This window comes from Triticum aestivum, chromosome 6B (genome assembly GCF_018294505.1).
Source record: "Triticum aestivum cultivar Chinese Spring chromosome 6B, IWGSC CS RefSeq v2.1, whole genome shotgun sequence".
Classification (NCBI taxonomy): Eukaryota; Viridiplantae; Streptophyta; class Magnoliopsida; order Poales; family Poaceae; genus Triticum; species Triticum aestivum.
In genome coordinates this window covers 65,771,515-65,843,603 of record NC_057810.1, presented here as the reverse complement: position 1 = coordinate 65,843,603, position 72,089 = coordinate 65,771,515, and the positions used below count along the sequence as shown (strand labels likewise).

The 72,089-nt window shown below is 48.6% G+C and overlaps 2 protein-coding genes across 3 annotated transcripts; both read left to right on the top strand.

Annotated features, from left to right (window-relative positions):
- Positions 1–27,950: 27,950 nt before the first annotated feature.
- On the top strand, positions 27,951–32,321 carry LOC123133500 (potassium transporter 19). 2 transcript variants are annotated; one of them, XM_044552978.1, is made up of 7 exons: positions 27,951–28,290; positions 28,563–28,709; positions 28,826–29,297; positions 29,408–29,458; positions 29,553–29,813; positions 29,908–29,960; positions 30,873–32,321. In XM_044552978.1, the coding sequence occupies exons 2-7, from the start codon at positions 28,608–28,610 to the stop codon at positions 32,142–32,144; spliced, it is 2,211 nt and encodes a 736-aa protein (XP_044408913.1). In that variant the 5' UTR covers positions 27,951–28,290; positions 28,563–28,607; the 3' UTR covers positions 32,145–32,321. The 2 variants fall into 2 exon arrangements, with proteins under 2 accessions (XP_044408913.1, XP_044408914.1); XM_044552979.1 differs by having other exon boundaries at positions 28,560–28,709.
- Positions 32,322–32,638: 317 nt separating this feature from the next.
- On the top strand, positions 32,639–33,455 carry LOC123133499 (uncharacterized). Its single transcript, XM_044552976.1, has 2 exons — positions 32,639–32,904; positions 33,010–33,455. The coding sequence occupies exons 1-2, from the start codon at positions 32,725–32,727 to the stop codon at positions 33,289–33,291; spliced, it is 462 nt and encodes a 153-aa protein (XP_044408911.1). The 5' UTR covers positions 32,639–32,724; the 3' UTR covers positions 33,292–33,455.
- The last annotated feature ends 38,634 nt before the right edge of the window (positions 33,456–72,089 follow it).

The window sequence follows — 72,089 nt, the reverse complement described above, 5'->3', positions numbered from 1 at the left end:
CCGAATCGCGCATGTTTAAGAGGAAGGCGGTTAGGGCTGAAACGCCGCTACATAGGTATGGTAAAAACCTGCTCTGTGATTATTGTGTCGAGGGAGGAAGCGGACACGGGGCCGATGTTGGATTGTCCCCCGACAGAGGATGCAGATATGCTCTCCGCCACGAATTCTGAAGTAGAGAGTGCTATGAATCACCGGCGTCGACGGGCCGTACTTCGCAACAACATCTTTTCCGAAGAGGCATTTAATGCCTTCAATTCGAGGGACGCATATATCCAAGCTGCTCAAGGCGGGCTTGCCCGTGTGATGGATCAGTATGCCAAAGAGATACGGGTGAGAAAATTTGATAGGCATGTATAGCAGTAGCCCCCGAGGCTTGAAACAGTTGGAACAACTATTTTAAGGATCAATTTATGCATAGGTCCTTGTAGATAAGAATGAACAATTGTCTCGAGAGCTAGAGGAGTGCAAGACCTAGCTGAGGGCCACGGTTGCCAAGCTAGAGGAATCCCAGAAGGCCACATTTGGTAACATTTGTCTCAAATATTTAGAAGTGTACCAGTTAGTAAGTGGCTTGTATGATAAGTCTAACAGAAAATTCTGCAGACAATCCCGGGGTGAATCCGGAGGTCGTAGGAGGTGATGAGTCACATCTCCAAAGGCAGCTAAAAGACGACGAGCATATTCTTATGCAAGTTAGGCAGGAGAAGAGCCATCTTCACGATGCCAATGTCCGGCTGGGCGTCAAATTAGGAGATGTTCACGCTCAGCTGGCGGATTCCGTGAAGGAGAACAGAAGGCTCCGTCGCGGCATTTATGGTAAGTGCCTAGACGAACTGTAGGACAGCTTGGCGAGGAAGCATATTGAAAGAGTTTATATCTGTAGGTATGCTGACGGGCCGTCCTGAAGAGGAGATGCCCGCGTCCGCAGGTGATCTACTGCAGGACCTCTCACAACTGCACGAGCGAGCTCGACAGGTGATGCAGGGTATTGCCCAGGCCCTGTGGCCATCCACTTCCCTGCCGAAGGACATGGGATAGATCGTGGATATGCTCCAAGGAGCACGGTGGCGCTTCCGATTGTGGAAGATGTCAGCTTGCCGGCAAGGTGCAAGAGAAGCCTGGGCTATGGTGAAGACGCGCTACACCAAGCTGGACCCGAACCATATGGCTGAACTTGGACCGGCGGGGCCAGATGGGCAAGAAATTCCCGTGAGTTTGGTGTATGACCAGGTAGCGTTAGCCACAAAGTATTCCCAATAGGATTGTAAGCTAGATAGCCCGTTGGATGGTATAGAGGAATAATATAGTCAGTCCAAGTGACGATGTAATTCAATGGACATATGGAGTCCCTAGCTGGATTAAAATCGTTTGTCATGGCGGACCTTTTCGCTTCAGCCCCTGGATCCGACAGTCCGGGGTGTATCCGAATACCCGCTCAGTTATGCAAAACCGGGGTATGCGTGGAAACCAGGTGTAGGGATCATAAGTGCTTGAACAGACAAGTACCCAACTAGTTATGTTATATTACATGGATAGTAAGAAACATCTTCCAGTGAGAATAGTTCCGTTAGGGGTTCCTTTCCCTGGGTGTGCATGCATCAATGTACATGTCCAGACTGCGAACAGATACGCAGGATAAAAACATCTGGGGGTTCACGTTGTAATAAATGAAAAAGAACATCTTTTGTTCACCGACCGAATATTCCCTTAAGAACGCTAGCTTTCGGCTTCACCCAGTCTGAGGTACACATCCGGCTCAACCGGCAGTAACAATCGCAGAGGTGCTCCCCTTATGCCCTAGCCGAATTAACGGGAACGTAGGGCATAAATACAAGAGCCAGGCAACCCAGCATGGCCACATCTTAAGTCATATCGATGCATATAATGGTGAAGAAAAGGCACATATGGAAAAAGAATGCATGTGTGATAGGCAAGAAGCCATGAAAGCAATTATATTTAGCTTCCGTATAGGAATCCCCCAGGTATGACTTACACACATAGTGCGGTCGGAGCGATCCGAGCATCCGCACTGTATTGAGTAATTTGTGTGAAGAATGAAAAAGAACGAGAAAGGAAAAAGGGGAGGAACATAATGAAAAAGGAGTGGTAAGGGGACGAACACTGAGTTCAATGTTAGGCGTAGAATCTCCGGAGTCTGGCCGCGTTCCATGGGTTCGGCTCGAGTCTGTTATCAGATGCATTACGTAGGCGGTACGCTCCTCCGGTGAGAACTTTGTCAATAATAAAGGGACCCTCACACTTAGGTTTGAGCTTGTCCTTCTTCTTCTCCAGTTGGCGAACGAGTTCGCCAATATTATAAGTTTTGGCCCGCACTTCTATGCTTTGGTACCATCGAGCCTGCTGCTGATAGAATGTGGAATGGGCCTTTGCGACATCGCGCTCCTCCTACAGGGCATCTAAGTTGTCCTGCCGGTCTAGCTCGGCTTCCTTCTCTTCGTACATGCGTACGCAAGGTGAATCATGTATTATATCGCAGGGTTATACTGCTTCTGCGCCGTATACCATAAAAATGGTGTGTATCTGGTGGTGCGATTCGGCGTGGTCCGCAGCCCCCAGAGTACGGAGTCGAGCTCCTCGACCCAATGCGTGTCTGATTCTGTCAGGGAACGCACTAGTCTGGGTTTGATGCCACTCATGATGAGACCGTTTGCATGTTCGACCTGGACGTTTGTTTGGGGATGGTAGACGGAGGCGTAATCGAGCTTAATGCCCATGTTGCTGCACCAGGTTTTCACTTCATCGGCTGTGAAGTTTGAGCCATTGTCAGTGATAATGCCGTGGGGGACGCCATATCGGTGTACGGCCCCGGATATGAAGTCTATCACTGGTCCGGATTCGGCCGTTTTGACTGGTTTGGCTTCTATCCATTTGGTGAACTTGTCCACCATGACCAACAAGTATTTTTTCTTATGGCTTCCCCCTTTAAGGGGTCCGACCATGTCCAGCCCCCAGACCACGAAGGGCCAAGTGATGGGGATTGTTTGGAGAGCGGTAGGGGGCATGTGGCTCTGATTGCCAACTAGCTGGCAACCAACGCAGTGTTGAACAAGGTCTTGTGCGTCTGCTCGGGCTGTAGGCCAATAAAAGCATGTGCGGAATGCCTTGCTGACAAGTGCCCGAGCCGCAGCATGGTGTCCGTCGAGTCCGGCATGGATTTCAGCCAAGAGCTGCCGCCCTTCCTCTTCGGAGATGCATCGTTGGAGCACTCCGGTCGCGCTTTTCTTATAGAGTTCCCCCTCGTGGACCTTGTAGGCTTTGGAACGCCGCACGATGCAACGTGCTTCATTTTGGTCCTCGGGGAGCTCCTGCCTGTTTAGGTAGGCCAAGAAAGGCTCGGTCCACGGGGCAATTACAACCATGATTTCATGGGCCGAAGGTGTTATTTCGGTGGCGGAGCCTTCGATTACGTCTGATGGTTTGGAGTCTGGGGGTATGTTCGGGTCCGTGCTAGTGTTGCCGGACTCCCCTTACCATACCACGGATGGCTTGAACAGCCTTTCCAGGAATGTGTTAGGTGTGACAGGGTCGCGTTTAGCGCCGATGCGGGCGAAGATATCCGTCGCTTGGTTGTTTTCTCGAGCCACATGGTGGAATTCGAGCCCCTCGAACCGAGCTGACATTTTGAGGACGACATTACGATATGCCGCCATTTTCGGATCCTTGGCATCAAAGTCTCCATTTATTTGTGATATTGCTAGGTGTGAATCCCCGCGCACCTCCAAGCGTTGAATGCCCATAGAGACTGCCATCCGAAGACCATGCAACAGAGCCTCATATTCGGCTGCGTTGTTAGAGCACTACTAGGAAAAGGGCTATAGATGAGATTGACACTAATGGCGCACCAGAAAGATGGTGCGCCATTAGTATATACTAATGGCGCACCACAATCTGATGCGCCATTAGAGTTTAAACTACTAATGGCGCACCATGCTACGGGTGCGCCATTAGTATCAATTTTTTTTAACTAGTGCGCCTGTCCAAACATACTAATGGCGCATCCGGGCAAAGTGCGCCATTAGTAGTTGTAACTACTAATGGCGCACCAGGCAGCAGGTGCGCCATTAGTATAGAATTTTTTTTTGAACTAGTGCGCCTATCCAAACATACTAATGGCGCATCCTGCCCAAGTGCGCCATTAGTAGTTGTAACTACTAATGGCGCACCAGGCAGTGGGTGCGCCATTAGTATAGAATTTTTTTTTTGAACTAGTGCGCCTATCCAAACATACTAATGGCGCATCCTGCTTAAGTGCGCCATTAGTAGTTGTAACTACTAATGGCGCACCATGCAAGAGGTGCGCCATTAGTAAGTGGGCAGCAACAAGATATTTGGGACAGCCTCTCCTACCCACACACTCACTTTCTCCCCACTTCATTCTCTCCACCTCCTCCTTGTCTCGGGTGCCTCCTCTTTTTCACCTCATTTCCACCATAGATTCATTCAAATTAAGTGGTTAAATTACCTTGTTTTAATAGGTAAGTAAGGGGGGAAGCTATATTTAGGTTGTTCTCCTTACAACAATGTGCACATGCACTTTTTACGGCCTAGCTAGATCTATGTATGTTCGTGGTGTTGCATATGTTTGTGGTGTTGCATATGTGTTTGTGTTTGGAGGTGTACCGGTATTTGATATGCGATAGTTGCCAATATTTTGCCGGAATGTTGATTCATTTCCGTTTCGGCGAGAATTTTGGCATTAAGCATTCTTTTTGGTCCTATTTTTAGGGAAAGTCATGCCAAATTTTTGTTTGGTTCTAAAATATCGTTTTGCTCTACCCCGCAGGCGACCATGGTCCGCACGATGACCGAAGGCATCGTGAATAGGTTTTTGAGGTCCGCGAAGGCCGAGATGCTTCAAAAGAACGAGACGGAGATAAGATGTCCGTGTCGAAGATGCAAGCTGAAGAGCCTTATTGCGGACCCGGATTCCGGGCAGGTGCGGGACCACCTGCTGTTGCGTGGTTTCATGGATGGCTATCGGTGGCAAGGTGATGAAGATGACTACGAAGTCGTCCATGCGGGCCGGGCAAGAAATGAGGAAGGGCAGCAAGACAACCACCGCGGCTCGGGCGGGCGAGAAGACGAAGAATCCCCAGGAGATGATCACGACTGTGATGCTGTACACAGTCATCATGTAGAAGATGCAGGACATGATGATGAGGAAGATGCCGGAGCAGGCGACGGGCATGATCATGAAGATGATGATGCCGGCGGAGCAGACGACGCTGGACCATCGATGGGCTGGGTGCAGGACCCTCATATTCAAGAGCTGCTTCTCAAGCAGACGGATAACGCAAGAGCTGCCGCCCGAGAGAAAGCCAAGATGGATCAACTTGAGTTAGACGCGGTTACTCCATTGTATGAAGGATGCAGGCCCGAGGATACCCGCCTGAAAGTAACGCTCATGGCCCTGGAGATGAAGGTAAAACACAAAATGACCGACGCATGCTTCGACGAGAACATGTCATTCTGGCACGAACGTCTTCCCAAGGGGAACAAGTGCCCGACCAGTTTGGAGGAGGCGAAGAAAATCGTGTGTCCTCTGGATTTACCGCACGTGAAATACCATGTGTGCATGAACAATTGCATCATTTATCGGGACGAGCACGCGGAGTCTACAATATGTCCGGTGTGCGGTGTCACTCGATACAAGAAGAGGAAGAAAGCTCCTCGAAAAGTGGTGTGGTACTTTCCGATCACTCCTCGTCTGCAGCGGTATTTCACGGATCCTAAGGTAGCAAAGCTCCTGCGTTGGCACGCGGATAGGGAGGAGAAGAAGCGAGAAGATGACGCAAATGATCCGGAGATAGATAAAAAAGACAAGATGCTGAGTCACCCTAAGGATGCGAGCCAGTGGCAAGCATTGAACTTCGAATACCCAGAATTTGGGAACGATCCAAGGAACATCGTGCTGGGCGCGAGCACCGATGGAGTCAATCCGTTTGGCAGCCAGAGAAGCACACATAGCACCTGGCCTGTGTTTGTGTGGATGTACAACCTTCCCCCCTGGTTGTGCATGAAGAGGAAGTACATTCACATGAGTATGCTAATTGAAGGGCCGAAACAACCAGGGAACGACATCAATCTGTATCTGGGGCTGCTGAAAGAGGAGCTTGACACGCTGTGGAAAACGCCAGCCAATACGTGGGACGCCGCAGAGAAAGAATATTTCCCTATGAGAGCCGCACTGCTCACGACGGTGCACGACTATCTCGGTTACGGATATCTTGCGGGGCAGGTAGTCCACGGATTTTCTGGATGCGTAAGGTGCATGGATGACACAACGTATCGCCAGCTAGATAGAGATCCCGGGTCTTCGAAAACCGTGTTCATGGGACATCGAAGGTGGCTTCGCGACGATGACCCGTGGAGGAAACGCAAGGATCTGTTCGATGGTGAAACCGAACCCCGAAAACGCCCGTGTACGAGGAGCGGCGAGGAAATAGACAAGCTGTTGAAAAATTGGAAAGACTGCCCACTGCCGGGAAAGAAGCAAAAGGCGCCAGAGCCGGGAAAGAAGCGAAAGGCGCCAGAGCCGCTGCTGAAGGTATGGAAAACGAGGTCTGTTTTCTGGGACTTGCCGTACTGGAAGATCCATCGTGTGCCTCACAGCCTTGATGTCATGCATATCACGAAGAACGTGTGCGAGAGTCTGCTTGGTACCCTGCTCAACATGCCAGAGAGGACCAAAGATGGGCCGAAAGCAAGGGCATACTTGAAATCAATGGGCATCAGGCAGGAGCTTCACGCTATATATGATGATGATGATGATGATGATGATGAGAAAGTCGTCGCAAAGGCAAAAAGGCCAAGAAGACCGGAAATGACTACCCTCCCGCGTGCTTCACTCTAAGTCAGGAGGAGATCGAGCAGTTTTTCACCTGCCTCCTAGGAGTAAAACTTCCTTACGGTTACGCGGGGAAGATAAGCAGATACCTAGACCCAGCGAAGCAGAAGTTCAGCGGGATGAAGTCTCACGACTGTCACGTGCTGATGACGCAGATACTTCCAGTTGCAATCCGTGGGATCATGGACGCGCACGTCCGTGAAACGCTATTTGGCCTATGCAACTTCTTCGACGTCATCTCTCGGAAGTCGATTGGCGTGAGGCAACTCAGAAGGCTACAGGAAGAGATCGTGGTGATACTATGCGAGCTTGAGATGTACTTCCCGCCCGCATTCTTCGACGTTATGGTGCATCTGCTGGTCCATATAGTGGAGGATATCATCCAACTCGGGCCGACGTTCCTGCACAGCATGATGCCGTTCGAAAGGATGAATGGTGTCATCAAAGGATACGTTCGCAACATGTCACGTCCAGAAGGAAGCATAGCCAGGGGCTTTCTGACCGAAGAGTGCATCTCCTACTGCACGAATTATCTAGGCATCGAGAACCCCGTTGGTCTGCCCGTCAACAGGCACCTCGGCAGGCTCGCTGGATGGGGTCACCGTGAGGGTCGCCGCGAAATGCATGTCGACTTCGAGGGTCGACTCGCCGACTTTGAAAGAGCAAACCTAGTCGCGCTACAACACATAGACGTGGTCGATCCTTGGGTGGTAGAGCACAAAACCTTTATTAAAAAGACGTACAATGACCGAGGCCAACAGAGGACGGACGGAGATACACTCAAAGAGCACAACTCATGTTTCACGCGTTGGTTCAAGCATAAGCTTCTGTCGTACCCTTTACATGAGGATTCTTCCGCGGAAGAACAACTCATATTCGCCTTGTCACAGGGCGCCGAGCACAACCTGATGACCTATGAGGCGTACGATATCAACGGCTACACATTCTACACCGAGGCCAAGGACATGAAGAGCGATGGTTATCAGAACTCCGGGGTAACGATGGAATCCTACACCGGTAACGACAAGGACAGATACTACGGAAGGATCGAGGAGATCTGGGAGCTGAGCTACGCTGGAGAGAAGGTCCCGATGTTCCGTGTCAGATGGGCCAAGAACGTCATAAAAGAAGACCGGTATTTCACCACCATGGTTATACCCGAAGCCAAATCCAAGACCGCGGGCGCAAACGTCACCGCGAAAAATGAGCCATGGGTACTGGCTTCCCAAGTGGACCAATGCTTCTTCATTACCGACCCGCCAAAGCCCAGTCGTGTTGTCGTGAGGAGAGGCAAAAGGAAGATCATCGGAATGGATGGAGTAGCCAATGAGCAAGACTTCGACAAGTACGGCGACCCGAGGATCGAACATGACGACGATGATGAAGTAGCAGCATACACCACAAGAAGAAGCAGGACCACCCTACCTAAAGGACGTCCGTTCCACAGAAGAACTCCATTTGCGAAAAAGAAGGGCAAGAAGATTGTGAACAGATAGCTAGCTAAGATCGATTGTATTTAAATCGTAGCCTTCATTTCTCGATTGTATTTCATGGGTACTTTTTGAACTATCATGAATATTTTTAAATTTCATGGACACTCGATCTCGATCCCCCTCCATCTCGATCGCTATCCCACCTCGCCAGATCCGGCCCCCCTCGCCGCCGAGCACCCCCCAGTCCACCGGCCGCCGCCGCCGACCCCCCGCACCCTCGATTCCCCTACCCAACCGCCGCCGCCGACCCCCCGCACCCCGCGCACCGTCTTATAAAAAAAATTAGTATCAAACAGCTTTTTAAATGCTACTGTCTTATAAAAAAATATTACTGTTATTATTTAAACAAGTTTGAACATATTTAAACACAAATAAGTATCAAACAGCTTTTTAAATGCTAAAAAAAAATTTGTGGAGCCCACCTCGATCCCCCTCCATCTCGACCGCTATCCCACCTCGCCAGATCCGGTCCCCCTCGGCGCCGAGCACCCCCCAAGTCCACCGGCCGCCGCCGCCGACCCACCGCACCCTCGATTCCCCTACTCAACCGCCGCCGCCGACCCCCCGCACCGCGCGCACCGTCTTATAAAAAAAATAAGTATGAAACAGCTTTTTAAATGCTACTGTCTTATAAAAAAATATTACTGTTATTATTTAAACAAGTTTGAACATATTTAAACATAAATAAGTATCAAACAGCTTTTTAAATGATAAAAAAAAATTTGTGGAGCCTGGGAGTCGAACCCAGGACCTCCTGGTGTGAGAACTGGCTGCTGACCAGTCGAGCTAGTAGAGTGGGCTTGACGTGGATAGGTTCTGGTAGTACATAACCTTTTGGCTCGAGTTGAAATAAAAAAAATACTAATGGCGCACCACGGTGAGGTGCGCCATTAGTATGGACATGCTAATGGCGCACCACGGTGAGGTGCGCCATTAGTATTGTGGCCCGATCCCCCTTCGCCCGATCCCCCCTTCGCCCGATCCCCCTTCCCTCTCCCCCTCGCCAGTTCTCTCCCTCTCGATCCACCGCCGCCGCCGCCGCTGCCCTCGCCCTCGCCCTCGCCCTCGCCCTCTCCCTCCCTCGCCCTCTCCTCGCCTTCCCTCTCCCTCGCCCCGCCTCCCTCGACGCCACCGTCCCCGCCACCTCGACGCTGCCCCGCCGCCTCGACGCGACCCCGCCGCCCGGACGCCGCCCGACGCCCTCGACGCGACCCCGCCGCCCCGACGCCGCCTCGACGCGACCCCGCCGCCCCGACTCCGCCTCGACGCTGCCCCGCCGCCCCGACGCCGCCTCGACCCCGCCCCGACGCCGCTGCCCCACCTCGACCCCGCCCCGTCCACACCACCGTCGCCGGGGCACCCGTCCTCCCTCCGCGGCCTCTCCGGCTGCTACGAGTGCCGCGCCATCAACGTCGAGCCCGTCTCAAGGTCTGCCGCCTGCCTGCCTAGCTAACCCCTCTCATTACTCATTAGCCATCAACCAGCTCCATGGATGTTAACCATGGTTAGTCTTCGCCATTAGTACTAATCATCGTGTTAATTGGCCATCAACCAGCTCCATGGATGTTAACCATGGTTAATCTTCGACACATGACAGTGCTTTCGCTCGTGTACGTAATTCAGTACAGTTCTTTATGAATAATAAACGAATTATTAGTTTGCTCTGCAATTCTCTGTTTCTTCCATGGGATGACACATGACAGTGCTTTAGTTCATGTACTCCCTGCATAAAGAAATATTAGAATGTTTAGATCGCGTAAAGAAATATAAGAGTATTTAGATCACTAAAGGGGAGTATATAATTAAGGGTCGGTTCTCTTTGGGCTAGATCACGTCAAGAAATATGAGAATGTTTAGATCACTAAAGGAGGGAGTATATATTAAGGGTCAGTTCTCTTTGGGCCTCTGGATGGATATAAGTTGGGTAGAGCCAGTTCTTTCAGGGTTATTGGGTGATTGTCAAAATAAACTTAACTACTTTTTCTGTTTTATTTACTCTGCATATTAGTTTGACCTAAGTCAAATTTTATGAAGCTTCGCCATTAGTCTTCGATATTTTTGTGGGATTATATAGAATTTTTGCAAAACATATATAGGAGATCAACATTATATATGCATGTGGTGAAGATTTTTCTGGTGCAAATCATGTAATAAAGAACTGAAAGGGAGTCAGTTAGTATGGCCACCTAAAGTTCGGTCCAGGATGGACGAAGCTCCAAAAGTTTGAATTTGAGATCGAGGGAGAACTTCTGGGGTTCTGTTGTGGGTTATGATTCCTCGTACAACGCTCACAACCTGAATAGATATGATTTTCTGTTGTGAGAAGTTGAAGGATTTGAGGTTGGCTCCTGTTGAAACTTGGCTAGAGATACAACTTTGTTTTGTCATTGGGAAGTGTAAAGCATTGGAGAAGATTTATTGTTGATGCTCACACCTCCAGAATATTTAGTTAAAACCTTCTGCTGAACTCATTAAGTTGTTGACTGCGCATTATGGAGAAAATTGTATTTCTGCAACCAGATTCAGCTACTGTCGTTACAACACTGTCTTTTGAGTAAATTGAGACTCCACATCATCACTGACATCGCAGGGCCATTTCTGTCAGATCCGTTGTCGAACTCCTCTAACTTGGAAACTTGGGTTATGTGTTACTCTTTCTTCTGAAGTTGTGCTTCTGTGTTATAAATCTCTGAAGTTGTGGTTCTGCAAAAATCGTGCCGCTGAAGTTGTTTGTTAGTGCTTCAAGTTATTTATCTTCTTTTAGGTTATTTATCACTTGTGTTATTATTATACATCTTGTGCTTCTGGGACAGTTAGAGTATCCATCGATCATATTTGAACCTAATACCAATTCATTCATCTCCATACCACTGCAGACACAACAGAACAGAGGCACTTCATCACCCACGGCTGAGAAAGCAAGGTAGAATCACCACTGCATACATACTATTTCTCTTTTTTTTCTGTTCTTTTCAGATCAATATTGTTGTGATCTTTCATGTCTTTTATAACAGGGAAAATGGTTGTATATGATAGACATCGAACCGTTTCTGTAAACTGAGTACTAACTGAGTTCCCTAAAAAAAGAACCTTAGTACTAACTGAAATATGATGGAACAGAAAATACAATGAAATCAATACGGAACATGCTAGATAAATATTGCCATGAAACCAGATGACACTGATAATTTTAGTGGAAAACAAAGGACTCTTCTGTTATTTTTAGTGAAAAGTTGGTCCACCGACCACTCACATATCCAATTTCCATGATCCTCAACGGAAGTCAGAAACACAACATATCCATGGACTTCTCATTGTTCAAAATCTTCTCTTAGGATTAACCACAACAGCATATCGGGGGTTCAGGAATCAAAATATCAGTTACATCAAGAGTTAGCAATGACCAAACTGGCATGTAACAGAGACACTATAAAAGATAGCCAACATCCAGTTAGGCCAACATAACAGTGAACAAAACTACTGTCAATCAGCTCAGTTCTAGTGCTGTTGGATTTTTCTCGATTGTATTCTTGCAGTTTTGAAAATTCAGTTTATTCGGTTACTGAAAATTCAGTTAATTCAGTTAGGCACACAAATTTCAGAACTTTTGTGTGCCCTAGTACTTGGTGTTTGTAGAAAACCAGGAGTGTCAATGGGACTAGAATTCACTTGTTCTTATATGGGTTTGTAAAACTTGTTCATGTACTGAACTACTAATGCCTTGTGATGCTCTGAATTACTTGTGATGCCTCTGAATTACTTGTGATCACATTGAGAAAGACTTGTAAAGATGATGATCATCTTTAACAGAAAACAATTTGTGATGATTTTGCTAGTTTGCTGGGTTTTGTCTCCGACCATCGTGTCGTGATGATTTTGCAGGTACCCCGAGAGGCCCTTGAGTTTGCCGGAATGTCGATTAACTTCCGTTCCGGCAAATTCGGGTACTCCATATGTCCTATTTTCAGCAAAGGTCATGCTGAAATTTTCCGTGAATTTTAGCATGACTTTGCTAAAAATAGGACATATGGGGTACTTGTGACTAATGCATGGGCCGGGGTATCTTAGTAGTTAATTAAGTAGGATCAAGTGCCCCGGCGTACTTGTGACTAATGCATGGCTTTTAGGGTGCCTCGGTGTCGATAAAAACCGAAATGATGAAAAGTTAGGCTTTTAGGGTGCCTTGGCGTCGAAAAACCCTCAATGATAAAAGCTTAGATTTTAGGATGCCTCGGTGTCGACAAACCCTAAATGATGAGACCATGATCTTGTTCCTTGACAATAACCAACTTTTTGACCAAACTTTGTTTCTATTTAGAGAGAAACATGGCCCACAACGATGAGGCCGGGGGTTCGGGCGGCAAGGCATTCTGGGAGCTGTCCCAGGAGATGGAGGAACAACCTCACTTGTATGAGGCCGCCGCCTTCCCCACCGATCCTGAGACCACGGATGGTGCCGCCGAGGATGACCACACTGATGCCACCACTGATGGTGCCGCCGAGGATGCCACCACTGATGATGGCGGCGCACGCACAGATAGCAGCCAGCCGAAGAGGCAACGGAAGGACCGGCGCCCGATCGTGCTCCGCACCCTCAAGGAGGAAGTTACTGAAGTGGACTCCAACGGGAATCCAACGGCGCCCGAACGAATAGTCAAGGGGTACTCGCTTCAGCTCGGGTGCATTGTCCGGAGCACCGTCTCGATCAACACCGAGAACCTGAGGCATCCTGACCGGGGGAATTTGCGCCACCTCCTCTTCACGAAGCTGCACGAACGATACAAGTTCCCCGCTGAATTCGAAAACACAAGCCTCAAAGGGAATAAAGTGAACAATGCTGCCCTCACGAAGATGAGCAAGGCCCTGTCTACTTGGAAAAGCAATGTGAAGAGAATGATCGAGAAAGGTGAGAGTTATGAGAAGATCAAGGAGAAAAATCCTTCGATCACCGAAGATGACTACAACGACTTCAAGATCAATTGCTCGAGCACCGCAAGCTCCCAATCAAGTGAGTGGGGGAAACAAATGCGGGAGCTGAACATAGGGGAACACACACTCGGTCCCGGCGGTTACAGAGTGGCGGAGCCTATATGGGACAAGGAGGAGGCGGACCGTGCCGAGCAAGGCCTACCGCCCCTCTTCGATAAATACGGTGACAAGCAGACCAGGAACTTTGTCAGGGCCCGGTACAAGAAGGACCCGAAAACAAAGGAGCTTACCACGGATCCGAAGACCAGGCGGCTTGAGCTTGTTCTGGTAAGGAATACACCCCCGCGTAATTAGCTCCATATGGTTGCATTCTAATTAATGAAGCCGAATTTCTAAATGGTTCACATTCCTTCCGCAGGCGACTGAAAGCAGTAGCGCGGGGTCGACTCAGAGCAACCCTTGGGACACCACTCTAAATAGGGGGTTGAATATAATGAAGAACAAGGATAAGCTCAGTAAGCCGACGTCAGCTGGTCGTGTGGCCGGCAAAGGCTTGTCGACAAAATGGGGGTCATACTATACCGCTGGTGTGCGGAAGGAGAAAAAGACCAGCTCGGAAAGCCAGGCGCGAGAGGTTCAAGAACTCAAGGCACAGGTGGCGCGGATTCCGGAGATTGTCCAAGAGCAAGTGGAACAACGACTCGGAGCGACGATCACCGCCCTTGTGCCTACCTTGATCTCGGGGTTGAGTGCGTGGATTGCGGGCGGCCAACAGGGGCCGCCCCCGATTCCTAGCTTCACGGCCAGCAACTCGCATAATGCGATGGCGGGGCCATTGGTGCCTCCGGCGGAGGCGGCATTGGTGTCTCCGACGCCGGCACGGGAGCTTAATGCACCCGGGTGTACGCCGGCCGGCACCTCTTCAGCAAGCGGCCGCTCCGTCAACTGCACGCCCGCCGTTGGCGGTGCCTCGACATTAGCCGAGCTCGACGCCATCATCACGGTAACTAATTAAGCCTCTCTCGGCCGAGGACTTCATCTCCTTGCCTTTGACTGGGCATCCCTGACGCCCTACATGTTTTCGCAGGGCGCCGCCGACGTTCCGTGCACTCTCCTCCACTTCGTGAACAACGAGTTGGTCGATGTCGCCAAGGGCAAAATCGTTCAACCGGGCAACCCCTTGTTCCACGGTACCCAGATGCCACCCAACTTGTTTAGGGTTCAACTGGTTCGGGTGCTGCCAGGCTGCGACGACTTGTTACCTCCGATTCGACCCGTCGGGGCCGACGATGATGACGTGATGACCCTCAGCGCCTGCCTGAGCTGGCCCCTGCTTTGGCCGAAGAGCCAGATTCGTTTGGGGGCGGGGGACACCACCCCAAAGACAACACCGCCAGTCGTGCCGGCGCCAAGTCGGCCCCATGGCAAGACCGCCGTAACGGTGCCGGACATCCCTATGCCACTGGATCCAAACATGCATATGGCACAGGATCAGAACGACGACGACGACGACGATGATACATTTGGCAACGTCGATCAGTACTTTGCCGAGCATGGGTACGATGGCGACTTCATGGGGCCTCCTTCTCAAGAACCAAACCCAACAAAAGACGTGTGCGATCTAGCTCGTACCGCGGAGAAGCCAAGTTGCAACAGGCGCCGTCTGGCGTTCAGCTCTCAGGAGACGCCTCCAGCTGCCGACTTCACCGAGCCTCAGATAGGCGAGGTGCGAAATATTATCAGCCCCAACACACTCAAGAAGGCGGTCTGTGAGCAGAACTCGGTCCCATTACAGGAGAAGAAGAAGGCACGCAAAAGAAAGACTAAGAAGGGTGCGAGCCAGCCGGCACCGAGTACGATCCGTGCTCAGGACGGGCCACCTTCACCGCAGGATATCTCGAGGAGGGTGCATGTGGCGGGTAGGGCGATGCTACCACCAAATATGCTCAATGCTGCAACCGGTGCTATGCGGAGTCTGCACGACAGTGTTCTTTCTTTGGAGAAGCGGCGTCTCAGAGAGAAGGATGTGGCATACCCGGTTTTCGTGGCCAAGGTGCCAGAGGGCAAGGGCTTTGTGGATGGCGACATCGGGGGTACGATCGTCCTGCGGTTTGATGACATCTTTGCTATGTTTAACCTTCATCCGCTGCACTACACCTTCGTTCGGCTATTTTCGCTGAGTATGGAGATGCGGATCATTCGCGACAAGACCCCGGACATCGTGATAGTCGACCCCTTCTACATGCGTGCCAAGATCTTGGGCAGCGCTGGGGACCGGCAAGTCGCGAGTTCTTACCTCGAAGGCGTCATTCTGGCAAACCAAGATAAGGATAACTTCCTCGTGCCTTACTTTCCCGAGTAAGTCCTCCCCTCAACCGGCCCGTAACATATGAATTCTTACTTTTCGATCGTTTTTCTTTTAACATTCCGTGTTTTCTGCAGTGACACACGTTGCACGCTCATCCTCCTAAGCCCCAAATATTCCATGGCCACGTATTTCGACCCGGACCGTCAGTCGAACGTAGACTACACAAATGTCAAGAAGGTTCTTGATGATGTTCTCCCCGGCTACGCCCAATCTGGAGGCACCTTCACCAGGCCTATTCGTAAGTACGGCAAGCACGTGTTCTCCCACAATACGACGTTCTGCTGCGTCAAGCAGCCGCCTGGCGGTCAGAAGGGTGCCTACTACGCCATCCATCACATGCGGGCGATCGTACGGGACCATCATCAACTTCTGCTACCGAGTAAACTCCAAGATTGGGCCGCGAGCGTGTCGGCAATCCAGGACGCGGACCTCCGACAAGAATTCTTTCGCATCCAGTCGGAGTTTGCGGAAATCATCCATCAAGATGTCCTTCGTACCTCGGGGCAGTTCTACCTCAGAAATCAACCGTCCAACAGTGACATCGACACAATGCTACAAATGCAGGATGACAACGCCCGTTCTTTCATGACTCCCACGATAGACGGCGGCTTCATCCACGCTCCGGTCCCTTGAGTCGAGTTGTCTAGTTCTGAAACATCGATTGGCTCATGTTGTAATTAAACTTTAATGAACTTGTAGTATGTCTCTTTGGTTTCGAGAGTCGTTCAACTTAGATGTAATCGATGCTATTAATGTCTTGCTTTTCTCTTCCGATCGTTCTGTTGCATAATTATATATTGCTTATGTATTGTCTGTGAATTGGTACTAACGTTTCGTTTGGCTAGTGCATAGCGATGCCGACGTATGTCGTGTACAAGGGTAAGGTTCCCGGAGTCTACGATGACTGGGAGGAGTGTCGGAGACAGGTTCACCGATTCAGCGGTAACAGTTACAAAGGGTACACCACTAGGGCCGAGGCCGAATCTAGATACGCCCGCTATCTAGCGGGAGAGGGGAGGGAGCGTTGGAGGAACCGGATGAAGACGAGTTTCATCGTGATGATGCTCATCGTGATGACCGCAGCTCTCTTCTATGTGATGGTAGTTTAGATGATCGATATCGACTTGTAATGCGAAGACAAACTCGCTACTCGCGGTCTCGAGACTTGTAATATAATGTTCTATCTTTGTTCGGTCTTTTTAATTCGGAGACTAATATGATGAATTGTATTCGGAGACTAATATGATGAATTGTATTCAAAGACTAATCTTCTATTGTATTTGATGAATCTATTGTTGATGTGTGCTGTCTATATTTTGTCAAATTATACATTTTGTAACCTGTGCAAAAAACAGAAAATAAAAAAATAAAAAAAACCTAATATTCATACTAATGGCGCATCACACGACAGTGCGCCATTAGTATGACAGTGCATACTAATGGTGCATCACCGGGTAGTGCGCCATTAGTATGCCGCGGTTACTAATGGCGCATCCAAAGGTGGTGCGCCATTAGTATGCCAAAGCACCTGGGTATACATGCCCCCTGGGAGGCATACTAATGGCGCACCCTCGCATATAGTAATGGCGCACCAGGTGGTGCGCCATTAGTATACCAGATACTAATGGCGCACCAGGTGGTGCGCCATTAGTAAAAATTACTAATGGTGTGCTATCAATGGCGCACCAGTGATGCGCCATTAATGGCCATATTAGGTGCGCCATTAGTAGTGGTATTTCTAGTAGTGGAGTCTGTATATAATATTTGGAGTACGTATTGGACCGTGTCTCCGCTGGGAGATGTCAGGACTACACCTGCTCCCAATTCGGCCAGCATTTTAGAACCGTCGAAGTGCATGATCCAATTAGAGTACGCGCCGTACTCTTTAGGGAGTTCGGCTTCTGTCCATTCGGCGACAAAGTCAGCCAGTACTTGCGACTTAATGCCCCCCCGTGGTTTGTATGTTATGTCGAACGGAAGGAGCTCGATGGTCCATTTAGCAATCCGGCCTGTAGCGTCGCGGTTATTTATTATGTCGTTGAGTGGTACTTCGGAGGCCATCGTGATCGAACACTCTTGGAAGTAGTGTTGTAGCTTCTGAGATGCCATGAAGACCGCGTATGCTATCTTTTGATAGTGTGGGTATCGGGATTTGCATGGGGTGAGGACCGTGGATACGTAATATACTGGCTTTTGGAGCGGGAATTTGTATCCGTCAGCCTCTCGTTCGACGACGAGCACTGCGTTTACAACCTGATGTGTTGCAGCTATGTACAATAGCATAGGTTCGCCAATATTTGGCGCTGTTAGGACTGGATTACTGGCCAATAAGGTCTTTATTTTGTCCAGTCTGGCCTTGGCTGCATCCGTCCACACGAAGTGTTCGGTGTGCCGAAGAAGGCGATAAAGAGGTAATGCCTTTTCTCCTAATCGGGAGATAAATCGGCTTAGCGCAGCCACGCACCCAGCTAGTTTCTGGATATGCTTGAGGTCTGTTGGGATAGCCAACTGTGACAGAGCTCGGAATTTTGCCGGATTCGCTTCAATTCCTCTATTGGAAACGATGAAGCCGAGCAACTTTCTGGAGGGTACGCCGAAAACACATTTTTCTGGGTTTAGCTTGATATCGTATGTCCGAAGGTTATCGAACGTAAGCCTCAAGCCATCTATTAGGGTTTCGACATGTCTTGTTTTTATGACCACGTCATCCACATATGCCTCCACTGTTTTGCCAATTTGCTTCTCCAGGCATGTTTGAATCATGCGTTGATAGGTTGCGCCAGCATTTTTTAGCCCAAAAGGCATAGTGTTAAAGCAGAAAGGACCATATGGCGTTATGAAGGCCATTTCAGCTTGGTCGGACTCTTCCATTTTTATTTGATGGTATCCAGAGTATGCGTCGAGGAAACACAATGAGTCGTGTCCTGCGGTGGCGTCAATGATTTGGTCGATGCGAGGGAGGGGAAGGGATCCTTGGGGCAAGCCTTGTTGAGGTCTTTGAAGTCGACGCATAGGCGCCAGGATTTGTCCTTCTTCGGTACCATTACCAGGTTTGCCAGCCAGTCCGGATGCTTGATATCTTTGATGAATCCGGCCTCAAGTAGCTTGGCTAGCTCTTCTCCCATGGCTTGCCGTTTAGGCTCTGAGAAGCGCCTAAGGGTCTGTTTGACTGGCTTGTATCCTTTCAGTATGTTGAGGATGTGTTCGGCCAGCTCGCGTGGGATGCCCGGCATGTCAGAAGGATGCCAGGCGAAAATGTCCCAATTCTCGCGTAGGAATTCGCGTAGTGCGGCTTCCATTGTGGGGCTCAACTGTGTCCCGACGGAAGCTGTCTTCGTGGGGTCCGTTGGATGGACCTTGAATTTGACTATCTCGTCTGCGGGTTTAAATGATGTGGACTTGGGTCGTTTGTCGAGTATCACATCGTCCCTGTCCACTGTGGTGCGCAACGTTGTTAGTTCTTCGGCCGCTAGGGCTTCAGATAATGCCTCGAGGGCAAGTGCTGCAGTTTTGTTTTCGGCGCGGAGTGCGACATCCGGGTCACTGGCTAGAGTGATGATTCCATTGGGTCTGGGCATTTTAAGCTTCATGTATCCATAATGGGGTATAGCTTGAAAGCTTGCAAATGCGTCCCGCCCTAAAAGGGTGGTATCCGCTGCTGAAAGGAGCCACTTGGAATGTAATTTCTTCGGACCTATAATTCTCCGGGGTGCCGAATACTACATCGAGTGTGATTTTTCCCGCACACTGTGCCTCCCGACTAGGGATGATTCTCCTGAAGGTTGTGCCGCTCTGCTCAATGCGACTTTTGTCCATTTTCATCTTGCTGAGTGTTTCTTCATAGATCAAGTTTAGTCCACTTTTGAGTACTTTAGTGAGCCGAAAGCCGTCCACGATTGGGCTAAGGACCAATGCGGCAGGTGCACGGACTGTCTGGAATTGGGGTTTGTCGCTGGCACTGAAAGTTATGGCAGTGTCGTTCCACAGGTTTATTTTTGCCACGTGGTAAATTTCGGCGAGATTTCGATGGGCTCGCTTGCGCCTATTATTTGAGGCGAAAGTCTCGAAGACTGTTAGTACCGTATTGTTTTCTTTGGCAGGATGTTGTTTTGCTTTATGGCTTACGAGAAGATCCTCGCCACTTTTTACTACATGCCAGAGTATCCAACATGCTCTAAGGCTATGTGTTGGTGTAGTGTCCGGCGAGCTGTGGAGTCTGCATGACCCATTAAGCCATTCTTCCAATACGGTTCCACGCCCTGGGGTGGGCTTTGGTTTCTTGGTGATTGAATCGGCCGACTTACGAGAGTTCGCCCGTTTAGTTCAGACAAAGGTTTTGGTGAGAGCCGGACTATCCCAAAATTCTGTTTGGGATTTCCAGGTACTTTCCATCGCACCATACTTTTGTACTATGGCTGCTAAGTCAGCAAAGTGTACTATGCCACGGCAACTTATAGCATTAAGGATTCCTTTGTTCGTGCATTTTTTGCAAAAAATTGAAATTGCGTCCTCCTCGCGACAGTCCTTGACCTTGTTTATCACAAGGAGGAATATTGCCCAGTAGCGATGTACTGTCTCTTGTGGCTCTTGTCAAATATGGGAGAGAAGGTTTAAGTCCGGGTGGGTGGGTGTAGTTGAATCTGGATTCTTATCCGATCTAACGCCCTGGGGCAGGGGAACTCCCGGGCTCGACGGCTTGGGTTACAGAATGTTGCCCAATTTCTCCGACCCGTTGCCCGATTCTAAGCTCAGAATTTGGGCCGTTTCCTCCCGCGGATGGGTATCCGGCTCAGAGAGCTCGGTGATCCGGACATAGTTCGTCCTCAGAATAGAGGGATGGTCCATATGTGGCTCCTCCACTACCGCTATCTCGTGGGTGACTGACGGGGATTTAATATCCCTCTGGTCGGGTTTAAGCCCAATCCAGTCATAGTCTGTAGCGACTCCCAAAGCGGCGATGTGATCCAAGAGCTCGTTAAGGGAGGAGAGCTCTATTGGATCCATCTGTTCGGCGAGTTCTGAATTGACGTGGAGGCTATTCATGATGACCCGAGAGGTCATCGTTGGCGCGACAGCCAATTGGGCGGCCATGATGAAGCCACCTAGTCGGAGAGTTTGACCTACAGCCAGAGCTCCCCCATAGGTGATGTTGTCCTTGACAACGAGACGGGCCATCGAGCCTTGCAGCGACGGCACAGAGGAACTCTCAATGAAAGCACCAATGTCGGTGTCAAAACCGGTGGATCTCGGGTAGGGGGTCCCGATCTGTGCGTCTAAGGCTAATGGTAACAGGAGGCAAGGGACACAATGTTTACCTAGGTTCGGGCCCTCTCGATGGAGGTAAAACCCTACTTCCTGCTTGATTGATATTGATGATATGAGTGTTACAAGAGTTGATCTACCACGAGATCGTAGAGGCTAAACCCTAGAAGCTAGCCTATGATGATTATGAATGTTGTGATCGCCCTCATACGGACTAACCTCTCTGGTCTATATAGACACTGGAGAGGGCTAGGGTTTACATGGAGTCGGTTACAAGGAAAGGAATCTAATATCTGGGTCGCCAAGCTTGTCTTCCACGCAAAGGAGAGTCCCATCCGGACACGGGACGAAGTCTTGAGTCTTGTATCTTCATAGTCCAACAGTCCGGCCAAAGTATATAGTCCGACCGTCCGGATACCCCCTAATCCAGGACTCCCTCAGAAAGCCCACAAGGTTTTTGGAAAGCGCAAAAGGAAGTTTTGCGGAGTCCAGGGGCCAGACGCCAGGGTCCCTGGCGTCTGGGTCCAGACGCCGGGAACCCTGGCGTCTGGCTCTGGAGTCCGAGAAGGACTCTTGCTTTTCGGGTGAAACTGACTTTGTGGAGGCTTTTACTCCAAGTTTCGACCCCAAGGCTCAACATATAAATAGAGGGGCAGGGCTAGCACCAAAGACACATCAAGAAACACCAAGCCGTGTGCCGGCAACCCCGTCCCCTCTAGTTTTTCCTACGTCATAGTTTCCGTAGTGCTTAGGCGAAGCCCTGCGGAGATTGTTCTTCACCAACACCGTCACCACGCCGTCGTGCTGCCAGAACTCATCTACTACATCGCCCGTCTTGCTGGATCAAGAAGGCGAGGACGTTATCGAGCTGAACATGTGCTGAATGTGGAGGTGTCGTACGTTCGGAACTTGATCGGGGCGGATCGTGAAGGTGTACGACTACATCAACCACGTTGATAAACGCTTCCGCTTAGCGATCTTCAAGGGTATGAAGATACACTCCCCCTCTCGTTGTTATGCATCACATAGATATGTCTTGCGTGATCGTAGGATTTTTTTTTGAAATTACCGCGTTCCCCAACAAAGTTTCCTTAGTAACTAATGAAAATAATGACCTAGTCCCTACTAGGGCTATTATTGGATATGAAATGTGTGTTGATTTCAGGAAACTAAATAAGTGGACTAAGAAGGATCACTACCCATTTTGCCGTTCACAAATGAGATATTGGAGAGATTGGCCAATAACTCTTATTTTTGTTTTCCTGATGGATATTCTGGATTCTCGCATATACCTCTCCGACCTGAGGACCAAGAAAAGACTACCTTCACCTGCCCATACGGTACATATGCATACCATAGGATGCCATTTGATCTATGTAATGGATCACCGTCGTTTCGAAAATGCATTTCTAATTTTTTCCCTGACTTTGTTGAAAAGATTGTCGAGGTGTTTATGGACAATTTTTCTGTCCATGGTACATCCTTTGATAAGTGTCTCAATAATCTTATGAAAGTTTTACAGAGATGTGAAGAAACAGGTTTCATGCTGAATTGGGAAAAGAGCCACTTTAGGGTCACAGAAGGGGTAGTGTTGGAGCACAAAGTCTCGGGAAAGAGCATAGAGATAGTGCTGAAGCCCGCAACCAGCGCCAATTCCTCCTCCGGCTGCTCCACCTTCTCCTCCTCTGGATCCGCCACCTCCATTGGAACCATCTACTGCTCTTCCTCCTCCTCATCCGGCTCCGACGAGTCGAGAGGCACGCCGGCTGTGATACGGGTTGCGTGTCTCGCCCGGATCTTCTCCTAGATTTGGAAGCGGTGCTCCAGCGTTAGCATAGTGTGGATGGTCTTCTTCTACTAGGCCATGTCGGACGACGCGGGAAGAGGGAGATGGAGACAGAGAGAAATGTGCTCGGCCTGATGAATGGCTTATACCTTGCGGCAAATATTAGGTGTACTAGTCTGGTTTTGGAGCCAGACTGCTCCTCTACCATTGATGTTTTGATCCAACAGGATGCATATGTTGGACTAGAAGTGGCGACTATCATGAAGACTAAGCAACTAAGTATGGACTTTGCAAAATCTATTATCAACACTACTACCGGGAGGCAAATGAAGTTGCGGATGGCTTAGCAAAAAACTCTTTTAGCACACATTCTTCAAGCTTTTGGGAATCTTCAACCTTTGACATTATTTCTCACCTCATTTTAAATGATATGACCATTATTTGAGGAATATAGTCTTCTTGTTGTCAACAACAAAATGACTCTCTAAGGAGTATCCAGATTGAATATAACTAGCTAATTGCTCGTGCGTTACAATGAGGGCTATATCGTAGTGGTTCAACACTAATCATGTCCGACATAGATCTTACACTCATCATATTCTAGATTGTGGTCAGATTTGATTTGATTTGAGTATTTGTAGGGTAGACAAGTTAAGTTTTATTTGGCTGAGGTTTTTGATAATATTTGATTTGATTCTGGTATTGATAGGAGAATGCAAGTTTTTTTATTTCGTTAATGTTTTGATAAGATTCGATTTGTGGGTATGTGTAACTCAAAGAAATGAAAGCTTTGATTTTGCTGAGGTTTCTATAAGATTTGATATGATCGATTGAGTTAATGCACGATGTGGACAGGGGAGGGGGAGTTGGACGCACAAACGTACATCCAAACTCGTCTTTAATAGTAGAGATAATTAGTGATATTTTCATAGAATTGTGGGTCCCACTAGTAATAGTAATACTAGGGTGCTGCTCTAATTATAATTTTTTAGTTTTGCTAAAACTCATCTAGATGAGAAATAATTTGGTCTCATTCACCTTTTATAGCCATTGAATGTTTTTTTTGACGGTGCGCAAATTGCGTACCTTAGCTTTATAGAAGGAGAGAAATACAGCCATACAACCACATCTACCTCTCGCTGCGAACAACGAGCGTAGCACAACTCCACACTCGACACAAACAAGGACAAGCACACACGACTACACACTACGACATACAAGAGCCTACCCAAAACCGAAAGCCTCGCCGCGTCTCGCCCGACGCCGGTGATCACCGAAGAACAGCAACTACAGCTTCCTTGGTAGAGCCAGCGACGACTGTACATAGCGCCAGAGAAGAACGGTCTGGGCAGCGGTGCACGCCGGAGGAGCGCAACATAGGGCCTCTTATCTCCCAGCACAAAGCTCCCAACAGAGAAACGGCGTCAGAAGACGCCGCCATCGTGCCAATCCTACGAATCAAGGCTTTCGCCCCGGAGATGGTTGCCGATACAAGGCAACGTGGAAAATGGCGCTACACTCGGCGACGCCTCCAGGAAGGGGAATGACACCCACGGGTGCCATTGACGCCGGTCCGACCAAAGCCGAACAGAATTTTCATTCGTAGCATTGCACATTTCCACGCCTCCAAGATTCCGGCCAGCCCCGAAAGATGTCTCACACCGCCAACACCGCAGCCACTTGCAGTCGGAGCCACACATCACTGCCGAGGAAGCACGCCTCAAGCCACCACCTTCAGCACACTAGGAACCGCAGCAACCACCAATCGATCGATGCAGGGACCAGATCCGTCACGATGGCCTTCACCCGCACCTAGGGACTGCCACACAGATGGATCTGACCCGCACCATCATGTTGAAAATATGCCCTAGAGGCAATAATAAATTAGTTATTATTATATTTCCTTGTTCATGATAATCGTTTATTATCCATGCTATAATTGTATTGATAGGAAACTCAGATACATGTGTGGATACATAGACAACACCATGTCCCTAGTAAGCCTCTGTTGACTAGCTCGTTGTTCAATAGATGGTTACGGTTTCCTAACCATGGACATTGTATGTCGTTGATAACGGGATCACATCATTAGGAGAATGATGTGATGGACAAGACCCAATCCTAAGCCTAGCACAAAGATCGTAGTTCGTATGCTAAAGCTTTTCTAATGTCAAGTATCATTTCCTTAGACCATGAGATTGTGCAACTCCCGGATACCGTAGTAATGCTTTGGGTGTACCAAACGTCACAACGTAATTGGGTGGCTATAAAGGTGCACTACAGGTATCTCCGAAAGTGTCTGTTGGGTTGGCACGAATCGAGACTGGGATTTGTCACTCCGTGTGACGGAGAGGTATCTCTGGGCCCACTCGGTAGGACATCATCATAATGTGCACAATGTGACCAAGGGGTTGATCACGGGATGATATGTTACAGAACGAGTAAAGAGACTTGCCGGTAACGAGATTGAACAAGGTATCGGTATACCGACGATCGAATCTCGGGCAAGTACAATACCGTTAGACAAAGGGAATTGTATACGGGATCGATTGAGTCCTTGACATCGTGGTTCATCCGATGAGATCATCGTGGAACATGTGGGAGCAAACATGGGTATCCAGATCCCGCTGTTGGTTATTGACCGGAGAACGTCTCGGTCATGTCTGCATGTTTCCCGAACCCGTAGGGTCTACACACTTAAGGTTCGATGACGCTGGGGTTATAAAGGAAGTTTGTATGTGGTTACCGAATGTTGTTCGGAGTCCCGGATGAGACCCCGGACCTCGCGAGGAGTTCCGGAATGGTCCGGAGGTAAAGATTTATATATGGGAAGTCTTATTTTGGTCGTCGGAAAAGTTTCGCACTTTATCGGTATTGTACCGGGAGTGCCGAAAGGGGTCCGGGGGTCCACCTGCCCCGGGGGGCCACATGGGCTGTAGGGGGTGCGCCTTGGCCCATATGGGCTAAGGGCACCAGCCCCAAGAGGCCCATGCGCCAAGATATAAGAAAAAGGGGTGAGTCCTCAAGGGGGAAGGCACCTCCGAGGTGCCTTGGGAGGATGAACTCCTCCCCCCCTTGGCCGCACCCCTTCCTTGGAGGAAGGGGCAAGGCTGCGCCTCCCCCCTCTCCCTTGCCCCTATATAAAGGGAGGGGAGGGAAGGGCAGCCGCACCTGAAGCCTCTGGCGCCTCCCTCCCTCCCGTGACACCTCCTCCTCTCCCGCAGGTGCTTGGCGAAGCCCTGCAGGATTGCCACGCTCCTCCACCACCACCACGCCGTTGTGCTGCTGCTGGATGGAGTCTTCCTCAACCTCTCCCTCTCTCCTTGCTGGATCAAGGCGTGGGAGACGTCACCGGGCTGTACGTGTGTTGAACGCGGAGGTGCCGTCCGTTCGGCACTAGGATCTCCGGTGATTTGGATCACGACGAGTACGACTCCTTCAACCCCGTTCTCTTGAACGCTTCCACTTAGCGATCTACAAGGGTATGTAGATGCACTCTCCTTCCCCTCGTTGCTGGTTTCTCCATAGATAGATCTTGGTGACACGTAGGAAAATTTTGAATTTCTGCTACGTTCCCCTACACATCAACCACACTTCGACGCCTACTTCACCGAGGCATCACCGCCGGCACCTCAGAGTAGGTGGTCGGGCGCCCGCTGCTCGCGAGGGCCCTTCCTAGCCGAGCCTCACGGCGCCGCCGCCTCCATGGCTGCGCAAGCGCTGCCGCCTCCGACGAAATCAGCGCACCACCCACATCCACTCTCCCGCTGCACCCCTCGTGCAGATCCAGGGGAGTGCCGTCGAGCATCCTGCCGTGAACCAGCCTCCAGCAGCACCCGACCGGGAGCCATCCGACGCGTCAGATCTGACCTGACCTGGCCGAAGAACAGCAGCCCCTCCACACCTCCGGACAGGGCCAGGACCGTCTGTGACGGCCGTCACCTACTCCAAGGGACGGCCTTGCAAGGACTCCAGCACCAAGGGCCCAGATCGGACCCGAAACGCCTAGATCTGACCAGCCCCACTGTGGACAGCATCACGCCGGCACCACTAGGAGAGCTCTGCCGCTCACCACACGACCCACAGGTGGCCGGCCGCTTGCTGCTCGCCAGGAGCACCCGCCTAGCCGAGCCAACGAAGCGCCACCACCAACCTCGCATGTAGCTCGCGCCGCCGCCTCTAGCACGCCGCCGAGCCCATCCGCCACCAGCACATGGCTGCCCTTCTCCGCCAGGTCCGCCGCTCCTCCGCGCCTCCTGCCGTGCGCCGGCGACGCCGCGCCACTGCCCACACCGCCACCCGCGCCGCCCATGGGACAGCCCGCCTCCGCGCGAAGGGGAACCGTCGAGGCGCGCCGTCCTCGCCCGCCGCCTTTGGCAGCCGGGCGTGGCCGCCACCGCCGGCGCCGGCGGCGGCAGCGGCCGGGTGAGGGAGGGGGAAAACGGCCGCTCGCTCGATCTAGGGTTGGGGCCTCCGGAGTCGCTCGCGCGAGCGACCCGGGAGGCAGATAACTGACACGCCGTTCGGCATGGGAATATAGCCATTGAATGTGATGCTACAAGATGCGTGTATGCTGACATGGGTTGTATCTATTTTTATTTTTAAAGTGAATGAGACTAAATTATTTCTCATCAGCAAATTAAACGGCAAATTGTGGGCTGTATGCACAAATTATTTCAACCTTAAACGGCAAATTGTGGGTTGTATCTGTTCTTAACCGTCAGGCGGCCTAGCATGAAGCTAGTGCGCCTGACACGGTAAACAGCAACAGTAAAATTCAGTTACGACTAATAGGCCAGTGTTGTATGATGTTAGTACCAACAACGGTGTGGCGGATATTGGAAGGACGTGTCCATGGGGTGCCACGTAGGCGCCCGGACTGATGACCATTGACGGCCGAAGACGGCAAGTGTCTGAAAGGACGTGTCCATGGGGTGCCACATAGGCGTGCGGACTGATGACCATTGACGGTCGAAGACGGCAACCGGCTTGGGCTTGCCTCCTATAGAAAACGCGTCTGGCGGGCAGTCGTTTCTGCAGGAGAAGAGGAGGAGGACTCAGGACACGCGGGGCGTACAAGTTTTACATACGCGGAGTGATGAATGTGCTTAAGCGCAAAATAGGGGAAGGCGAGTAAATACGGAAATGATGGGGTCCTTGTGGCCCAAGCTAGTTCCAGTGCACCGCGTCCGACTCCAAGCGTCCAAAACGGAAAGAAGCTAACGCGAGAACGTGCCCCTGCCTGGACAAAACAGAAAGAGACGAACGCGGGAGGGCCGAAAACGGCAAGCGCGGAGCAAATCGGGTGGAGAAATCATTCGCATTGACGCCGAGTAAATGCGCCGGAGAGCTGTGGCGAGGCAGGCAGCTGCGCCTGGCTGGCTATAGCCTGCAGCTTCTACGCGTCCGTCAGACTCTGCCTGTATATAATTAGCCGGCGGGAGCGCCGCAGGGGTAAGGGATCCGTCGTCGTCTACCGCTCGCTCTCGCGCCGCCGCCGCCGCAGGGCCGGCGTAAGGAAGATCGATCGATCTGGTCGCCGTCGCGTTTGCCTCAGATCAGACCTCTCCTCGCCCGCCGGCCGGTATGATCTATCCCTCTTCATTTCTTCCGTCTCCTTCTCCTTGCCACTCGTTTTCTCTGGGTTTCCCACGATTTTGTCCGGCCGTGCGGTGGTGGTTCATACGAAATCGCCCTTGCGAATTCCGGTTTGTCTAGTGTTTTGAGTTTTGAGTTTTGACTTTTGGAGGATCTGTTGTGGATCACTCTAATTAAAATTCCTTATTGCTTTCGTAAAGTCTTCAAAAACCAGATCCACCACCGCACTAAAGACTAAACCCTTCCTTGTTTCAGCAGCTTCCTTGGCAGGTTGTGGTGGTTGACAAGAGGCGAGGCGAGATCATGTCGGTCGAACCTGCCGAGGGCGCGGAGACGCTGGCGCGCCACGACTCGCTCTACGGGGACGCCGAGAAGGTCTCCGGCGACAGGCGCCACGGCTCCGGGGTCAGCAATCAAATCATCCATCACCTTGACTTATTAACTTGTTAATTCCCGTCCGGCTGCTGTGCTGTGTGCCTGTGTCTGACTTCCGTATGTGGGGTGGGGGTGCATGCATGCAGGCAAGCTGGAGGCAGACGGTGCTGCTGGCGTTCCAGAGCATCGGCGTGGTGTACGGCGACCTCGGCACGTCGCCGCTCTACACCTACTCCGGCACCTTCCCGGACGGCATCCGGCACCTGGACGACCTCCTCGGCGTCCTCTCCCTCATCCTCTACACCCTCATCCTCCTGCCCCTGCTCAAGTACGTCTTCATCGTCCTCTACGCCAACGACAACGGCGACGGGGGCACGTTCGCGCTCTACTCGCTCATCTCGCGGTACGCCAAGATCCGGATGATCCCCAACCAGCAGGCCGAGGACGCGTCCGTCTCCAACTACAGCATCCAGGAGCCCAGCTCCAAGACCAAGAGGGCGCAGTGGGTGAAGCAGAGGCTCGAGTCCAGCAAGGCCGCCAGGATCGCGCTCTTCACCGTCACCATCCTCGGCACCTCCATGGTCATGGGCGACGGCTCCCTCACACCCGCAATCTCCGGTACCTACTCTACGTACATTCAGCAACTTCAAGCACATTACTAGTTTACTATTCATAGATTTGAATAGTATAACCAGTTAATCTGATGATTAATGGCTGTGTTGCTGCAGTGCTCTCCGCGGTGAGCGGGATCAGGGAGAAGGCGCCCCACTTGACCCAATGTACGTATGTTTTGCACTACTACTAATTGTCAAGAGCTGTTGGCCAGCGAACTGAACTGCATGTGGTTTGTTGTATGTATGTATGTGAAAACAGTGCAGGTGGTGTGGATCTCGGTTGCCATCCTCTTCCTGCTCTTCTCGGTGCAGCGCTTTGGCACGGACAAGGTGGGCTACTCCTTCGCGCCCATCATCTTGGTGTGGTTCGTGCTCATCGCCAGCATCGGGGCGTACAACCTCGCCGCCCACGACGCCACCGTGCTCAGGGCCCTCAACCCCATGTACATTGTGGAGTACGTCCGGAGGAACGGCAAGCAGGCGTGGCTCTCTCTCGGGGGCGTCGTCCTCTGCACCACAGGCACGTAATTCAACTTCAGTCAGATGATGCATGCCTTTCTTTCTTTCTACTGACCATTTATTTCCCTGCGCAACGTACGTACGTACTCCTGCAGGCACGGAGGCCATGTTTGCTGACCTTGGCCATTTCAACATCAAGGCCATTCAGGTTCGTCACTACCAGTTTTTCACTCCATTTGTACCATTGATCTGTAGCAGTGGCGTAGCTGGAGGGTGGCCAGGGTGGTCCATGGACCACCCTGGAATTCAGCCCATTAGTATACTACTTAGTCTGTAAAAGAAAAAAGCAAGCCCAACTCAGCCCATGTACACGTGAAGGATTGGCTCGTTAGTCTCTGCGTCTGTGTGCTGATTGATCGACACGAGAAGACGTTCCTGATTCCCGCCGCCTCTTTCAGTTCGGGAACCCTAGGAGCGAGCGGCCATCGCCATCAGCCATCGCCTAGGGGCCCCCAGCGGGCATCCGCCGGCCTACATGGCACTCGTCGACGGCGACGGACTGGCGGCCGGGCGAAGGACACTTGCCGGCGGCGGCAAACAGGCAGCCGGCGAAGCACGCACAATCTAGTTTGGTTGAGAACCAGTTGTTCAGTTTTCCATCCTACTACTCCGATCTAAAGTAAGATTTTTGTTCTCTGTTAATTCATAAATTCAAAGTATAAATTTCTTGCTACGAAGATTTGAACAAGCTAAGCTGAGACATGAGAGTGCAAGATTTAGTTTTATTTTTTACAATTAATAATTGATAAATACTAGAGTAGAACTTTCATGGTCTTGAGAAGGCGTTATCCCGACAAATAAGACGTGTTATCTTCTTTTATGCAAATTTAAGACATAACCATGAATTTTATATTATTTGAAAGACCTAGTTGATATATTCTGTATTTCTGTATGCATATGTTGGTTTGTTGAATTTGTGGTGCAATTATTTTTCTTGGTAATTGGACCATCCTGGCATAAAATCCTAGCTACGCCACTGATCTGTAGTACTAGTACATTAGTAATTCAGAGCAGATCCATGGACTGAATTTTTCTTCATTTTGCGGCCTGTTGCTTGCAGCTGAGCTTCAGCTTCATCATCTTCCCCTCCGTGGCGCTATGCTACATGGGTCAGGCATCCTACCTGCACAAATTCCCGCAGGACGTCGGCGACACATTCTACAAGTCTATCCCAGCGGCGATGTTCTGGCCGACGTTCATCGTGGCCATCTTGGCGGCCATCATCGCGAGCCAGGCCATGCTGTCGGGCGCGTTCGCCATCCTGTCCAAGGCGCTCTCCCTCGGCTGCTTCCCGAGGGTGCAGGTGGTGCACACCTCCAAGAAGTACGCCGGGCAGGTGTACATCCCGGAGGTCAACTTCCTCATCGGCGCCGCCAGCATAATCGTCACCCTCGCCTTCCAGACCACCACCAACATCGGCAACGCCTACGGGATATGCGTCGTCATGGTCTTCTCCATCACCACGCACCTCATGACCGTCGTCATGCTGCTCGTCTGGAAGAAGAACATCGCCTTCATCGCCGCCTTCTACGTCGTCTTCGGGGCCACCGAGATGCTCTACCTGACGTCCATCCTCTCCAAGTTCGCCGAGGGAGGCTACCTGCCCTTCTGCTTCTCCCTCGTGCTCATGGCGCTCATGGCCACCTGGCACTACGTCCACGTCTGCCGCTACTGGTACGAGCTCGACCGCATCGTGCCGGCCGCCAAGCTCACGGCGCTCTTGGCTCGCCCCGACGTGCGCCGGGTGCCCGGCGTCGGCCTGCTCTACTCGGAGCTCGTTCAGGGCATCCCTCCCGTGTTCCCGCGCCTCGTCGAGAAGATGCCATCGGTGCACGCCGTTTTCGTCTTCATGTCCATCAAGAACCTCCCCATCCCGCGGGTGGCCGCCGCCGAGCGCTTCATCTTCCGGAGGGTCGGCCCCGCCGAGCACCGCATGTTTCGCTGCGTCGCGCGCTACGGCTACACCGACCAGATCGAGGCCGCCAAGGAGTTCTCCGCGTCTCTCCTCGACGGCCTCAAGCTGTTCGTCCATGAGGAGGCCGCCTTCTCCTGCCAGCACACCGACGACAACGACGGCGACGGCGCTCTGCGGGCCGCGCAGGCGGCGGCCGCGGAGGAGGAGAAGCGGTTCATCGACGCAGAGCTGGAACGCGGCGTGGTGTACCTGACGGGCGAGGCGGACGTGGTGGCCGCGCCGGGGTCGCCGGTGATGAAGAGGGTCGTGGTCAACTACATCTACACCTTCCTGAGGAAGAACCTCAGCGAGAGCCACAAGGCGCTCGCCATTCCCAAAGATCAGCTGCTCAGGGTCGGGATCACCTACGAGATATAGAACATCAATCAATACTTGTGCGTTTCTAGTGTCTTGCTCGGTGTTTCTTTTGCAGAACTTGTTGATGACGACGACTTATTTTTAGCACAAATGGATTAGCAGTGTAAACCTCTGAATTCTGCAATGCCCGGATGATCCTGTGCACCAATGGAGTAAAAAAAAACTTTGGATTGCCTACAAGCTGTTGTGGCATGATCTAATTAGGAAGGGTGAATAGCTCCAGTGCGACATCATTGACATGAATTGGAAAGAAAGCGACGTAGTTGATGAAAATAGCGACGTTTTAGATGGCAACAATAGTTCCTATGTAACCATACCTTCTTTAACCTAAAACGCAAGAGACAAGGGGTTAGCTCGGGTGTTGGGCCCACCACCTCACCTCAGCGCCGGAGCCACAACTAATCCACATGTGTGCGGGACCCACAACTTATCCACATCAGCGTAAGCCATTACAAGAGGAGCCGGGAGCCCGAGCCCCTGCCCGTGCCATTGCCCTTGCCTGAACCCCTCCCCTTTCCTTCCCCCACCCCGTTCTTCTTCTTCTCCGGTGACGAAAGGCGACAACGCCGGCCAGCGAGAGATGTCTAGCTCCAGTCCAGCCTCCCACCCATCATGGCCGCGGTATGGTCCAGTGCTGCTGACAAGATGCCCCGACTGCCCGCGCAAGGAGCCACTGAAGCGGTTTACCTATGTGAAGGAAGACCATGGCAACTGTGGGCGCGATTTCGTCAAGTGCGAGAGCAGGCCACAACAGGGGCAGGTTAGATTTGAGTACTCTGTTGGCTGTATGCTCTGATTTCTCCCGATTTCTTTCTTTTGTTTTCATTGAATTTGGAATCTAGGGTTCATATGCCGCCGTTTTCAGGTTCTGGAGAAATGTGGGCATTTCGAGTGGCTCGATGTGTACATTGAGAGGCTACAATTGGATGGATTAATTGGCGCAAACCAGGAGCTCAATTCGGGGCCGCTTGCTGTGGAGCCCGAGAATTTGGCGGACAGAGCCATTCCGATGATGGGCAATGCTGAACTGAAGGGGGAATTGAAGAAAATAAGCAAGGAACTGAAGCAGATGGTCGATTTGAAGCAGCAAGCAAATATGATGGTTGGAGGATTTTATTGCTGTACCATTGCTATGGGTTTCTTTTAGTTGTTGTTCACCAGTCGCTAGAAATTGTTTGAGTTTCAGTTAATGTGTCTAGCTAGTAGTGAACTTTTTCAGTTACAGTTTGGGCACCATGCCCTAGATCATTTGCATCCCCTCATGAATAAAATGCAGCAATTCGCCCAACTATGTCTCCTCTGTTGCATAACTTGCAGTTCTTTAGTTAACAGAGAGTGCAGGACATAGTTCAGGAAAAATAAATAGATATTGGGTTATGGCGTGGCTTTGACAATAAAATTAGCTCAAGTAAGGTCCAAAGAGAAAACAAGCCCACCCATCATTACTTAGCACAAGATCCCAATCTACAGCATGTGAGGTGGGTTGCTTCACCCCACACGTGTTGCTTTGAAAAAATGGTGCACCCGTGGAGAAAAGGAAAATGGTGCACCCGTGTTTCCGTGCACCATTGTACATACCATAAGTAGTTTGTTTCCGGATAAATTAATAGAGAACATAAACTCTACCGTGCACCATTGTACATACAAACATGTTTGTTTCCGTATAAAATAATTGAACCATTCTTTTTCTGGAGGATAGATAGATCCATTTTTGCATGGCTGCATGAACTATGTATTTACATGATGGCATTCCCACAAAAAATGTATTTATTTATCATAACTTGGAAATAAAGGTCCCCTCAAAAAATGTATTTTTTCTAGCACAAGGGCATTATTACTTCTTCAAACAAGTACAAGAAGAAGTTCAAAATATAGTGTATTTTTGCGGGGTAAATATAGTTTATTTATTTTCACTTCCTCGAACAAGAACAAGTTCAAATATAGTGTATTTATTTTCAGTTGAAATACAGTGGTAAGAAGAAGTAGAAAAAAAACTTATATACTTTTACAACTATATTGGCAAAGAACAAATTTATGAAAAGAGCATACCACAAATAATAGCACGAACAACAATATAGATATGGTAGCACAAATAATAGCAAGAACATTAATATAGTTGCACGAACATAACAACAATACCACGACATAGATAGCCTTACAACTTAATAATAGTAGCACGAACATAAAATTTACGCTTATAGCTTAAAATACTAACATGGTTGATAGATAGATAGATAGACCGGGGGCACCACCGGGCCAACACCACCTCTCTCCTCCGGGCGCACACTACCCTGCTCCTTCGGGCTCCCTTCACTTCTAGTTGTCGACGGAGTACGGGAGGGTGTGTATGCTGTTCTCAGTGGGGAAGATGTTGTGGGTGGTGAAAGCGATGTACTCGCACCCACACCAAAACACTCGGCCGAGGAGGTAGAAGGCGTCGAAGGGGTTGGTGAATGTAGCAAGGAGCGCAACCACAACGCCGTTGTGATTGACCTCCTCAACTCGGAACATCCTTGTGTTGGAAATATGCCCTAGAGGCAATAATAAAAGGATTATTATTATATTTCCTTGTTCATGATAATTGTCTTTTATTCATGCTATAATTGTATTATCCGGAAATCGTAATACACGTGTGAATACATAGACCACAACATGTCCCTAGTGAGCCTCTAGTTGACTAGCTCGTTGATCAACAGATAGTCATGGTTTCCTGACTATGGACATTGGATGTCTTTGATAACGGGACCACATCATTAGGAGAATGATGTGATGGACAAGACCCAATCCTAAGCATAGCACAAGATCGTGTAGTTCGTTTTGCTAGAGCTTTTCCAATGTCAAGTATCTTTTCCTTAGACCATGAGATCGTGTAACTCTCGGATACCGTAGGAGTGCTTTGGGTGTACCAAACGTCACAACATAACTGGGTGACTATAAAGGTATACTACGGGTATCTCCGAAAGTGTCTGTTGGGTTGACACGGATCGAGACTGAGATTTGTCACTCCGTATGACGGAGAGGTATCACTGGGCCCACTCGGTAATGCATCATCATAATGAGCTCAATGTGACCAAGAGTTTGGTCACGAGATCATACATTACGGTACGAGTAAAGTGACTTGCCGGTAACGAGATTGAACGAGGTATTGGGATACCGACGATCGAATCTCGGGCAAGTAAAATACCGATTGACAAAGGGAATTGTATACGGGGTTGCTTGAATCCTCGACATCGTGGTTCATCCGATGAGATCATCGAGGAGCATGTGGGAGCCAACATGGGTATCCAGATCCCGCTGTTGGTTATTGACCGGAGAGCAGTCTTGGTCATGTCCGTGTGTCTCCCGAACCCGTAGGGTCTACACACTTAAGGTTCGGTGACGCTAGGGTTGTAAAGATATTAGTATGCAGCAAACCGAAAGTTGTTCGGAGTCCCGGATGAGATCCCGGACGTCACGAGGAGTTCCGGAATGGTCCGGAGGTAAAGAATTATATATGGGAAGTCGAGTTTCGGCCATCGGGTAAGTTTCGGGGGTCACCGGTATTGTACCGGGACCACCGGAAGGGTCCCGGGGGTCCACCGGGTGGGGCCGCCCATCCCGGAGGGCCCCATGGGCTGAAGTGGGAGGGGAACCAGCCCCTGGTGGGCTGGTGCGCCCCCCCTGGGCCCCCCTCTGCACCTAGGGTTGGGAACCCTTGGGGAGGGGGCGCCTCCACTTGCCTTGGGGGGCAAGTTTCCCCCCTTGGCCGCCCCCCTAGGAGATCCCATCTCCTAGGGCCGGTGCCCCCCTGGGGTCCCTATATAAACAGGGGGGATAGGAGGGCAGCCGCACCTGACACCTAGCGCCTCCCTTCCCCCTTTGCTACACCTCTCCCTCCCGTAGTCGCTTGGCGAAGCTCTGCCGGATCCCTGCTGCATCCACCACACGCCGTCGTGCTGCTGGATCTTCATCAACCTCTCCTTCCCCCTTGCTGGATCAAGAAGGAGGAGACGTCACACTGACCGTACGTGTGTTGAACGGGGAGGTGCCGTCCGTTCGACGCTAGGATCTCCGGTGATTTGGATCACGACGAGTACGACTCCCTCAACCCCGTTCTCTTGAACGCTTCCGCTCGCGATCTACAAGGGTATGTAGATGCACTCCTCTCTCTCGTTGCTATATGCACTCATAGATTGATCTTAGTGAACGTATGAATTTTTTTATTTTATGCAACGTTCCCCAACAGTGGCATCATGAGCCGTTTCTATGCGTAGTTCTCTATTGCACGAGTAGAACACAAATCTGTTGTGGGCGTAGATGTTGTCAACTTTCTTGACACTACTAGTCTTATTTTGCTTCAGCGGTATTGTGGGATGAAGCGGCCCGGACCGACCTTACACGTACGCTTACGTGAGACAGGTTCCACCGACTGACATGCACTAGTTGCATAAGGTGGCTAGCGGGTGTCTGTCTCTCCCACTTTAGTTGGAGCGGATTCGATGAAAAGGGTCCTTATGAAGGGTAAATAGAAGTTGACAAATCACGTTGTGGTTATTCGTAGGTAAGAAAACGTTCTTGCTAGAACCCTATTGCAGCCACGTAAAAGATGCAACAACAATTAGAGGACGTCTAACTTGTTTTTGCAGCAATTGCTTTGTGATGTGATATGGCCAAAAGTTGTGATGAATGATGAATGATATATTGTGATGTATGAGATCATGTTCTTGTAATAGGAATCACGACTTGCATGTCGATGAGTATGACAACCGGCAGGAGCCATAGGAGTTGTCTTAATTATTGTATGACCTGCGTGTCAATGATTTAACGCCATGTAATTACTTTACTTTATTGCTAAACCGTTAGCCATAGTAGTAGAAGTAATAGTTGGCGAGCAACTTCATGGAGACACGATGATGGAGATCATGATGATGGAGATCATGGTGTCATGCCGGTGACGAAGATGATCATGGAGCCCCAAAGATGGAGATCAAAGGAGCTATATGATATTGGCCATATCATGTCACTACTATTTAATTGCATGTGATGTTTATTATGTTTATGCATCTTGTTTACTTAGAACGACGGTAGTAAATAAGATGATCCCTCATAATAATTTCAAGAAAGTGTTCCCCCTAACTGTGCGCCGTTGCTAAAGTTCGTCGTTTCGAAGCACCACGTGATGATCGGGTGTGATAGATTCCTACGTTCACATACAACGGGTGTAAGACAGTTTTACACATGCAAAAACACTTAGGTTAACTTGACGAGCCTAGCATGTACAGACATGGCCTCGGAACACAGAGACCGAAAGGTCGAACATGAGTCGTATGGAAGATACGATCAACATGGAGATGTTCACCGATGATGACTAGTCCGTCTCACGTGATGATCGGACACGGCCTAGTCGACTCGGATCATGTAACACTTAGATGACTAGAGGGATGTCAAATCTGAGTGGGAGTTCATTAAATAATTTGATTAGATGAACTTAATTATCATGAACTTAGTCTAAAATCTTTGCAAAAATGTCTTGTAGATCAAATGGCCAACGCTCATGTCAACATGAACTTCAACGCGTTCCTAGAGAAAACCAAGCTGAAAGATGATGGCAGCAACTATACGGACTGGGTCCGGAACCTGAGGATCATCCTCATAGCTGCCAAGAAAGCATATGTCCTAGAAGGACCGCTAGGTGAAGCACCCATCCCAGAGAACCAAGACGTTATGAACGCTTGGCAGTCACGTGCTGATGATTACTCCCTCGTTCAGTGCGGCATGCTTTACAGCTTAGAACCGGGGCTCCAAAAGCGTTTTGAGCAACACGGAGCATATGAGATGTTCGAGGAGCTGAAAATGGTTTTCCAAGCTCATGCCCGGGTCGAGAGATATGAAGTCTCCGACAAGTTCTATAGTTGTAAGATGGAGGAAAATAGTTCTGTCAGTGAGCACATACTCAAAATGTCTGGGTTGCACAACCGCCTGTCCCAGCTGGACATTAACCTCCCGGACGAGGCGGTCATTGACAGAATCCTTCAGTCGCTCCCACCGAGCTACAAGAGCTTTGTGATGAACTACAATATGCAGGGGATGGTGAAAACTATTCCTGAAGTATTTTCAATGCTGAAGTCAGCAGAGGTAGAAATCAAGAAAGGAACATCAAGTGTTGATGGTCAATAAAACCACCAAGTTCAAGAAGGGCAAGGGTAAGAAGAACTTCAAGAAGGACGGCAAGGATGTTGCCGCGCCCGGTAAGCCAGTTGCCGGGAAGAAGTCAAAGAATGGACCCAAGCCTGAGACTGAGTGCTTTTATTGCAAAGGGAAGGGTCACTGGAAGCGGAACTGCCCCAAATACTTAGCGGACAAGAAGGCCGGCAACACTAAAGGTATATGTGATATACATGTAATTGATGTGTACCTTACCAGTACTCGTAGTAACTCCTGGGTATTTGATACCGGTGCCGTTGCTCATATTTGTAACTCACAGCAGGAGCTGCGGAATAAGCGGAGACTGGCGAAGGACGAGGTGACGATGCGCGTCGGGAATGGTTCCAAGGTCGATGTGATCGCCGTCGGCACGCTGCCTCTACATTTACCCACGGGATTAGTTTTAAACCTCAATAATTGTTATTTAGTGCCAAGTTTGAGCATGAACATTGTATCTGGATCTCGTTTAATACGAGATGGCTACTCATTTAAATCCGAGAATAATGGTTGTTCTATTTATATGAGAGATATGTTTTATGGTCATGCCCCGATGGTCAATGGTTTATTCTTAATGAATCTCGAACGTAATGTTACACATATTCATAGTGTGAATACCAAAAGATGTAAAGTTGATAACGATAGTCCCACATACTTGTGGCACTGCCGCCTTGGTCACATTGGTGTCAAGCGCATGAAGAAGCTCCATGCTGATGGACTTTTAGAGTCTCTCGATTATGAATCATTTGACACATGCGAACCATGCCTCATGGGCAAAATGACCAAGACTCCGTTCTCCGGAACAATGGAGCGAGCAACCAACTTATTGGAAATCATACATACTGATGTGTGTGGTCCAATGAGCGTTGAGGCTCGCGGAGGATATCGTTATGTTCTCACTCTCACTGATGACTTAAGTAGATATGGGTATGTCTACTTGATGAAACACAAGTCTGAGACCTTTGAAAAGTTCAAGGAATTTCAGAATGAAGTAGAGAATCAACGTGACCGAAAGATAAAATTCTTACGATCAGATCGTGGAGGAGAATATTTAAGTCACGAATTTGGTACGCACTTAAGAAAATGTGGAATCGTTTCACAACTCACGCCGCCTGGAACACCTCAGCGTAACGGTGTGTCCGAACGTCGTAATCGCACTCTATTGGATATGGTGCGATCTATGATGTCTCTTACCGATTTACCGCTATCATTTTGGGGATACGCTCTAGAGACAGCTACATTCACTTTAAATAGGGCTCCGTCTAAATCCGTTGAGACGACACCGTATGAATTATGGTTTGGGAAGAAACCTAAGCTGTCGTTTCTAAAAGTTTGGGGATGCGATGCTTATGTCAAGAAACTTCAACCTGAAAAGCTCGAACCCAAGTCGGAAAAATGCGTCTTCATAGGATACCCTAAGGAAACCATTGGGTATACCTTCTACCTTAGATCCGAAGGCAAGATCTTTGTTGCCAAGAACGGATCCTTTCTGGAAAAAGAGTTTCTCTCGAAAGGAGTAAGTGGGAGGAAAGTAGAACTCGATGAAGTACTACCTCTTGAACCGGAAAGTAGTGCAGCTCAGGAAAATGTTCCTGTGGTGCCTACACCGACTGGAGAGGAAATTAATGATGATGATCAAGGTACTTCGGATCAAGTTGCTACTGAACTTCGTAGGTCCACAAGGACACGTTCCACACCAGAGTGGTATGGCAACCCTGTCCTGGAAATCATGTTGTTAGACAACGGTGAACCTTCGAACTATGAAGAAGCGATGGCGGGCCCAGATTCCAACAAATGGCTTGAAGCCATGCAATCCGAGATAGAATCCATGTATGAAAACAAAGTATGGACTTTGACAGACTTGCCCGATGATCGGCGAGCGATAGAAAACAAATGGATCTTTAAGAAGAAGACGGACGCGGATGGTAATGTTACCATCTATAAAGCTCGACTTGTCGCTAAGGGTTATCGGCAAGTTCAAGGGGTTGACTACGATGAGACTTTCTCTCCCGTAGCGAAGCTGAAGTCCGTCCGAATCATGTTAGCAATTGCCGCATACTATGATTATGAGATATGGCAGATGGACGTCAAAACGGCATTCCTTAACGGCTATCTTAAGGAAGAACTGTATATGATGCAGCCGGAAGGTTTTGTCGATCCTAAGAATGCTAACAAGGTATGCAAGCTCCAGCGATCCATTTATGGGCTGGTGCAAGCATCTCGGAGTTGGAACATTCGCTTTGATGAGATGATCAAAGCGTTTGGGTTTATGCAGACTTATGGAGAAGCCTGCGTTTACAAGAAAGTGAGTGGGAGCTCTGTAGCATTTCTCATATTATATGTAGATGACATACTTTTGATGGGAAATGATATAGAACTTTTGGACAGCATTAAGGCCTACTTGAATAAGTGTTTTTCAATGAAGGACCTTGGAGAAGCTGCTTACATATTAGGCATCAAGATCTATAGGGATAGATCGAGACGCCTCATAGGTCTTTCACAAAGCACATACCTTGATAAGATATTGAAGAAGTTCAATATGGATCAGTCCAAGAAAGGGTTCTTGCCTGTATTGCAAGGTGTGAGATTGAGCTCGGCTCAATGCCCGACCACGGCAGAAGATAAAGAAGAGATGAGTGTCATCCCCTATGCCTCAGCCATAGGATCTATTATGTATGCCATGCTGTGTACCAGACCTGATGTAAACCTTGCCGTAAGTTTGGTAGGAAGGTACCAAAGTAATCCCGGCAAGGAACACTGGACAGCGGTCAAGAATATCCTGAAGTACCTGAAAAGGACAAAGGACATGTTTCTCGTTTATGGAGGTGACGAAGAGCTCGTCGTAAAGGGTTACGTCGACGCTAGCTTCGACACAGATCTGGATGACTCTAAGTCACAAACCGGATACGTGTATATGTTGAATCGTGGAGCAGTAAGCTGGTGCAGTTGCAAGCAGAGCGTCGTGGCGGGATCTACATGTGAAGCGGAGTACATGGCAGCCTCGGAGGCAGCGCATGAAGCAATATGGATGAAGGAGTTCATCACCGACCTAGGAGTCATACCCAATGCGTCGGGGCCAATCACTCTCTTCTGTGACAACACTGGAGCTATTGCCCTTGCCAAGGAGCCCAGGTTTCACAAGAAGACCAGGCACATCAAGCGTCGTTTCAACTCCATCCGTGAAAATGTTCAAGATGGAGACATAGATATTTGCAAAGTACATACGGATCTGAATGTCGCAGATCCGTTGACTAAACCTCTTCCGCGAGCAAAACATGATCAACACCAGAACTCTATGGGTGTTCGATTCATCACAATGTAACTAGATTATTGACTCTAGTGCAAGTGGGAGACTGTTGGAAATATGCCCTAGAGGCAATAATAAAAGGATTATTATTATATTTCCTTGTTCATGATAATTGTCTTTTATTCATGCTATAATTGTATTATCCGGAAATCGTAATACACGTGTGAATACATAGACCACAACATGTCCCTAGTGAGCCTCTAGTTGACTAGCTCGTTGATCAACAGATAGTCATGGTTTCCTGACTATGGACATTGGATGTCATTGATAACGGGATCACATCATTAGGAGAATGATGTGATGGACAAGACCCAATCCTAAGCATAGCACAAGATCGTGTAGTTCGTTTTGCTAGAGCTTTTCCAATGTCAAGTATCTTTTCCTTAGACCATGAGATCGTGTAACTCCCGGATACCGTAGGAGTGCTTTGGGTGTACCAAACGTCACAACGTAACTGGGTGACTATAAAGGTATACTACGGGTATCTCCGAAAGTGTCTGTTGGGTTGACACGGATCGAGACTGGGATTTGTCACTCCGTATGACGGAGAGGTATCTCTGGGCCCACTCGGTAATGCATCATCATAATGAGCTCAAAGTGACCAAGTGTCTGGTCACGGGATCATGCATTACGGTACGAGTAAAGTGACTTTCCGGTAACGAGATTGAACGAGGTATTGGGATACCGACGATCGAATCTCGGGCAAGTAACATACCGATTGACAAAGGGAATTGTATACGGGGTTGCTTGAATCCTCGACATCGTGGTTCATCCGATGAGATCATCGAGGAGCATGTGGGAGCCAACATGGGTATCCAGATCCCGCTGTTGGTTATTGACCGGAGAGCAGTCTCGGTCATGTCTACGTGTCTCCCGAACCCGTAGGGTCTACACACTTAAGGTTCGGTGACGCTAGGGTTGTAAAGATATTAGTATGCAGCAAACCGAAAGTTGTTCGGAGTCCCGGGTGAGACCCCGGACGTCACGAGGAGTTCCGGAATGGTCCGGAGGTAAAGAATTATATATGGGAAGTCGAGTTTCGGCCATCGGGAAAGTTTCGGGGGTCACCGGTATTGTACTAGGACCACCGGAAGGGTCCCGGGGTCCACCGGGTGGGGCCACCCATCCCGGAGGGCCCCATGGGCTGAAGTGGGAGGGGAACCAGCCCCTGGTGGGCTGGTGCGCCCCCCTAGGCCCCCCTATGCGCCTAGGGTTGGGAACCCTAGGGGAGGGGGAGCCTCCACTTGCCTTGGGGGGGGGGGCAAGTTTCCCCCCTTGGCCGCCGCCCCCCTAGGAGATCCCATCTCCTAGGGCCGGCGCCCCCCTGGGGTCCCTATATAAAGAGGGGGGATGGGAGGGCAGCCAAACCTGACACCTGGCGCCTCCCTTCCCCCTTTGCTACACCTCTCCCTCCCGTAGTCGCTTGGCGAAGCTCTGCCGGATCCCTGCTGCATCCACCACCATGCCGTCGTGCTGCTGGATCTTCATCAACCTCTCCTTCCCCCTTGCTGGATCAAGAAGGAGGAGACGTCACGCTGACCGTACGTGTGTTGAACGCGGAGGTGCCGTCCGTTCGGCGCTAGGATCTCCGGTGATTTGGATCACGACGAGTACGACTCCCTCAACCCCGTTGTCTTGAACGCTTCCGCTCGTGATCTACAAGGGTATGTAGATGCACTCCTCTCTCTCGTTGCTAGATGAACTGATAGATTGATCTTGGTGAACGTAGGAAATTTTTTATTTTATGCAACGTTCCCCAACACCTTGGAGAGCCCCGGGGGAGCTGGCGGTAGCCGGCCGCAAGGAAGAACTCGGTGAACTCCCTTGCGCCCGGATACACCTCCATCATATCTATAATTTTTGATTGTTTCATGCCAATATTATACAACTTTCATATACTTTTGGTAAATTTTTATATTATTTTTTGGGACTAACATATTGATCCAGTGCCCAGTGCAAGTTCCTGTTTGTTGCATGTTTTTTGTTTCGCAAAATATCCATACCAAGCGAAGTCCAAACGCGATAAAAATTTACGGAGATTTATTTTGGAATATATGTGATTTTTGGGAGAAAGAATCAACGCGGGACGATGCCCAAGGCGCCCACAAGCCCTAGGGGGGCGCCCCCTACCCTGGGCACACCCGGTAGGCTTGTGGCCACCCGTTAAGGCGGTTGGTGCCCTTCTTCAGCCGCAAGAACGCTAATATATGGATAAAAATCGTGTTAAAATTTCAGCCCAATCGGAGTTACCGATCTCTAGAAATTTAACAAACGGTGAAAGGCCAGAAAACAGGAGCGCGGAAATAGAAGGAAGCAGAGAGATAGATCCAATCTTGGAGGGGTTCTCGCCCCTCCACCGCCATGGAGTCCATGGACCAGAGGGGAGAGCCTCCTCCCATCTAGGGGGGAGGCCAAGGAATAAGAAGAAGGAGGGGGGGGGGGCTCTTTCCCCCTCTCTCCCGGCGGCGTCGGAACGCCGCCTGGGCCATCATCACGACGACGATCTGCACCAACAAATTCACCGCCGTCATCACCAACTCTCTCCCCCTATATGCAGCGGCGTAACACCCCTTCTCCCCGCTCTAATCTCTAATTAAACACGGTGCTCTACGCTATATATTATTATCCAATGATGGTGTGTATCCTATGATGTTTGAGTAGAACCGTTTTGTCGTGTGGATTGATTGATGATCGTGATTGGTTTGAGTTGTATGCTTTATTATTGGTGTTGTCCTATGGTGCTCTCCGTGTCGCACAAGCGTGAGGGATCCCCGCTGTAGGGTGTTGCAACATGTTCATGATTCACTTATGGTGGGTGGCATGACTGACAGAAGCATAGACCCGAGTAAGTGGATTGTTGCGTATGGGAGTAAAGAGGACTTTATACTTATTGCTATGGTTGCGTTTTACCTTAATGATCTTTGGTAATTGCAGATGCTTGCTAGAGTTCCAATCATAAGTGCATATGATCCAAGTAGAGAAAGTATGTTAGCTCATGCCTCTCCCTCATATAAAATTGCATTACCGATCTAGTTATCGATTGCCTAGGGACAAATAACTTTCTTGTGACAAAAAGCTCTCTACTAAAACTAACTTAATTGTTTCTTGATTTAAATAGCCCCTAACTTTTATTTACGTGCTCTTTATTATCTTGCAAACTTATCATGCACCAACAAGGTACTTCTAGTTCCATACCTGTTCTAGGTAAAGCAAACGTAAAGTGTGCGTAGAGTTGTATCGGTGGTCGATAGAACTTGAGGGAATATTTGTTCTACCTTTAGCTCCTCGTTGGATTAGACACTCTTACTTATTGAGAAATTCTACAATTGATCCCATATAGTTGTGGGTTATCAAGACCTTTTTCTGGCGCCGGTGTCGGGGAGCAATAGCATGGGGTGAATATTCTCGTGTGTGCTTGTTTGCTTTATCACTAAGTAGATTTTATTTTCTGTCATAAGTTGTTCTCTATCTTTAGTTATGGATATGGAACATGAAATACCAAAAAATAGGTGTACTTGCTACTCATGGAGATGGGGAACCTCCTAAAACCCTCGATGCTTATTATGTGGAAAATATTATGCACTACTTTGATAATCCTGAGAAAACCCCATTCAACTTGATAATGGGAGACACGTTGGATCAACGTGAATACTTTTGGGATTATCTCTTGAATCAAAAAGGGAAACTGTTATGGGATCAGATTGAAATGTTGCATTGGTATGCTTGGAATTTATTCTTGAGATATGATTATACTTGTTGCTCTAGGATGAAGGCTCCACACCTTTCCTTTTAATGTAAGTTTAATGATAATGAAACCTTGGCTTCTTATGCTAATAGTATATATGATTACTATGATGTGGAACGAATATAAGAATTCATTGCTTTTAAGGGTGCTTATGAAATTGAATCTTTGTTTGAAAAGTGTGGAAATTTTGATGATGATGTTTACAGACCTGGAAATTATGCTATACTTCAATATTGCTAAGAGAATTATGAATGTAATACCGATATTAATGAGTTTATTGGGAAAGTCTCCGCTGTTCAAGAAGAGAATAGTATTTTGCAGGAATCTATGGAAGAAGAAATTGATGACACTGTGAGCTCATTGGATGAAAAAGATGGCGAGGAGATCGAAGAACAAAAGGAGGAAGAGCGGATTAGCTACATGTGCCCACCTTCTAATGAGAGTAACTCTTCAACTCATACATTATTTAATTTCCCTTTGTGCTTATCAAAGGATGATTGCTATGATAAATTCTATGATCCCGTTGATTCATTTGAAATATCCCTTTTTGATGAACTTGATGCTTGCTATGCTTGTGGCCAAGATGCCAATATGAATTATGCTTATGGAGATGAAATTGCTATAGTTCCTTATATTAAGAATGAAATTGTTGCTATTGCACCCACACTTGATAGTCCTATTATCTTTTTGAATCTCCCAACTACACTATGTCGGAGAATTTTGTGCTTATTAAGGATTATATTGATGGGTTGTGTTTCACCACTACACAGGATGATTTTGATGGATATAATATGGATGTGCTTGCTGCTCCTACTTTCAATTATTATGAGAGAGGAACTACATCTCCGCCTCTCTATGTTTACAATACAATAAAATTGCAAGAAATTGCTTATGCTATGTATTGGCCCTTACTTGATGTGCATGAATTGTTCTTTTATGACATGCCGATGCATAGGAATAGAGTTAGACTTCGTTGTTGCATGATATATATATTACTTTGTGCTCACTACTAAAATACAAATAATTGTTGATTAAAATTGGCTTTGATATACCTTGGGATCCGGGTGGATCAATTACTTGAGCACTATATGCCTAGCTTAATGGCTTTAAAGAAAGCACTGTCAGGGAGACAACCTGAAAGTTTTAGAGAGTCATTTTATTTTGTAGTGTGCTTTTAAAAAGTTTTAAAACCAAAAAAATATATAGGGGAACCTAAAACTTTTCAAAAAGAAAAGTGAAAGTAAGAAAAATGAGCAGCATTCAAGTGGCAGAGCTCCTTGAACTTCATTCATGCCCATGGAAACTTTACAGATCTTGAATTACATAAACTTTTCAACAAAAATAATATCCCTTGTAAAAATCCATTGTATTATAAAAATAATGTGCCAAGATTTGCCTTTAGGATGATTAGATTGTTCGTTTGGTATGTGTAGTGCAAAAACAGAAACTTTGGCTGTGGTGCGTGAATTTAATTTTTTTACTCGAACATCAAAAGTTTCTGAATTTTTTACACAGTACTACTATGCAAAATTTTTATTTTGTCCTTATTTTTCAGAATTTTTGGAGTTACATAAGTATGGTTAATGTTCAGATTACTATAGACTGTTCGTTTTTTTGACAGATTCTGTTTTTGATGCATTGTTTTGCGTGTTTTGATGAATCTATGGACTGTATCGGTGATATAAGCCGTGGTGAAGTTAGAGTACCGTAGTTATAATGAAAAAATAAAATATGAATGGGTTGGAAACAGTACTTAAAGTAGTGATTTGCTTTATTATACTAACGGATCTCACGAGGGTTTTGTTAGTTTTGTGTGATTGAAGTTTCAAGTTTTGGGCGAGGTCACGGTGGATGAAGGAATAATGAGTGGAAAGAGCCTAAGCTTGGGGATGCTTTAAGCACCCCAAGGTAATATTCAAGGACTCCCAAGCAACTAAGCTTGGGGATGCCCCAGAAGGCATCCTCTCTTTCTTCTAATGACCATCGGAAATTTTACTTGGAGCTATATTTGTATTCAGTCACATGATATGCGTAAATTCTTTGAGCATCTTTTGTGTTTATTTTTCACTTTTTTTTGTGCACCATGCTTGTATGAGATAGTCCTTAGTTGATCTATAGAATGCTTCATGCGCTTAACTTATATCTTTTGAGTATGGCTTTATAGAATGCTTCATATGATTCACTTATATCAATTGAAGTTTGGATTGCATGTTTCTCTACACATAGAAAATTGCAATTTGTAGAATGCTCTTTTGCTTCGCTTATATTTGTTGGAGCGTGGGAAAATCTTTTGTAGAAAGAATTAAACTCTCTTGCTTCACTTATATCTATTTAGAGAGTCAACAAGAATTGGTCATTCACATGGTTAGTCATAAAATCCTACATAAAACTTGTAGATCACTGAATATGATATGTTTGACTCTTTGCAGTAGTTTTGCAATATAGAGATGGTAATATGTGGGAGGTACTAGTGAATGATTGTGGTTTAGTAAGAATAATGGTGTTAAGGTTTGTGATTCCCGAAGCATTCACGTATGGTCTCTCGTTATGCGATGATATTGGAGCATGATTTATTATTGATTATCTTCCTTATGAGTGGCGGTCGTGGACGAGCGATGGTGTTTTCCTACCAATCTATCCCCCAAGGGTCATGCGTAGTAGTACTTTGCTTCGAGGGCTAATAAACTTTCGCAATAAGTATGTGAGTTCTTTATGACTAATGCGAGTCCATGGATTATATGCACTCTCACCTTTCCGCAATTTGCTAGCCTTTTCGGTACCGTGCATTGCCCTTTCTCACCTCGAGAGTTCATGCAAACTTCGCCGGTGCATCCAAACCCCGTGATATGATGCACTCTATCGCACATAAGCCTCATCATATCTTCCTCAAAACAGCCATCATACCTACCTATTATGGCATTTTCATAGCCATTCCGATATATATTGCCATGCAACTTCCATCATCATCATATACATGACTTGAGCGTTCATTGTCATATTGCTTTGCATGATCGTAAGATAGCTAGCATGATATTTTCATGGATTGTCCTTTTTTGATATCTTTGCTATGCTAGATCATTGCACATCCTGGTACACTGCCAGAGGCATTCATATAGAGTCATATTTTGTTCTAGTATCGAGTTGTAAGTAAATAAAAGTGTGACGACCATCATTATTAGAGCATTGCCCCAGTGAAGAAACGATGATGGAGACTATGATTCCCCCACAAGTCGAGGTAAGACTCCGGCAAAAAAAAAGAGGGGCCAAAAAGCGCCCAACAAAAAAAGAAAAAAAAGGGAAAAGTAAAAAATAGAAAACAAAAAAATGAAATGAGAGAAAAAGAGAGAGGGGACAATTCTACTATCCTTTACCACACTTGTGCTTCAGAGTAGCACCATGTTCTTCATACAGAGAGTCTCCTATGTTTCATTTTCATATACTAGTGGGATTTTTTCATTATAGAACTTGGCTTGTATATTCCAATGATGGGCTTCCCCAAATGCCCGAGATCTTCATGAGCAAGCAAGTTGGATGCACACCCACTTCGTTTTCAATTTGAGATTTCATACACTTATAGCTCTTAGTGCATCTGTTGCATGGCAATCCCTACTCCTCGCATTGACATAAATTGATGGGCATATCCATAGCCCGTTGATTAGTCGCGTCAATGTGAGACTTTCTTCCTTTTTGTCTTCTCTATATTATCTCTATCACCCTATTCTATTCCACCCATAGTGCTATATCCATGGCTTGCACTCATGTATTGCGCGGGGGTTGAAAAAGCTGAAGCGCGTTAAAAAATATGAACCAATTGCTCAGCTTGTCATCGGACTTGTGCATGATAAATACTTTGTGTTAAGAAGATGGAGCATGTAAGTGCATCTAGTGCCCCTTAGTGATTTTGGTGTATTGAAGACTTATAGGTTAAGGGACTAATATGTTTGTGAGTGTACATAGGCTCTATAAGTCGATGAGGAGTTTGATATTTATGATGAAAGTTGACCCCTAAAAATGAATGTCTTCACCTAAAGACTTTGGTATCCTAAAGACTTTGAAAGTGAAGAAATTGATGTGACCTTGAAGACTTGGATATTTACGCAACGATTATGAAGAGTGAAGACTTTTGTTTTTGTAGTTTCATTTTCTCTTTCTTGAGTCATAGGAAACACCGTACTATTAAAGGGGGTCGAGGTAATACTAAGGAAACTGATTTCCAAGTGATGCTCATCTCAAAATCCTACACCTACCCAATCCTTTCGAGTGAAGCCATTGGAAATCTCATATCAGTTCGGTCAATTTCTTCAGTGACAGAGACGAAGATCTTCTGGTCTCTAAGGAATTTGTTCTGACTAAGGAGTTAGGAATTCGCAGTGCGGATTGCCTACACAGTGAGGAACATGATAGCCCTGAGAAATTTGAACCTCAAATCCGACCATTGATGTGCTACGCGCCAGCTATCCCAAAATATATTCCTACCTAACGGTCATATCATTGAAGGGCATTTATGTCTCATCATGTCGGGCTGCTCCCTAGGCTATAAATTGCCGCCCCCTACAACTACTAGCTGGTTGGCTGCTCCAAGAGAAACTGACACTTGTCATTGAGAGCATCCAATCCCTCGAGGACTTTGAGCGAAAATCATCAAGCGAGGAAAAACCCAAACACCTACAAACCCAAAGTGATTGAGCATCACTGAAGAGATTGTTCCTATGTGGAACCAATGCTTGTTACCTTTGAGGACTGTGCATCCTCCAGACAGTTAGGCGTCATGGTCTGAGCATCTAAGAGGAATTGTGGATTGCCGAGTAACCAAGTCTGTGAAGGTTTGGAAGTCACCCGAAGACTTACCACGAGTGATTGGTCGAGGTCTGTGTGACTTTAGCTCAAGGAGAATACGATGAGGACTGTGTGTGCAGGACTGTGTGTCCTCGAGTTTAAATACTCAGCCGCTCCAACCAGACATACAACTGTCACAACAGTTGGATTGGTCTATCAAATCATTGTCTTCACCAAGCCAACTGGTTCAATTTCCTCAACTCTTTCATTTCCTCATTCATGTGTTGATGAACCTGATCATTACTGTTTGAAGATGTTAACTGAAGACTTTCTCTAATTCCTCAATCCTATTTCTTCAGTCTCACTGCCTTCAGCCTGCTTATCCCGTTTTCATACTATCTATACTCTGTGCTTGTTTTCATTTCATCATGATGACTATGCTGTTGCTCTGCTATGCTTATATCTGAGTACTTATTCTGCTGCTAGTGTGTCGTTGCTTAGGAATTTCTTCACCTAGAAATTCATCAGTGATGAATTTGTAAAATCACCTATTCACCCCCCTCTAGTCGATATAACGCACTTTCAATTGGTATCAGAGCAAGGTACTCCCTTGTTCTGTGTGATTTTGGTTTAACCACCCGGAGTTTTAGTTATGTCGACTGCATGAATGACCAAGGTCTTGGCTAGGTGTCCTACCTTTGATGGGACGGACTACCCCTACTGGAAGAACAAGATGCTCATGCATCTTGAGGCAATTGATAACGATCTCCCCTCAGTCACTCCGTCTGTGAATGATGTTGATGTGAAGAGATTCAAGCAACTTGGTTCTCAAGCGAAGAATGTCATATGTGCTCATCTGAGTAAAGGACAGTATGGCAGAGTGAGTGCTTTGGAAACTGCTAAGCTGATTTGGGACAGGTTGTCCAAGGTCAACGAAGGAGTCTCCACTCAACGTGACTCCCGAGTTGATGTTCTTTGCAATCTCTTCAACCGCTTCAAAAGACTCGACATTGAAAATGTTCAGCAAACCTTCGATCGCCTCACTAACATCTCAAATGATCTTCAAGCACTTGGTGCCACTGACATCACCGACCATGAGGTGGTGAAGAAATTGCTGAGATCACTTGATTCCTCATTCGATACTCTGGCACTAATGCTTCAAGAGCAAGGAGACTACAAGTCACTAGATCCCGCTGATATCCTTGAGAGGCTAAATACTCATGAGTTCCAGCTTGCTGAGAAGAAAGATCTCTATGAACCATGCTATGGAAGATCACGTGCTTTGAAGGCCAAGTCAGTCTCTAAATCTGAAGGTGAAGATTTTGGTAGCAGCCTTGGTGATCCTGAAGAACTGAGCCAGGAGCTAGCAATGCTCGTGAAGAAATTCCAGAAGTTCTCTCGTTGTGGTCGCTTTGTAAAATCCTCAAGAAGTGATGATTCCTCATCCTGTGACTACAAGAAGAGGACTTGCCACAAATGCAAGAAACCTGGTCACTACATGTCTGATTCTCCTCAGTGGGAAAAGGAATCAAAGAAGAACAAGTACAAGGATAAGGACTATGATGACTCAAAGAAGAAGAACAAATCTTCAAAGTCCTCATCATCAAAATCTTTCAAAGTCTTCATCTCACAAGAAGAGTAGTTCCAAGAAGGCACGTGCATTTATTAGCAAGGAAATGGACTCTGAAGCTGAATCTGAGGAAAATGTGGAAGAGGTGGAATCTGAGGAGTCAGACTCTGGTTTGACGAGCCTAGCTCTTGCTACTACTTACATCAGCAAGTCCATCTTCAACACTGAAGAAAATGACCTCCCCAACTCTGCTGACAAGAGCGTCGATGACTATGCTCCCACCTATTGCTTCTTGGCAAAAGGTGCCAAGGTACTTGAGGGAGTCCTGGATTAGGGGGTGTCCGGATAGCCGGACTACCATCATCAGCCGAACTGTCATCGGCCGGACTATCATCATCGACCGGACTCCAAGACTATGAAGATACAAGATTGAAGACTTCACCCTGTCCGGATGGGACTTTCCTTGGCGTGGAAGGCAAGCTTGGCGATACGGATATGTAGATATCCTACCATTGTAACCGACTCTATGTAACCCTAGCCCTCTCCGGTGTCTATATAAACCGGATGGCTCTAGTCCGTAGGACAAAACAACAATAACCCTTACAATCGTACCATAGGCTAGCTTCTAGGGTTTAGCCTCCTTGATCTCGTGGTAGATCCACTCTTGTAAACATCCACAATATCAATATCAATCAAGCAGGACGTAAGGTTTTACCTCCATCAAGAGGGCCCGAACCTGGGTAAAACATCGTGTCCCTTGTCTCCTGTTACCATCCGCCTAGACGCACAGTTCGGGACCCCCTACCCGAGATCCGCCGGTTTTGACACCGACATTGGTGCTTTCATTGAGAGTTCCTCTGTGTCGTCACCGATAGGCTTGATGGCCTCTTCAATCTACAACGACGCAGTCCTGGGTGAGACTTTTCTCCCCGGACAGATCTTCGTATTCGGCGGCTTCGCACTGCGGGCCAACTCACTTGGCCATCTGGAGCAGATCGAAAGCTACGCCCCTGGCCGTCAGGTCAGGTTTGGAAGCCTAAACTTCACGGCCGATATCCGCGGGGACTTGATCTTCGATGGATCCGAGCCACAGCCGAGCGTGCCGCGCTGTCACGATGGGCACGACCTAACTCTGCCGCCGGACAGCACCTTGGAGGCCGCACACGAATCCGCTCCGACCCATAGTCCGGAGCCGATCGCTCAGATCGAGGACGGATGGCTGGACACCGCCTCGGGAGCTACAACTTCTACGGCGATGGAGCCGAACACTTACCTTGTCCCGCATAAAGCTCATGACTCCGAGGTGCCGGACTCCCTGCCGGACTTCGAACCTCCTGCGCCCCTGCCAGTCGAATCCAATTGGGCGCCGATCATGGAATTCACCGCTGCGGACATCTTTCAGCACTCACCCTTCGGCGATATCTTAAATTTGCTGAAGCATCTCTCAGTATCCGGAGAGCCCTGGCCGAACTACGGCCAGGATGGTTGGGACGCGGACGACGAAGAAATTCAGAGCCCACCCACCACCCACTTCGTGCCACCGTCGACGATCTAACCGACGTACTCGACTACGACCCCAAAGACATCGACGGTATGGACGACGATGCCGGAGACTATCAAGAACCAGTGCCTACAGGACACTGGAAGACTACCTCGTCATACGACATATACATGGTGGACACCCCAAAAGATGGGGACGGCGAAGAAGCAGCGGAGGCCGATTCCTTAAAGAAACAGCCCAAGCGCCGACGTCAGCGGCGCCGCTCTAAATCCCGCCACAGCAAGAATGGAGATTCCGGCACAGGAGATAATAGCACCCCGGAAAGTGCCGAAGACAACCCCCTCCAGCACGATCCAGCGCAGGAGGAGGCAGAAGCAAGCCCTCACGAGAGGGCGGCAGACGAAGAGGTCGAGGATGATAATTACTTACCTCCCTCCGGAGACGAGGCAAGCCTCGACGACGACGAATTCGTCGTGCCTGAGGATCCCGTCGAACAAGAGCGTTTCAGACGCAGGCTAATGGCCACGGCAAACAGCCTAAAGAAAAAGCAGCAACAGCTTCAAGCTGATCAAGACCTACTGGCCGACAGATGGACCGAGGTCCTCGCGGCCGAAGAGTATGAACTCGAACGCCCCTCCAAAAGTTACCCAAAACGCAAGTTGCTCCCCCGACTAGAGGAGGAAGCGTACAAACCTGCATCACCAGCGCACAATACGGCAGACCGACCACCTCGTGGCCGCGACAGAGAGGCATGCAAGCCCTCCACCAAAACCGTACCCCGGCATCGCTCAAAAAGCATGAAGCCACGGGGGAACGCGCCGGACTTGCGAGATATATTGGAGGACAAGGCAAGACAATCCAGATCTATCTATGGATCACGTGGGCGCCCCAAGACCCACGACGAATACCGTCGCGCCGGATACAACTACTCCGGCCGGGCCGAACACAGCAGACAACGCTCTCTCGAGCTACGTCGCGATATTGCTCAATACAGAGGCGCCGCACACCCACTATGCTTCACTGACGAAGTAATGGATCATCAAATCCCTGAAGGGTTTAAACCCGTTAATATCGAATCCTACGATGGCACAACAGACCCCGCGGTTTGGATTGAGGATTATCTCCTCCATATACATATGGCCCGCGGCGACGATCTTCACGCCATCAAATATCTCCCGCTCAAGCTTAAAGGACCAGCTCGGCATTGGCTTAACAGCCTGCCCGCAGAGTCAATTGGATGCTGGGAAGACCTGGAAGCCGCATTCCTCGACAACTTCCAGGGCACGTATGTGCGACCACCGGACGCAGATGACCTAAGCCACATAATCCAGCAGCCAGACGAATCGGCCAGGCAATTCTGGACACGGTTCTTAACAAAGAAAAATCAAATCGTCGACTGTCCGGATGCAGAGGCCCTCGCTGCCTTCAAACATAACATCCGCGATGAGTGGCTGGCCCGGCACCTAGGACAGGAGAAGCCGAAATCCATGGCAGCCCTCACATCACTCATGACCCGCTTCTGCGCGGGAGAGGATAGCTGGCTAGCTCGCAGCAACAACCTCAGCAAAAACGCTGGCAGTCCGGATACCAAGGACCGCAATGGCAGGTTGCGTCGAAACAAAAACAAACGCCGCATTAACGGCGACAGCAATGAGGATACGGCAGTCAACGCCGGATTCCGAGGCTCCAAGCCCGGTCAACGGAAGAAGCCATTCAAAAGAACCACTCCGGGCCTGTCCCATTTGGACCGAATACTCGACCGCTCCTGTCAAATACATGGAACCCCCGAAAAGCCAGCTAACCACACCAACAGAGATTGTTGGGTATTCAAGCAGGCAGGCAAATTAATCGCCGAAAACAGTGACAAGGGGATACACAGCGATGACGAGGAAGAGACCCGGCCGCCGAACAACAGAGGACAAAAGGGATTCCCCCCTCAAGTTCGGACGGTAAACATGATATACGCAACGCATATTCCCAAGAGGGAGTGGAAGCGTGCACTAAGGGACATATACGCGATGGAGCCAGTCGCCCCAAAATTCAACCCATGTTCCTCTTGCCCGATCACTTTCGATCGAAGAGACTATCCGACCAGTATCCACCATGGCGGATTTGCCGCATTGGTTTTAGACCCAATCGTCGATGGATTTCACCTCACGAGAGTTCTGATGGACGGCGCCAGTAGCCTGAACCTGCTTTATCAGGATACAGTGCGCAAGATGGGCATAGACCCTTCAAGGATTAAACCTACAAAGACAACCTTCAAAGGCGTCATACCAGGTGTCGAGGCCAGTTGTATAGGCTCAGTCACACTGGAAGTGGTCTTCGGATCCCCGGATAATTTCCGAAGCGAGGAATTAATCTTCGACATAGTCCCGTTCCGCAGTGGCTATCACGCTCTGCTCGGACGAACCGCATTCGCAAAATTCAACGCGGTGCCGCATTATGCATACCTCAAGCTCAAGATGCCAGGCCCTCGTGGAGTCATCACGGTCAATGGAAACACGGAACGCTCCCTCCGAACGGAGGAACATACAGCGGCTCTCGCGGCAGAAGTACAGAGCAGCCTTTTAAGGCAATTTTCGAGTCCGGCCGTTAAACGACCGGACACGGCCAAACGCGCCCGGAGCAACATCAACCAAGACCACCTGGCACGTTCCGAGCACGCGTAGCAATGCGGCCTCAACCCCAGCCCTCGCTCAATTGTAAGACAAACTCTCCGCGTACATAATTACGCCCTGGAGATACCATGGGCATAGGGGGAGAGGCACAACCACAACAGACCCAGAGTGCGGTTCGACCACACCAGGGGCTCCCAAGTGTGTCGCTCTTTTTATCTTTTATTTTTCTCTTTTTTATACAGAACTCTGTCCGGCGGCGAACCTGCCGAACTCATGATGCAACAGCCAGGGAGGGACAAAGGCCGCGACGAACACTCAGGTGGTTTCCATTACGAACATTAAATTTGTTAAATACACCATTCCGCGGCCTACCCCTGGAGGGAGACGCCTTTAATTCGTCCAATCCCTTGCTTTCCGCACTATTTGTATCATTCCGCACTCATAGCAGATCTTCTCGAATAAAATGCAGCACTTTTTGCCCATAATTGCATTACCTTATATATATATGTTCATTTACGACATGTTGCATCCGTACATTTTGGTACGGCCAAATACACCAGGGGCTTATGTTCCCCGCATTATGGTGTGATAAAGTCCGCACACTTTCACAAGTGCGGCACCCCGAACTTATAGCATTATATGAATCGGCTCCGAATCATGTCTTGGGTCAATAGTTGGGTTTGCCCGGCTCCCATGTTTGGCACCTTACGTTCCGTTCTATCGGCTAAGGTAGCACTGGGAGAACCACTGCGATTGCGCCCCGGTTGAGCCGGGTTAACGCCTCAGTGGAGAAAGCTAAAACTGACTGTCATGATAAGGCGAGAGACTGGTCGCTGTTCGAGAGGTCCTTTCGGGTCCTTAAAGACCTACGCCGCTTCGAGCGAAGTTCCGGATAATGTCCGACGAAGGCGTGGATAGCGCCCCTAATTCGGTCTTCCGAATACTAGGGGCTTCGCCGAAATTTAAAATTATAGAATTCTATGGCTAAGTGAGAGTGTTCAAGCACTATAAGTCCGGTTGCCTTGTTCGTTGTGTTGAGCGCCTCCCTAGATGGACCCAAAAATGGGAACAAGAGTGCTCAAGTTTATCCCGAACACCCCAGCACTCGTGGCATGGGGGCTGAAGCCGACGACTTGCCATCTCTCAGATTTAATAAACGGCCGCACAGAAGGTAATATTTTAAATTAACAAGCGTTGCTTAGTGCATATGAACAAAGTTTTCAACGCACAGGATAACACATTGCGAATTTACTCAATAATTACATCCCTGGGGCACTCATCCGCAATCTTGCGGGCACCCTTCAGGACAGTCTTATAGTACATTTCGGGCGTACGATATTCCTTGCCCACTGGTGGCGCGTCAGTGATTAGCTTCTCCGCATCCAGCTTGCCCCAATGCACCTTTGCGCGGGCAAGGGCCCGACGAGCACCTTCAATACAGGCGGAGCGCTTGATAACGTCCACCCAGGGGCATGCATCCACCAACCGTCGCACGAGGCCGAAGTAGCTCCCAGGCATGGCCTCTCCAGGCCATAGCCGGACTATGAGGCCCTTCATGGCCTGCTCGGCCGCCTTGTGGAGCTCGACCAGCTGCTTCAGCTGGTCGCTAGGGGGCACCGGATGGCCGGCCTCAGCATACTGAGACCAGAAGACCTTCTCCGTTGAGCTCCCCTCCTCGGCTCGATAGAATGCGGCGGCATCAGATACACTGTGAGGCAGATCTACAAATGCCCCTGGAGAGCTCCGAATACGGGTAAGTAACACGTAATTCACATTCACATGCTTGCTTTGCATGAAAAATGCCTTACCCGCCGCTATCTTCCTCACCAACTCAATCTCCTGAAGGGACTTACGGGCATCGGCCTTGGCAGTCTTGGCACTTTCGAGAGCCGAGGCAAACTCGGACTCTCGAGCCTTTGAGTCACGCTCCAAACTCTCATGCTTTTCCATGAGAGCCTGGAGCTCTTGCTGAACAACCGCCACCCGCGCCTCCTGCTTTTCTCGCTCTGCTTGTTCCGCGGCTGCATTGCGTTCGGCCGCAGACACGGCCTCCTTCAGGGTCGCCACCTCGTTCGTGGCCATTGCAGTACCCATGTTATCCTTGTTATTTTTTTGCAACCTAAATCCTTTTCTGTAAGGTACAATTTCAAAGTGGTGTTACTCACCTTCTTTGTCCTGGAGCTGCTTCTTGGTGCGGCCGAGCTCTTGCTCGGACCGCTCGAGCTCCTGCTTCAAAGCACCGACCTCCGCAGTCAGTGCGGCAGAGGTCAGCAGCGCAGCCTGCAACCCATATTGACATAATTTTTTTAGCAACCTTGCGTATATCCTTTTTTTTCCAGATCCTCAGTCCGGCTTTTCTTTCCGAACACCGAACTGAGCATCAGGGGCTACTGTCTATGCGGTATTACATTGCATATTTTTAACTTCTTACCTCAAAGCCTGATAGAAGGCTACTGCAGGCTTCGGTCAGCCCGCTCTTGGCAAGCTGTACCTTCTGAATCACCGCACTCATAATAGTGCGGTGTTCTTCCTCGATGGAAGCGCTCTGGAGCGCCTCCAACAAATTATTCGGTGCCTCCGGTTGGACGGAAGCCGCCGGCGTCACGGTCTTGCCCTTCGTGCGAAGGGGCCGCCGGCCGGACTCCGGAACCACTGCGGGTTCTGATATGGAGTCCGACGCAAAGTCCGGGAGGACGCCTTGTGGCGCCTCCGGAGCCTCCCCCTGATGGGTCCCTTCTTGGGATCCCACCTCGGTGTCCTCGGTGTCGTAAGGGGTGGAGGCGGTCGGGATGGAGTCTACATCCGACGGAGCCAACGACCCGCTTGATGAAGCGGGGAGATCATCATTGGCCGCACTACAGCCAGCATGCGGCATCAGAATGACACTATGTGACGCAGAAAAAGAAATTATAACTCATTCAGGAATCCGGATACTTAGGATCTCGCCGGAGGCCTGGCCCTTGAAGGCCATTCTTCCTCGCCAACGATGATGTGGGCGGAGCTATCCGGGGGAATAGTCCTTCCCCTCTTGGACCCTTCGGCCTCCCCTGTTGGGGAAGCCTTCCTCTTCCTCTCTCCCTCCTCTGGGAGAGAGTCCTCTTTCTCCTCCTCATTTTCGGGGGAGGAGTCTGCCCTGGAGTCGTCAGACACCTGAAAATGGGAACTCTTTCGAGCACCCGTGGCCTCTTTCTTGGCCTTATTCTCCGGCACCACGTGCGGTGCCGGAACCAGCAGCCTCGCTAGACGGGCGTCTACTGGGTTTTCTGGCATGGGAGCCGGGCAGATAATCTGCTCTGCCTTCCTCATCCAGTCCTGTCAAAGGAAAAGGGGAAATTAAAACCCGCATAGAGTCAAACTATGAAAAGCAAGTGTCCCGTAAAGGGGTAGAATCACTTACCTCGTCAGCTTGGCGCTGCAAGCGAAATCCGCGATCTTCAGTCGCGGATGCGGGGGCTTCGGCGCCCTTAAATAGCACCCTCCAGGCGCCTTCATACGTCGTGTCGAAGAGCCCGCTCAACGCCTGGTGCTGTTCCGGATTGAACTCCCACAGATTGAATGCCCGCTCTTGGCATGGGAGAATCCGGCGGACGAGCATGACTTGGACCACGTTAACCAGCCCGAGCTTCTTCACCAGCTTCTGGATACAGGCTTGGAGTCCCGTCAGCTCCTCCGAACTACCCCACAGCAAGCCCTTCTCTTTCCAGGAGGTGAGCTGCGTGGGGATACCAGATCTGAACTCGGGGGCCACCGCCCACTTAGGGTCGCGCGGCTCGGTGATATAGAACCACCCCGGTTTCCACCCCTTGACGGATTCCACGAAGGCCCCTTCGAACCAAAGGACATTGGGCATCTTGCCCAACATGGCGCCTCCGCACTCCTCTTGAGTGCCCTTCACTACCTTCGGCTTGACATTAAAGGTCTTGAACCACAAGCCGAAGTGGGGCTGGATGCAGAGGAAGGCCTCGCACACGACGATAAACGCCGAGATGTTGAGGATGAAGTTCAGCGCCAGATCATGGAAATCCAGGCCGTAGTAGAACATGAGCCCCCGGACAAAGGGGTGAAGTGGAAAGCCCAGTCCGCGGAGGAAGTGGGGAAGAAAAACGACCCTCTCATGGGGCCTGGGGGTGGGGATGAGCTGCCCCTCGTCGAGCAGCCGGTGCGCGATGTCGTCGGACAGGTAGCCGGCGCTGCGCAGTCTTTCGATGTGCTCCTCCGTAACGGAGGAGGTCATCCACTTGCCTCCCGCTCCGGACATAACTGGGGAAGGTTGAGGCAAGATGTGCGGGCTTGGGCGCTAGAGCTCGAGTGCACGGAGATGGATAAGCAAAGGAGGAAGAAGGCGTAGGTGAAAAGGTGAATCCTTATCCCTTATATGGGCGGGCGAAGTCTACGCGTCCCCCACCGTCCTGGTAAAAGTCGCTTATCCCCCAAGCGTCACCATCAATGGCGCGGTTGGGTTACCCACATCCGTATTGATGAGAATCCCGGATTAAGGGGAAACACGATCTCTGCTTCGACAAGACGTGCCAAGGAAACCGCTTCGCTAAATGTGCTGAGGTGGTAGAGTAAAAAACGATTCAAGTAATGGCTTGGTAGTGGCGTGACGTCATGCCGCAAAAAACGTCAGCAGATTGAGCTTGTGTATATATTATTCTCTCTACAGTGGAATGTGGAATTTATTTTGCAGAGCCGGACACTATCCTGGTGTTCACAATCTTCTATCATTTGGAGGAGGAACCCGCCTTGCAATGCCAAGCAACACACGCGCCGGACTTATCGTCATTGAAGCCTGGTTCAGGGGCTACTAAGGGAGTCCTGGATTAGGGGGTGTCCGGATAGCCGGACTACCATCATCAGCCGAACTGTCATCGGCCGGACTATCATCATCGACCGGACTCCAAGACTATGAAGATACAAGATTGAAGACTTCGCCCCGTGTCCGGATGGGACTTTCCTTGGCGTGGAAGGCAAGCTTGGTGATACGGATATGTAGATCTCCTACCATTGTAACCGACTCTATGTAACCCTAGCCCTCTCCGGTGTCTATATAAACCAGATGGCTCTAGTCCGTAGGACATAACAACAATAACCCTTACAATCATACCATAGGCTAGCTTCTAGGGTTTAGCCTCCTTGATCTCGTGGTAGATCCACTCTTGTAAACATCCACAATATCAATATCAACCAAGCAGGACATAGGGTTTTACCTCCATCAAGAGGGCCCGAACCTGGGTAAAACATCGTGTCCCTTGTCTCCTGTTACCATCCGCCTATATGCACAGTTCGGGACACCCTACCTGAGATCCGCCGGTTTTGACACCGACAGTACTCAAACATCCCCCCTCTGAATCTAGTGAGGATGAATCTGATGACAATCTCAAACCTAGATATTCCAAACTTGCTAAGATTGTTGTCAAACAACAAAGGGCTTTGGAAAAGATTTAAAATCTGTTAGACAAAAGCGATGACCTGTTGGGTGAGGAATTAAATCGGACTAAAACCTTGACTAATAATCTTCAGATACTTCAGTCTAGGTTTGACAATCTTCAGAGTCATCATAACTCTCTTTTATCTGATCATGAGAAGCTTTCTTATGAATTTCTTGACAGAAAGCAAGATCTTGAGAAGTTAAAAGTGGGTTATGAAGATCTTCAGAAGGAAAATGATTCATTGCTTGCTCCACAGATCAGTTCTGCTCAGGAAGAATTTATTCCACCATGTCTAAAATGCATTGAGCGTGAATCTGCTAATTCTTCACCTGAATGTTCAAATGCTTCTATTGCTGCAAATTCTTCAACTGTCTCTGCGGTCACAAATTCCTCATCTGAGGATACCACAAGTATCACCGACGATAATGCAGTGTTGAAGGAATTGTATGTGACATGCATATAAAAAAGCCTCAAAGGGCAACAGACTCTTTGTGATGTGCTCAAAAAGCAGATCCTGAACAGGAACCCTAGGAAAGAGGGTATTTCCATTGAGAGGAAACTCATTGCTGATGGGACCTACTGGAAACCTGAGCAGTATCCCAAAACTCATGGGTTGCTTCGAAAGGACTTCCTATAGATCTATGCACTTTATCTGACTTTACTTGTGAATCTTCACATTCCTCTGATGAGTCATTTTACTCCAACTATAAACTATTCAAAAATCAGAATGGTGAAGTATTTGCTCGATATGTTGGTACTAACTACAGGAACGGTCCCCCTACTAAGAAAATCTGGGTTCCAAAAAGGTGCCTTGAAAATCTTTAGGTGAATGTCATCATGACACCACCTATGAAGAATAGGAACCCCAAATCAAATTCTTCATATGGATCCAAGTCCTCACATGGACAAAATTCTTCATCTGGATCAAATTACTCATGTGGATCCAAATCCTCATATGAACATCATCGTGCTAACACTTCTGTTTCGCAGGGAAAGTCTAAAGGCTATGCATATGTGCATTATTCTTCAAATCACTATGTTCATAAGTCCTCAAAGAATTGTTCTGCTTATTCATATGCTTACCCTAACCCCTCTTCTGTGAAACGAAGTGTGATGGCTTCTATGCCATCTTTTTCTTATGGAGCTCATAGAATGATGAACTCTTTGCCACCCCTCCAGATGTGGGTGGTGAAGAAAAACAACTAATCTCTTATGCAGGGTCAAGTCTCCAGACAAACCAAATCATTTGAAGAATTTGCTGGAGACCTGAATATGCTTGATTGGACGCAAGCTAATCTTGAAGAAATGAGTTATGCATTTGTCACGTCCTCATATTGCACTATCTGTTGATGAAACTGATATCATATTATTCGCTGATGAAGTATATGGATTCGTAAGTTGCACTAATTCATCTGCAGGATGAACTACCCAAAGCTACTGAGTGGGTCCTCGAAAGTGGATGTACAAATCACATGACCGGTGACAAGAATCTATTGATGGACACTGCTTTATCTCCATCTCATCTGAAGCATATCACCTACGCTGACAAAGGCAAAAGCAAGGTATTGGGTCTAGGTAGGGTTGCAATCTCGAAGGATAGACACATGGACAAAGTCATGCTTGTCGAGTCCTTGGGATTCAACCTCATGTCTGTCTCAATGCTTTGTGATCTTGATATGGTTGTCGTCTTTGGAAAATATCATAGCATTGTGCTAATGGAATCTGAGTGGATTCAAGTTATGCAAGATGAACTGCATAAATTCAAGCTCAATAATGCGTGGGAGCTTGTCAAGCGACCAGACCCACGCAAGCACATCATCAGCACCAAATGGATCTGCCGCAACAAACAAGATGAAAATGGCCTTGTGGTGAGGAATAAGGCTCGTCTTGTATCTCAAGGCTACACACAAGTTGAAGGAATTGATTTTGATGAAACTTTTGCACCTGTTGCTAGACTTGAGGCTATTCGCATATTGCTTGCTTATGCTAACCATCATAATATCATCTTACATCAAATGGATGTGAAAAGTGCATTCCTCAATGGTAAGCTTGAGGAATAAGTATATGTGGCTCAACCACCAGGTTTTGAGGATCCAAAATTTCCAGATCACGTCTACAGACTCAACAAGGCCCTCTATGGCCTCAAGAAAGCACCTCATGAAGAAAGGCTTCAAAACCGGTTCACTTGACCCCACTCTTTTCACCAAATCTTATGATGATGAATTATTCGTGTGCCAAATATATGTTGATGATATTATCTTTGGCTGTACTAACCAACGTTACAATGACAAATTTGCCTATATGATGAGTGAGGAATATCAAATGTCCATGATGGGAGAGTTGAAATTCTTCTTTGGTCTTCAAGTTCGTCAACAACACAATGGCATATTCATATCCCAGGAGAAATACCTCAAGGATGTGTTGAGGAAATTCGGCATGCAAGATTGCAAAGGCGTCAAAATACCTATGCCCACAAATGGCCATCTATGCACTGATGAAAATGGTAAAGATTTCGATCAAAAGGTATACCGTTTCATGATTGGCTCTTTACTGTATCTATGTGCATCTAGGCTGGATATTATGCTTAGTGTTTTCATGTGTGCCCGATTTCAAGCTACATCAAAGCAATCACACCATAAGGCTGTGAAGCATGCATATTCTTCGATATCTAGCTCACACTCCAACACTTGGATTATGGTATCCCAAGGGCTCCTCATTTGATCTCATTGGATATTCTGACTCTGACTATGCTAGTGATCGGGTCGATCGCAAGTCAACATCAGGCACATGTCATTTCCTTGGATGATCCTTGGTATGTTGGTCCTCAAAGAATTAGAATTGTGTATCACTCTCTACTGCTGAAGCTGAGTACATTGCTGCTGGATCTTGCTGTGCTCAATTGCTATGGATGAAGCAAACCCTCAAGGACTATGGTATCAGTGTGAAGAATGTGCCACTCTACTGTGACAATGAGAGTGTTACCAATATTTCTCATAACCCAGTTCAGCACTCAAAGACGAAGCACATCCAGATTCGTCATCATTTTCTTTGTGACCATGTGTTGAAGGGCGACATCTCCATCGACCATGCAAGTACTAAAGATCAGCTGGCCGATATCTTCACCAAGCCCTTGAATGAGAAGAGATTTAGCAAGTTGCGCTGTGAGCTAAATATCTTAGAATCTTCGAATATTCTTTGAAAAGGACACACATCCTAACACTTATGCTAAACTGATGACTTAGATGTGCAACACACGAAGTAACGTTTTTCTTCAATCAATGAAGACTAGCCCTCTAAGTGTGAAGAAATTAATGAAGAATTTGATTCTCAGAACCCTACGACAATTGTACGCGGTGCCTGAAATCATCATTCTTATATGATGGGTTACGCCACCAACCAAAGTTGAAATTCTTCAAATCTTAGTTTTTGCAATTTCTTCAGAATTTTTCAAATTCTTCAACTTTGCAATTTCCTCACTCTTCCCGACTCTGTTCTTCATTGCTATATATATATTTGAGTTTTTCATGTCCTCTACAACATTCACTTATTGCTAATTCTTCAAGTGAATGTGATCGGACCCGTTCCCCTTCTTTGCTAAACTCAACCCAGTCTGTTCACAAATTCTTCATGTGTGTTCTATTTGTAACCCGTTCAAAATCTTCACAGTGTCCTTGATAGCTGAAGAAATTGCGAAACAAAACTTTAAATTTTTCATATCTATTTTTTGGGCTTTTGCCGCTCAAATCTAGTCGCGCCTGATTTAACTATTCACCCACGATCGTACACGATATCCACCTCTCTGTACGTGGGTGACACATGTTGCTAGGATAGCAAGGGTCAGGGGTATGTTCATCCAAATTCTTCGGACGAACAGTTTTTCTCCTCCGTTATAAATACCCCTCCCCTTCCATCCTAGCTCATTTACTCCGCTCGACCTCTCTCCTCCGCTCGAGCTCTCTGATCTAGCATTGCTGCTAATCTTCATCGTCGCCGGTGAGGAAGAGCTTAGCTGCCTCGACCTCGTCGCCGCAGTACTCACGTCGGCCGCGGAAATCTTCACCTCCACCACCGCCGTAGATGTCTTCCTCTGCCAAGTTAGGGCGTGGAAGATCTGAACGGACGAACTTCCACAGTTCATCTCTCAGTTCGTCGCGTTCTTTGTCAAGGGTAAATAAAACTCGCTTTTACTGCCCTTGTTGATTCTGATGATTTCCACAAAATCTTCAAAAGTTGTTTATTCTTCAATTTCCATATCCTTAAACACCAGAGTTGCATATGTTCTTGATCTATTTCTCTAAGATGCGTCTTTCTTCAAGATTCTTCAATTGTGTGGATTTCCAATCTATACAACTCTGGAACCTAAGACAAGAACTCTTAGTGAAATTCCTCAAGACACCTCTGGTCAAATTCCTCAAACTTGATTTCTTTTAAAAACCACTTCTGAGAATGCATATGACCTCTCCAAATTCTTCGCACCTATACTCTGTTCACGAGTACACATGTCTGCTGCTGAATCACTAGGTTCTCATCAACTTAACTCATTTGCAGCGTTCCTCAAAGAAGAACTGCATACCTCTTCAGAGACAACCATTGTTCAAAATCCTCAGCTGAAGAATATGGCTGAAGAAAAGCATCCTCAGAAGGGAGGCAAGAGGCCTGAGACTAATACTGCTTTTGAAATCCCCGAAGACATCTATGTAGATTATTGTACTCCTGATGAGGCCACTCATGACAAGGAAAACAAAAATAAGCGCAAAGTGCACATTTAGCGGATTGAACGCAGATGGGCACGGGAATGGAGGGAATACCCCTATGTCACTCCCAAGTACATGAAGAAATTCACAGTAAATCCTCCATGCCCAAGACCTCCATTGGCACCAGGCCAAGTTGCAGATCCCTTTAGCATCAGAAGAGGTGAGGAATTTCCGAAGGAATGGGCCAAGCGCCAAAGGAAATTGGGTAAAGTAGCAAAAGAGGCAGTGAAGAAATTCAATGAAGATTCTGCCGCTGCTGCTGCTGAAGCCTCTGCTAGTCAGCCCAGGAAGGCTATGAAGAAGAAATCAACTGTGAAGCCATCTTCTTCTGCAATGCCCTCATGGCCCAGCTCCCCAATTGCCTCACGGTCCAGCTCCTCAAAGCCCTCAGGGCCACCTGCTCAAGCAAATCCCTCAGTTGCACAAACAAAGTCTTCATCACATGTGCACATTGCCACATGCCAAAGGACTACATGCTTTTCAATTGCTTCAGGAGCTTCAGCAAGTTCCTCAGCTCAACCTCAGATGCTGAAGAAAAAGGTCACTGCTGGACGCGACACAAGGCCAAGTCCTCACAAGAAGCAGGTCGCCTTTGAAGTTCCATTGTCTGAAGATGAAGCTGATGACGAAGAATTGGCAGAAATCATCAAAGACAGACAACAATGGGCTGCTAGTGCCAAAACCAGCGTTGTGCCACTCCTACTGGATCCGAAGAAGATCCTGGATTTCATCGATCTTTGGCATAAAGATCCCAACGCGCCTCTTCCTGATCTAAACCTCACACCAGGACAAAGTCACATGTTGACTGCTTCCACTGCTGAAGAAAAATGGAAGTTTGACAAGGCCAGATCAGTGAAGAAAGCTCAATACAAGAAGGAGCCTTATTTGAAGAAAAATGTCCTAAAAATGTCAACTGAAGAACTTGTGACAATTCAGTCTGAAATCAGAGCTCTCAGCGATGAATTTGACTCGTACCGTGCTGATTGGCTAGGAGCCAAAGTCAGATTCGTCAAGCTGGCTAAAGGCCTCAAGCCCAACGTTGCTGCTGAAGCACAACCAGAAGTTCCTCGGGGTGAAGCATCTGCTCAGCCCACTGAAGAACATGCCAGCACCGCTGATGAAACTCGGGCTGCTAAAGAAACTGAAAGTACCAGGGCTGATGACTCTATTCCAGCTCCTGATGAAACTGCCAGGGCAACCACCAATGTTGCGCCTGATGAACAACCCAGGCCAGCCGAAGAATCTACTGCTGCGCCTGAAGAATTTGAACTTGCCAGGGCAACCAACACAATTGTGCCTGAAGAATCTATGCCTCTTTCATCTGCTCCCCCAGCAACATCTTCACAGATGAAAAGGCACTCTCCTTCCTTCTGCATCAGAAGCGAAGAAAACCAAGGCTGCAGAAAGGGCAGCTATGAAGAAGAGGAAAGCATCAAATGCCTCGGAGTCTTCTGTTCCAAAGAAAGCGAAGACTTTGACGAGCTCTTTTTAGAATCCAATTGATGCTATTCCACTGAATGTCATGCCATCAAAGGAAATTGTTCATTTTGGTGAAGAATATGTCATAGCTGACGACATTGATGAAGAAGATCCATCTGCTGCTACGTCAGAGCAGTTGGATGAAGAAATTGAAGTAGATGCTATCCCTTCACCTCTACAGGTATCATTGCTGTTGCCTTAGTTCACTGCTGAAGAGGCCGGTGTTGAAGAGGTTGAAGCTGAAGATGAGGATGTGGACATTGGGTCTACGACTCCAGTGATGAATGATGATTATTGGGAAAGTCATCATCCCAATTCTCCTCTGACCACTCCTTTGCAACAAATTCCTTAGTCCCCAGTGCACACGGAAGTAATTCACTCGGGTTCTGATCAAGGTCAAGCTTCACTTCACTCCATCCCAGAAGAAATTCCAGCCACTAGTGATGATGAAATTGAAAAGAAGACAACCGAAGAAACTGCTCCTGAGATTCCTCAGCCTGAGGCTCCAAAGGCTGTGTTTCAAATGGCTGTGAAGACTTCAACTACAAATCTTCAGCCCAAACTGCATGATCCTCACTCCAAGAAGCCGAAGTTCAAGGCTGATGATTTCTTTGCTGAACGCCATTTCTTCTCTAATTTCAATCCCTATGATGCTGCTCGCCTTCGCTGCAAGCGCTTCTAGACTGCATCTCAGATGAACTATTATTCCACACTACTATTTGAAAAGGACAAGGTGTTTGACCATAGACAAATTCCTCATGTGGATATGGAGTCACTACCATGCTTGACTCTAGTCCTTAGTGTTCTTCATGATGCAGGGCTGCTCAACTTCTGCACAAACATCTGCGATTGGAATGAAGAGATAATTCTTCAGTTCTATGCCACTTTGCATATGACAGGCAATGTTGATGATGTAAATTCATGGGTTTTGGACTGGATGACCGAAAATACTCATCACAAAGCTCCAGGAATTACTTCATGCCGTCCGAGTCAGTCCACCCATTGAAGGAGCATTGAAGTTATATGAAGAACCTGAATTGTCCAATCATCTAATGCAAGTGCTGATGAAGCCTTTGAAGTCTGGCCAAGCTCCAAGGACCAATTTCCTCATCAAAGAATTGTTGTATGTGCCAAGGACTGTCTATCGCATTCTGGCCAAAACCCTCAGTTCGATCAAGGGCCACAACTCTGAAGAAGAAGTTGTTGGCATCATGAAGAATCAGCTGTTCAATATCATGCATGGTATTCCAATCAACTATCATGATTTCTTCATGAGGACTCTGGCCAATGCTGCTTTGTCACCCCTTGAGTTGAAGCCTTACGCTCCATGGATCATGAAATTCATCAGATCATGGTCTTCAATTCATTATAAGGCTGATTTTCAGAATCATCTCAGCTATTTGCCCCCGATTGAAGTCCTCAAACGGACTATTTCCTCAACTGATGAGAAGGGAAAGGCTGCAGGTATTGATGAAGGCACTGGTCCTTTGGATGGACAATTTCTAAAGGCAGCATCCTACTCAACAAATGATGACTCTGCCACTCATGACACTGCTGCAAATGCTTCAAAGCAATATCCTAAGGCAACAACCCCGTGAGTGATGACTGATCGTGAGCTGCTTCTAAGTCTTCATCAGAAGGTGGACAGAAATCACAAGTGGGTCAAGCATCAGTTTGGTGCAATTCTTCACAACATGACAGTTACTCAAAATATTGGTGCTTTCATTGAGAGCTCCTCTGTGTCGTCACCGATAGGCTCGATGGCTTCTTCGATCATCAACAACGATGCAGTCCAGGGTGAGACCTTCCTCCCCGGACAGATCTTCGTATTCGGCGGCTTCGCACTGTGGGCCAATTCGCTTGGCTAGCTGGAGTAGATCGAAGGCTACGCCCCTGGCCGTCAGGTCAGATTTGGAAGTTTGAACTTCACGGCTGACATCTGCGGGGACTTGATCCTCGACGGATTTGAGCCACAGCCGAGCGTGCCGTACTGTCACGATGGGCATGATTTAGCTCTGCCGCCGGACAGTACCCTGGAGGCCGCACTCGAAACCACTTCGATCTTCAATTCGGAGCCGGCTGCGCAGACCAAGGATGGATGGCTAGACACCACCTCGGGGGCTGCAACCTCTACGGCGATAGAGCCGAACACCGATCTTGTCCCCCATGAAGCTCGTGACTCCGAGGTGCCGGACTCCTTGCCGGACTCCGGACCTCCCGCGCCCCCTCCAGTTGAATCCGATTGGGCGTCGATCATGGAGTTCACCGCGGCGGACATCTTTCAACACTCACCTTTTGGCGACATCTTGAGTTCGCTAAAGTACCTCTCGTTATCAGGAGAGGCCTGGCCGGACTGCGGCCAGGATGGTTGGGATGCGGACGACGAAGAAATTCAGAGCCCACCCACCACCCACTTGGTAGCCACTGTCGATGATCTAACCGACATGCTAGATTACGACTCTGAGGACATCGACGGTATGGACGACGATGCCGGAGACGACCAAGAACCAGCGCCCACCGGGAACTAGAAAGCCACCTCTTCATACGACATATACATGGTGGATATCCCAAAGGATGGGAACGGCGAAGCAATAGCGGAGGATGACCCCTCCAAGAAACAGCCCAAGCGCCAGCGTCAGCGGCGCCGCTCTAAATCCCGCCATAGCAAGAATGAGGATTCCGGCACCGGAGACAATAATACATCGGATAGCGCCAAAGACAACCCACTCCAGCAAGATCCAGCACAGGAGGAGGGAGACGCCAGCCCTCATGAGAGAGCGGCCGAAGAAGAGGTAGAGGACTATATGCCTCCCTCCGGAGACAAGGCAAGCCTCGACGACGACGAATTCGTCGTGCCTGAGGATCCCGTCGAACAAGAGCGTTTCAAACACAGGCTTATGGCCACGGCAAACAACCTCAAGAAAAAGCAGCAGCAGCTTAAAGCTGATCAAGATCTACTAGCCGACAGATGGACCGAAGTCCTCGCGGCCGAAAAGCATGAACTCGAACGCCCCTCCAAAAGCTACCCCAAACGTAAGCTGCTCCCCCGATTAGAGGTGGAGGCATATGATCCCGCTTCACCAGGAGACAACACGGCTGATCGACCACCCCGTGGTCGCGACAGAGAGGCCTCAAGGCCCTTCACTAGACCCGTACCCCGTCATCGCTCGAAAAGCACAAGGCCACAGGGGAACACTCCGGACCTGTGCGACATATTGGAGGATAAGGCAAGACGATCAAGATCGATCTATGGATCACGTGGGCGCCCCACGATACGTGACGATCACCGTCACCCCGGACATAGTAAGTCCGTCCGGGCCGAACACAACAGACAAAGCTCTTTTGAGCTCCGTCGCGATATTGCCCAGTACAGAGGCGCCGCACACCCACTGTGCTTCACAGATGAGGTAATGGATCATCAAATCCCAGAAGGGTTTAAACCCGTCAATATTGAATCTTATGATGGCACAACAGACCCCACGGTCTGGATCGAGGACTATCTCCTGCACATCCACATGGCCCGCAGAGACGATCTCCACGCCATCAAATATCTCCCACTCAAACTTAAAGGACCAGCCCGACACTGGCTTAACAGCTTGCCAGCAGAGTCAATCGGGAGTTGGGAGGACCTGGAAGCCGCATTCCTCGATAACTTCCAAGGCACGTACGTGCGACCACCAGATGCAGATGACCTAAGCCACATAATTCAGCAGCCAGATGAATCGGCCAGACAATTCTGGACATGGTTCTTAACCAAGAAAAACCAAATCCTCGACTGTCCGGATGCCGAGGCCCTTGCGGCCTTCAAGCATAACATCCGCGACGAGTGGCTTGCCCGGCACCTGGGACAGGAAAAGCCGAAATCCATGGCAGCCCTTACATCACTCATGACCCGCTTCTGTGCGGGTGAGGACAGCTGGCTAGCACGCAGCAACAACCTCAACAAAAATTCTGGCAGTCCGAATATCAAGGACCATAGTGGCAGGTCGCGTCACTACAAAAACAAACACCGCATTAACGGCGATAATAGTGAGGATACGACAGTCAATGCCAGATTCAGAGGCTCTAAACCCGGTCAACGGAAAAAGCCATTCAAAAGAACAACTCAGGGTCCGTCCAATTTGGACCGAATTCTCGACCGCTTGTGCCAGATACATGGCACCCCTGAAAAGCCAGCTAACCACACCAATAGGGACTGTTGGGTGTTCAAGCAGGCAGGCAAGTTAATTGCCGAAAACAGCGACAAGGGGCTACATAGCGACGACAAGGAAGAGACCCGACCGCCGAACAATAGAGGACAGAAGGGTTTTCCCCCACAGGTGCGGACGGTGAACATGATATATGCAACGCACATACCCAAAAGGGAGCGGAAGCGTGCACTCAGGGATGTATACGCGATGGAGCCAGTTGCCCCGAAGTTCAATCCATGGTCCTCTTGCCCGATCACCTTTGACCGAAGGGACCACCCCACCAGCATTCGCCATGGTGGGTTCGCCGCATTGGTTCTAGACCCAATCGTCGATGGATTTCATCTCACTAGAGTCCTGATGGACGGCGGCAGCAGCCTAAACCTGCTTTAT

What these genes read in the sequence shown, in the direction of transcription:
- LOC123133500 (XM_044552978.1), top strand. Translation starts at nt 28,608, where the DNA reads ATGTCGGTCGAACCTGCCGAGGGCGCGGAGACGCTGGCGCGCCACGAC. An exon ending in CCTCACACCCGCAATCTCCG is followed by an intron (nt 29,298 to 29,407) that starts GTACCTACTCTA and finishes GTGTTGCTGCAG; the next exon opens with TGCTCTCCGCGGTGAGCGGG. An exon ending in TCAACATCAAGGCCATTCAG is followed by an intron (nt 29,961 to 30,872) that starts GTTCGTCACTAC and finishes TGTTGCTTGCAG; the next exon opens with CTGAGCTTCAGCTTCATCAT.
- LOC123133499 (XM_044552976.1), top strand. Translation starts at nt 32,725, where the DNA reads ATGTCTAGCTCCAGTCCAGCCTCCCACCCATCATGGCCGCGGTATGGT. An exon ending in GCAGGCCACAACAGGGGCAG is followed by an intron (nt 32,905 to 33,009) that starts GTTAGATTTGAG and finishes CGCCGTTTTCAG; the next exon opens with GTTCTGGAGAAATGTGGGCA.